The sequence below is a fragment of the Lactuca sativa genome, chromosome 5 (genome assembly GCF_002870075.4).
Source record: "Lactuca sativa cultivar Salinas chromosome 5, Lsat_Salinas_v11, whole genome shotgun sequence".
NCBI classification, from domain to species: Eukaryota; Viridiplantae; Streptophyta; class Magnoliopsida; order Asterales; family Asteraceae; genus Lactuca; species Lactuca sativa.
Window position 1 is genome coordinate 17,753,928 of NC_056627.2, and position 71,705 is coordinate 17,825,632.

General features: G+C 37.5%; 6 protein-coding genes across 8 annotated transcripts; 4 read left to right on the top strand and 2 right to left on the bottom strand.

Annotated features, from left to right (window-relative positions):
* The first annotated feature begins 20,043 nt into the window (after positions 1–20,043).
* Positions 20,044–22,155, top strand: LOC111910540 (mediator of RNA polymerase II transcription subunit 4). 3 transcript variants are annotated; one of them, XM_023906376.3, is made up of 2 exons: positions 20,044–20,221; positions 20,535–22,155. In XM_023906376.3, exon 2 carries the CDS (start codon positions 20,829–20,831, stop codon positions 22,011–22,013), a length of 1,185 nt encoding a protein of 394 aa, XP_023762144.1. In that variant the 5' UTR covers positions 20,044–20,221; positions 20,535–20,828; the 3' UTR covers positions 22,014–22,155. The 3 variants fall into 3 exon arrangements, with proteins under 3 accessions (XP_023762144.1, XP_023762143.1, XP_023762142.1); XM_023906375.3 differs by having other exon boundaries at positions 20,802–22,155; XM_023906374.3 differs by having other exon boundaries at positions 20,045–20,221; positions 20,808–22,155.
* Positions 22,156–22,942: 787 nt separating this feature from the next.
* On the bottom strand, positions 22,943–25,252 carry LOC111910523 (glycerol kinase). The gene is made up of 4 exons (XM_023906360.3): positions 24,972–25,252; positions 24,663–24,884; positions 23,564–24,530; positions 22,943–23,472 (listed from the first exon to the last, which is right to left on the bottom strand). Exons 1-4 carry the CDS (start codon positions 25,103–25,105, stop codon positions 23,227–23,229), a joined length of 1,569 nt encoding a protein of 522 aa, XP_023762128.1. The 5' UTR covers positions 25,106–25,252; the 3' UTR covers positions 22,943–23,226.
* Positions 25,253–25,615: 363 nt separating this feature from the next.
* Positions 25,616–27,859, top strand: LOC128126192 (uncharacterized). The gene is made up of 3 exons (XM_052763966.1): positions 25,616–25,738; positions 25,849–25,937; positions 26,019–27,859. The coding sequence occupies exons 2-3, from the start codon at positions 25,879–25,881 to the stop codon at positions 26,848–26,850; spliced, it is 891 nt and encodes a 296-aa protein (XP_052619926.1). The 5' UTR covers positions 25,616–25,738; positions 25,849–25,878; the 3' UTR covers positions 26,851–27,859.
* Positions 27,860–32,756: 4,897 nt separating this feature from the next.
* Positions 32,757–33,820, top strand: LOC111910541 (triphosphate tunnel metalloenzyme 3). Its single transcript, XM_023906377.3, has one exon. It carries the CDS (start codon positions 32,845–32,847, stop codon positions 33,544–33,546), a length of 702 nt encoding a protein of 233 aa, XP_023762145.2. The 5' UTR covers positions 32,757–32,844; the 3' UTR covers positions 33,547–33,820.
* A 4,231-nt stretch (positions 33,821–38,051) lies between these two features.
* Positions 38,052–42,089, top strand: LOC111910544 (uncharacterized). The gene is made up of 16 exons (XM_023906380.3): positions 38,052–38,208; positions 38,781–39,072; positions 39,153–39,281; positions 39,362–39,569; positions 39,641–39,787; positions 39,876–39,950; positions 40,048–40,119; positions 40,220–40,291; positions 40,358–40,429; positions 40,519–40,590; positions 40,677–40,748; positions 40,830–40,901; positions 40,991–41,134; positions 41,214–41,285; positions 41,378–41,524; positions 41,603–42,089. The coding sequence occupies exons 2-16, from the start codon at positions 38,875–38,877 to the stop codon at positions 41,785–41,787; spliced, it is 1,737 nt and encodes a 578-aa protein (XP_023762148.1). The 5' UTR covers positions 38,052–38,208; positions 38,781–38,874; the 3' UTR covers positions 41,788–42,089.
* Positions 42,090–42,181: 92 nt separating this feature from the next.
* LOC111910543 (protein TOPLESS-like) lies at positions 42,182–48,594 on the bottom strand. The gene is made up of 23 exons (XM_023906378.3): positions 48,401–48,594; positions 47,673–47,800; positions 47,411–47,590; positions 47,202–47,315; positions 46,950–47,108; positions 46,686–46,863; positions 46,453–46,600; positions 46,058–46,366; positions 45,846–45,955; positions 45,654–45,723; positions 45,504–45,577; positions 45,241–45,432; positions 45,038–45,165; positions 44,704–44,938; positions 44,448–44,609; positions 44,269–44,367; positions 44,029–44,175; positions 43,838–43,948; positions 43,579–43,758; positions 43,262–43,486; positions 42,985–43,173; positions 42,746–42,915; positions 42,182–42,658 (listed from the first exon to the last, which is right to left on the bottom strand). The coding sequence occupies exons 2-23, from the start codon at positions 47,750–47,752 to the stop codon at positions 42,448–42,450; spliced, it is 3,471 nt and encodes a 1,156-aa protein (XP_023762146.2). The 5' UTR covers positions 47,753–47,800; positions 48,401–48,594; the 3' UTR covers positions 42,182–42,447.
* Positions 48,595–71,705: the final 23,111 nt, after the last annotated feature.

The following is a 71,705-nucleotide window of genomic DNA, read 5'->3' on the forward strand; positions in this document are numbered from 1 at the left end:
CCTGATGTAGCCTTTGCCTTGAGCATGGTTAGCAGGTATCAGGGGAACCCTGGCAAGGCTCACTGGACTGTGGTAAAGAATATCCTCAAGTACCTATGGAGGACTAAGGACTGGGTCCTTACCCTTGGTGGGAGTGATGACTTGAGATATTGTGATGCTGGTTTATAGACTGATATGGATAATTTCCGCTCTCAGTCGGGCTGGGTCTTCACCCTAAATGGAGGAGCAATCACTTGGAAGAGTTCCAAGCAGGAGACAGTGGCTAATTCCACTTGTGAATCAGAGTATATAGCAGCAAGTGAGGCAGCAAAGGAGGCTATATGGCTGAAGAACTTCATAGGAGACCTTGGAGTAGTACCAACTATAAAGGAGCCCATGGAAATTTTCTGTGATAGTGAAAGTGTTGTTGCCTTAACCAAGGAACCAAGGGATCACAGGAGATCTAGACACATCGACATAAAATATCATTTTATCAGACATCGCATAGAAGAAGGAATCCTTGTGGCAAAGAGGGTATCATCGGATGAGAACCCAGTAGATCCCCTCACGAAGGGACTGAGTAGGGTTAAGCATCTCCAGCATGCTCGGAGCATAGGGCTGAAGGATGATATAAGTTTTAGTAGTTAGATAAATTATGAAATTTGTAAAGTGTAATTGACATTTGATGATGAATAAAAGTTGTGTTTATTTATGAGTAAAGTGTTACTATCTTTTGTCAATCGTTTACTATAATTTCTTTTCCATGTTTTGACTTCCAGAATAGTATGTTGTGGTTTCACATATTATTCAAACTTTCCACAGTCAGTCATATGTTGGAAGTAGATATGAAGTAAGACTGTCATGAAGTTGGTTGTAGGTGTCAGGATATAAAACAACACTTCATGAGTGCTCATAAGTTCTGAGTATTGGAATCAACCCACGCTCACTGGAATCACTTCATGGAATTTTATCTCGAGTGATCGTGAGACGGTAATATCAAATAAGTCTTCAAACCTAGAGATATGATTTGTTGCCTATGAATTGATTAGGCATTGATCGTACGAAACTGCATTGGTAACTCGATGTTATAAAACGTGCTTTTGTGTATAATTCAACTAGTAGTAGAACAAACATATGAGTCGAAGTTTATCTGTTCCTTCTTGGATTAGAAGCTGATATCTGGGCCCCTCGATGATTTTGTTTTAACCTATGTACCGGGCCCGGTCATAACTAAGTTGATGTGTTCAATTAAGTTCTTTGTCAAACAAATCGGGAATCGGGAAACAAACTGCTTGACAATAAGTAAGACATTGTTCCATGTAATTGTCCGGCTGATATCTAGAACAGAGGATTATATGATGACTTATCTTAAATGGCGTATCAACATCCTCTCAGTTCCGAGAGACCTTGAAAGAGATACGATTGCCAATCGGTTCCTGAAGTATTGCAGTGATAGTTATCAGACTTATCCAAGTGGGAGACTGTTGGGTTGCATGGCACCGTGCAATTGGATAAACTAAATGAGAGAAATAACACATATGGTTTATTAATATGTTATAAGTTCTAATATATTAATAATATTATTTAATTAGTTTTGATCAAGAATTAATTTAGAATTAATTAAGTGATCAAAAGATAACTAATTAGATATATGGGTAGATTAAGTAAATCTTCCATATCTTATATAGTGGACTAAGATGCTCCATGGATTATCAAGTTGGGTTCCACCCATAAGATGCTCCATGGAGTTAACCCATGGATCAAGAAATGAAGAGTCATGGAACATTAGGGTTTACCTAATGCAACACACTATATAAGCAATGTAACTCTCCCCAAAATCGGTTACACTAAGAAATAAGATGGCTTGGCTGATTTTTGCATGTGTTAGAGTATTCTCTCAAGTTTATTCTTTGCATTTGGTGTTGTGTGAAGCATTTGAGGCATCAAACTTGAGGTGCTAGGCTCACAAGGTTTCAAGGAACACTTTCAACAACAAGGTATGTAGTTCTATCTTTTATACAAAGAAAATTGTACCCCATGTATGCTAGATAGGTTCATAACCTTGGAAAACAACTTTGCATGATTATTAGACAAACATAGATCCAAGGTTATTAGGGTTGCATGTACACTTAGGAAGTGTTAGAATGCTCAAAACCCATCAAAAATGTCTCTGTTCTCAACCAAGGAAGAGTAATAATCAACACTCTAATAACACTTCTAAACCTTATTCATCTCATTCTCATTCTACGTCTTATTCTTCAAAAGATTCAAAGGGAAAAGAAAAGCTTTTCCCAGAAGACAATAAATGCCCGAAAGAGATCCAAAAGCATGTAGACGTCAAATTTTCAAATCCTACGTCTAATTCAAATGAATCTAAGTCAAACAAAATCAAAGTTTTTACAATAAAGAGAAGAGATGAAACAACTCTAATAAAAAGAACTTACATGGTTGATGTTGCACTTACTATTCCCTATCCTGTAAAAGGCTCACAAGGACCCAAGAAACTTTGGGTTCCTAAATCTACTTGATATTTTGCAGGTTATACGTGACGAGCAGGTTGACGAAGAATGGTACATTGATAGTGGTTGCTCGCGTCACATGACAGGACGAAAGGAAGAACTGAGGGAGTTCCGGTCTCTCAAGGATGGTGGAATATTGAAATGTGGCAACAATTCGTTTGGAACTATCAAAGTCTATGGAATGATTATGAATGGTGATTTCTCAATAAGAAAAGTCGCATACGTTAAAGGATTGTAGCACAACCTCATAAGTGTATCACAGCTAGTAGTTGGAACCGGATTGAAGGTCTCGTTTGATGATGAAGGCTTAGAGATAGTTGAAAAGAAGTCAAATAAAGTACTGCTGAAGTCAAAACGAAAAGGAGAAATGTACTCTTTGAATGTCAATCCAATTCAAGGGAAACCGACAGTCTGCCTGCTAACGAAGGCTCACTCAGACGAAAGATGGTTATGGCATAAAAGGCTCTCTCATATCAAATTCAAGGATATCAACAAGTTGGTACTGGGAGATCATGTTAGAGGCCTTCCAGTTCTCAAATTCGACAAAGAACATCTATGTGTAGCCTGTGAAATGGGAAAGCAAAGTTGACAAAGTCATCCTTCTATTATCAACACAAAGGTGCTAGAACCATTGGAGCTGTTACATATCGATCTATGTGGTCCCTCCTCTATCGAAAGCATTGGTGGGAACAAGTACATCCTTGTCATTGTACATGACTTCTCTCGCTTCACATGGGTATTTTTATTGAAACAAAAATCAGAGGCGACTCCTAAGCTCAAGCTCTTCATAAAGCAGGTAGAGGTTCAACTGCGAAAAGTGGTTTGTAACATAAGAAGCGACAATGGCTTGGAATTCAAGAACAAGGATTTCGAAGGTTTTCTGGCTGAGAAGGGAACTACTCACAATTTCTCTGCTCCATATACTCCACAACAAAATGGAATCGTCGAAAGGCAAAACCGATATGTATGCAAAGGGGCTCGAACCATGCTAAGCTTCGCTTCCTTGCCTTTATATTTTTGGGCCGATGTTATTGCTGCTACATGTTACACTCAGAACGGATCATATCTAAACAGACGTCTCTATCACTCCTTATGAGATCTTGAACAACCGCAAGCCTAATGTGAAGTTCTTTCATGTGTTCGGCTCAAGATGCTTCATCTTTAACTCAAAGAAGAATCGAAACAAGTTTGATGCTAAGGCTGATGAAGGGATATTTTTGGGCTACTCCTTGTACTCTAAGGTGTACAGAGTTCTGAATAAATGCTCAAAGAAGATTGAAGAGACATACTATCTCACTTTCGATGACAATTATGTCAAGAAGTTGAAGACAACTAAAGGTGCAATGTAGGAAATCTTTCCAAAGTCTAGTCAAGTTACTGTACCTATCTCAAATCTTTTCGAGCAATATATGCTTCTCTTCGATGAACCTAAAAAAGCTATCGATTATGAATCCAAGGCAAAAGATAACAAAGTCAACAGTTTGAAGCAAATCATTGACGATGTTGCACAGAAGATGGCAGCTGATCAACCAAAGGCAACTGAAAGGCCTGACTTAAGCAAGTCTTCTGGTGACCGTCCTTCTGTCCAGGGGGAGGGTTCCTCTCTACCAAATGATCAGGATTCATCAATTCATCGAGAGCATTCATCGTCACAATCATCAAGATCAACCGAAAGTCCAAACGAAGGGGAACGTTCTGATCCAGAAATGGAAATAGTGTCATCATTCGAGGGGGAGAATACAAATGTCAATGATGATGACACACAATCAAAATTGGAAGAAGAAGTCAATGCAGAACTGGATTCTTCTTGTGATCCAAATTACCCTCCTCTCATTAAATGGACCAAAGACCATCCTCAAAGTCAAATAATTGGGGAATCTTCAGAAAAGGTACTAACTCGATCACAGATTAAATCGAAACAAGTTGCACTATTCTCTCAAGTAGAATTTTGCATGTTCAACTCTTTTGTCTCGAAAGTTGAACCGAAGACTGTGAATTCGGCTCTTGACCATTCTGATTGGGTTCAAGCCATGCAAGACGAGCTGAACAAGTTTGAAAGAAACAAAGTGTGGCGTTTAATTCCAACTCCAAAGGATGCTTTGGTTGTCAGTCTCAAATGGGTATTTAGAAATAAGATGGATAAGGAGGGGAATGTGATTCGTAACAAGGCTCGGTTGGTTGTAAAAGGATACTGTTAAGAGGAAGGTATAGATTATGAAGAAACCTTCGCTCCAGTTGCAAGATTGGAGTCAGTTTGAATCTTTCTTGCTTATGCTGCACACAAAAACTTTGAAGTCTATCAAATGGACGTAAAGTGTGCCTTTCTCAATGGAGAACTCGAAGAAACTGTGTACGTTGAGCAACCGCCAGGCTTTGTGAATGAAAAGCATCCAGATCACTGCTACATTCTAGACAAAGCAGTATATGGCTTGAAGCAGGCTCCCAGAGCATGGTATGAAACTCTCACTCGATTCTTAAAAATGTCCAAATTTAAACAAGGTTCGGTTGACCCAACCTTCTTTCATAAGAGAGAGGGTAACCACCTTATGATAGTCCAAATTTACGTTGATGACATCATCTTTGGTTCCACGAATCCTAGCTTAACAGCTGAATTTAGAAAGTTGATGGAAACTAAATTTGAGATGAGCTCAATGGGTCCAACTAATTTTTTCCTTGGATTAAATATTAGACAGGGACCCAAAGGCATTTTTATTAATCAGTAGGCATATAAAAAAACATTGCTTGCCAAGTTTGGCATGGTGGGAGACTCCAAAGTGAAAATTCCTATGGCGTTTGGGCTAAGCTTACACCATCTTTGGAAAAGCTAGCAGCTGATATGACGCTCTATCGTCAGATGATTGGGTCACTAATGTATGTCACCGCTAGCAGGCCAGAAATCATGTTCTCAGTCTGCTATTGTGTCCGATTCCAAGCTAACCCACGTGAACCTCACATGCTAGCCGTGAAAAACATCTTTCGCTATCTAAAGCGAACTTCCTTTCTTGGTCTATGGTATCCAGCCAACTCAGGTTTCTTTGTCCAAGCATTCTCAGATGCTGACTTAGGTGGTTGTGAATTGGATCGTAAAAGCACTACTGGAGGATGCCAATTCCTTGATGGAAAATTGGTTAGCTGGCAATCAAAGAAACAAAGTTGTGTTTCTCTCTCCACGGCTGAAGCTGAATATATAGTCGCCGCCTCATGCACATCTCAGGTTGTTTGGATACAGAGTCAGCTTAGGGACTATGGGCTAAACATGAAGAAAATCTCACTATATTGCGACTCTGAAAGTGCAATTAGGATTTGTCATAACCCAGTGAAACATTCCAAGATGAAACACATAGCACTGCGGTACCACTTCATCAAAGATCATGTAGAAGATGGTAATGTAGAAATTCATTTTGTTAAAACCACTGATTAACTTGCAGATATATTTACTAAGGCTTTACCTGAAGCAAGTTTCAACAAGATCTTACAAGGCCTAGGAATGATGGAAGCAGAATCAGTACCAAAATCGCCTTCGCTTCACTAAAGGTAAGAAGCGAAATAGAGCGAACGCTCGGTCTATTTCGGGTTCGGTTCACCCCGGAACCAAAATAAACCGAAATGAACCGAACGCTCTGTCTATTTTGGGTTCGGTCCTTCTGAACTTGTTCGCTTCGTTTTCATTAAAAAGGGATTTTGATTGTATTCTTTTGTATACTCTTTTCCATACTCTTTTTATGTTTTTCTTTTCATTTTTTTAAAATTCTTTTCATAAAATCCAAAAATATTTTTATTGCAAAATTTTCACAAAATACAAAAACATCTTTCCTTTACTTTGTAGGGTTTCAAAGCACTCCATGGATGATGGCAATGGGCCCCTTGATGAAGTGTATGTTAAAAGCCCAAGACTTGCCTTTTCCCTATAAATAGTCATGTATTATTCATTATTAGGGTTAAAAAGAGTGAGGCAAAATGTAGCCGCCACGTTGTGAGGTTTCTTATGTAGTGTTAGATTCTTTAGTCTATGCTGAAAGTGTAATTTATTCCTCATGTTTTGAATAAATCGAGTGATCATTCGACATAATCTTCATATTTATGTTTGTTCTTATTTTCCGCATCTTGTTCATCAAATCTCAATTAGGGTTTTAATCCCAACAACTGGTATCAGAGCGGGTCTTTGAAGATCTATTGATTTTTGAAGTATCGGTTCTTTGTTTGATGATTTTCTGCACAAGACTTTGAAGATTATTGGTGTTTTGGCGTCTTGGAATTAAAATTCTGCTCAAGTTACTGTTCATGGAGATGTATGGTGTTCTTCTACTGTTCATCTGTTTTTTTAATCGTTCTTTTGTTCATATTGGATCTGGTCGTTAGGATTAATCTAAAAATCAGTTGATGTTACTCATTTGTTTGATCCAAAATTGATCTATAATATCTTTGTTGATCTGGCCTAATGTTTTTGCTCATTACTATTCATCGATTCATTTATTCTGGCCCAAACGTGTTTTTGTTTAAACTCCTTCATTCCAGGTCTTCTTTATTCTCGTCCCTCATTAACAAAATTATCTTCGAAACTAAGTTTTTCCTTTGTGTCAATCAATTGATTCTTGTATGTTAGTCGATTCTTTATTAAGATTTATTGGCTTTCTTTAATTTCTGGTTTAACTCATGTTTGATGCTCGGATCTAAAAATCGATTTTGACTTTTTGGATATTCAAATGTTCTTGTTTGCAAATCTAGTCTCATCTATCTTAAGTGCGTTCAATACCAAATCAACTAGAAACAATTTTTTGTTCTAATTCGTTGAAATTAGTCGTTTTGTGCTTTTTGAGATTCACAGTTTTTGTGAATAACGACTTGAGTCTCTTCGAAGAGCAGGTGAAGTATTGTCATGAATTGATGGAGCTAGAACTGATCTTTGATTGAATGTGATGTTTTATCTGGGAATCGACCTGCTTGATCTGGAAATCGTGCTGAGAAACATGATTTTACTACTTGGCGTTAATTGATGTCGGTGGTCAATGCAAGAAGTCGAGTTCACAATCCTAAATGGGTCTTGCAGTTGGTGCTTCAGGTTCGCAGTGTAATGGGTCTTGGAATCGGGGGTTAAGTCAAAATCGGAAGTATGATGCGAATAAATGAAATTGCATTTGGAATTTAACTGTAACTTTATCAGGAATTCATGATAGACGAACTGTTCGTCAAAGTTTGTAAAGTCAAAATTGACTGAGTTTCGGGGTGGACACGGGACAAACGACCAAACTTTTTTTGACCGTGATTTGCAAAGGGATTGTAACGAACATGTGAATTGGGTTAAAATTTATGTGAATCTCACTGTGATTTCCACAAAAAACGAATATGTGTTCATGTGTTGCACTTGGAACGAAAGGGCTTGAAGCGAATGTAGAGTGAGAACAATAAGCAAACCTGTGAGTGGATTCGCCTTGGGGTAATGCTGATGAATTAGGATCGAACCTGGAAGAACGAACTTGGTTCGCTTGTTAATGGTTGGAGCGAATGAAGGGAGGACCGAAAGCGAAAGGGTGTTTCGGCTGATGAAGCTTGAAACGAATATGGAACCGAACCTTCGGTTGGGTTCGCTTCAGGTGTATAATTTCATGAGCTCGGTATAAACCTTCGCTTTGATATCAATATTCGTGCTCGCCTGTAACAATTCGTTTATAACCATCGTTCCAGTTGTGTCCTTTTATTCAGACGTCTTGGGGAAGAAGATACAATGTTACATTTATGGTCCCTGAAACTTCAGTGATTTGACTTCTTTGGTCCCTATGCGTTTCATGCCTTGGCAGTTTTGGACAAATTCCAAATTTTGTTGCAAATAAAGGGGTATATTGATGCAGAATTACCATTCTAGCCCATGTCTATCAGCAAGTGACAGTTTCGGCCCAATATTCAGAAAAGTTTACTACTTTGAGGGTCGGTGAATAGTTTTGGATTTTTTAACGCACATATTTTTTTCGTGAACAGAAAAATAAAGATTCCACCAAGTCTTGGTGGTTCGGAAAGTCATTTTTCGTGATAACGTCAAATTTTCACGACTTTTTCTGGATTTTGTACTTTATTGTAAATATCATTTTGTCACAGGGGAGCATAGTAATTTTTATCTATTCAAGATCATTCTCATGACCATAAGAAGGCTTTATAATCACGTTTTCGATTATAAATTGGGGGAGAATTTGGTATGGACATTCGAAATTGGATTTGTGACTTCTCAAAGTTGAAGATTTTTTATAAAGCTTGTGGTAGAATTATGAAGGTAGCTTTTACAGTGGAAGTTCTTCATCGAGCTCTGCTAAAGCATTTACAGAGAAGTATCCTTTACAGCGGAAGTTCTTTATCGAGCTTTGCTAAGGACTTGTGATATCTCCTACTTCTAGTATTTTCTCGATCAAGCGGCATTACAAATCTTAAAGTTTGGGTTGTTACATGATATTTTTTGATGGCTTATATCATTAGCTTATTTGAAGATCATTGTGACTTGGAGGGGGAGCTCTTCAAAGACAAGAAGTGATTCGGTTTCTTTGTTCTGAAATGGGTTTTTATGGCGGGCTTGGTTTTCATGAAGATTTTTTTTGGGATTACATTCAAAAATGAAGTTTAAAGACATTACTTCAGTGCTTGATTTATACATCCTAGAGCTCGTGGTTGAAGACTATTGAAGAATCAAGATACGTGGATTGCTTCATCTATTCCTCGTTGCAAGATCTTTTTATTCTCTAGATGCTTGTTTTGGAAGTTAAAGCATTGCCATCCATTCCATACTTTGAGGGGGAGATTGTAGGGTTTCAAAGCACTCCATGGATGATGGCAATGGGCCCCTTGATGAAGTGTAGGTTAAAAGCCCAAGACTTGTTTTTTCCCTATAAATAGTCATGTATTATTCATTATTAGGGTTAAAAAGAGTGAGGCAAAATGTAGCCGCCATGTTGTGAGGTTTCTTATGTAGTGTTAGATTATTTAGTCTATGCTGAAAGTGTAATTTATTCCTCGTGTTTTGAATAAATCGAGTGATCATTCGACATAATCTTCATATTTGTGTTTGTTCTTATTTTTCGCATCTTGTTCATCAAATCTCAATTAGGTTTTAATCCCAACATACTTCATTTCTTCTTATGCCTTTATTTTTGTAAATGCTACTCTCGATTGTTAAGTGTCCCTAGATGCATGCTGCTGCATGTTGACCAAAGCCTTACCAGAGTTTTCGGCTTGGTCACCTTTTTCTATAGCAGAGGTACATTCGCTTCTTCAACCACCTCAATCACATTTCTCCATTACACTTCCTCTCACTAATGTAACCCTTAAGACTCTCGGCACTTAAAACTAAGGTTTATAGTTATACAAAATCTGTGTTTATGATCTTAGGTACGTACCCCACGTGTTGAGTGAGACCCTACATCCAACACCTATACTGAATTGACGGTGAATTATAATATTCAAGATCTTACTAAGTACCTAATGAAATCTCTTTTATTTTTGTGTGGTCCTTTATGAAATCGTCTCACACAAAGGCCTTTCTTCCCAAAAGGATCCAAGTTATTTTTTTTGGATTTCTATCCCTTATTTAGTCACTATAACGTATATCCAACCTACTTGTTCTACAGACCACATTGGTCTCACAAGTACTTCGTTCAGTTTCGATCTTATATCAAGTATCGAAATCATGAATTGAAGCGAAAGCCACCCTTTATAGCTTTAATGAAAAGATGTCTTTCAATACTTCTTAACAAGTATTTGATCGTTACTTAACGGGAAGCTACACAAGCACTTTAAAGTCTCTCTTGACTTTGAAGGAAGAGATTCGTGCCCAGAATCAGTCTCTTTATGTCTTAACAGACATCACAAATTTCCGTGAAAAGTTTGCTTTATTTCTTTATCATTCACACTCTATGCACGAAAATATTTAATTTTCCAAAAATCTGGTTCTATTAACGATGAGCTAATTTTTATAGCTTCATTTCTACAAAGCATTATGGTAATCGATAAAGGTGATGACGGTTCATGTCAATTATGTGGGTGACGTTTCAGATAAATTTCTTCGATGAGTCAGCAATTATCCAAGAGTTTTGACGATTTGAAAAAGGTAATTTCTATGGAAAGGCACGTAACAGTGAACCGTCCTTGCTCTCTCCTGCGTCATCATTAGGGTTGCCAACTGTCCACTCCATCGCATCAGCAACGACTTCATAAAAGGCCAAGATTTTAGCCGGATATTTCTCTCTCCTTCTCACAACTATAAAAAGATTTCTCACGCTCCACTTTACTCTTTTATCACTCACAAATCCTCATAAAGAAAAGGGCAATCTCTCTCACTGTTCATTATCTTCTTCTCAAGCTTCATCAATAGTAGAATCATCCTCTATTCAAGAAACCTCTGCTCACTCCAACCTTCTTACCATTAAGCCACAACAAAACCTCATCATTGATCTTACACCCTTCGTCTATGAACCCTACATGTTGTATGTCGTCGAATGCCTCAAGTACTCTCCTCTTGCAGTTGCTCTTACAAAGGTAGAAGTGGTTCCTATGACTTGTCTCTCTCACATATATTCAACTGCTTATTATGACAAGGTTGCTGAGAGGATTCACTATGATATTCACAACGAGAAGACCTCCATCTCCAAGAACCGATTATGTGCCCTAATTGGTCTTGCTCATGAACCCACTCTGGTAAACCCCGACTCCATTACTACTGCTCAACTGTTCTCCATGTTCTACCAAATGGGGTACACTGAAACCCTAACCACCGTTACTAAAGTTAAGAAGTCTTGCCTTCCCTCACAATGGAACGACCTCTTTACTCTTCTTTTCAAAGGACTTTCAGAGCGTAGCGTTGGTTCAGATGGAGCAAGCAAGTCATTTATGATTGTGCTTTATGGGTTGTTTCATGGTGTTAATCTGGACTTTGGGGCAATCATATGGCAACAACTGGTTCAAAGTTTATATTCTTCTTCTCGACATTCTGAGATTTCATGTGGCAGGTACTGGACCATTATCACAAAGTGAGCAATGGATCGTCTTCACATTCCCATCATGGCAGACTCCCTTCTTTCATCTATCGCAACCTTTCACACAACGAAGATCATCGTCACAGATCCTACCAAGTATTCCTTCATTGGATCGATTCCAGAAGCTATGTATGCCTGCGTGTCTGAGGAAAGCAACGTCATTCAGGGATATAAGAAGCTTCCTTCTTTGGGCCCAAGGGAACTCACTCCTGCCATGATTCATTCTATCGAGGAAGCAGACAAGCCTGCTAAGAGGGGAAAGAAACCAGAAGCACAAAAGGAAGTGAGAGTCCCTAAACCAGCTAAGGAACAAACCCCTAGGAAGCGAAAGTCTGACAAGGCAGCACCAGCTCAACCTAATTTGAAGAAAGTCAAGAAACCCGCTCGTTAACTAGTTCTCCAATCCTCAAGTGATTCTGACTCAGACTATGTGCTGCCTATTCAACCACCAATTCCTCCCAGTGAATTTGATAGCGAAAGCTCAGCAGATGAAGGTTCGGTTCATGGTGATACACCACCTCGCTCGCCTACACCAGAGGTACCTGTTCGATCTCAACCACCTTCTCCTACACCTGTTTCTATGCCTGTCTCCATCCCTCCTATTTTCCCAGTCATTACATCCCACCCTACATCTATTATTCCCATTCCCACTCCTATCTTCTCTGATGCAACCGAAACCACCACTACTGGATTTCAAACCAACGTATCTGATACGGGGGCTCGTTCTTCAGCACCTGAACCTACTGTTACTACCGAACCCCCTGTCACTACCGAACCTCTAGTTACCACCACACCACCGTCTCCTACTCCTTCTACCGAAACCAACACGGTTCTTGGAGGTGAGGACTTGGAGTTTGATTCCGCTTACTTCAGTCTCTACCGCGTCCAAAGTGATGATGATGACGATGCTCCGGTCACCAAGTGCCACCTCAAGGTTGTTACTGAAAAGCTTGATCAGTTACTTTCTTCCTCCTCCACTGGTGCTTATTCTGAAGCTGCACTTAAAGCCTTGTTCTCTTCAGTGGTTAAAGAGCATGGTGCCTCTCTCTCTCTCTCTCTCTCTCTCTCTCTCTCTCTCTCTCTGTTGCAGCAAAGGCTATTGATGCCTCTACATCTCAATGTCAGAAGGCCTCGCTTGCCATTGATGCTTCGACGAAAGAATGCAAAGACGCGACCAAAAAAGTCGATAAACTAATTTCTGAGGTTCATCTATTCCTAGATTCGTCGCAAGTTGCTGCTCAAAAGAACTCTCAGACTGTCAATGCTTCAGTTGATAATCTTCAACGTTCTCTTCAAGATGAAAGGACTAATCTTGAAGTTGCTCGAAAGGCCATTGAAGCTGCCAATGCAACTCTTCATGCTAATGTCCATGATCGTCTCACTCAACTGGAAGCCGAACTGGCTATTGAAAATCGGATAATGGATGAGCTTGAAAAACGTACTTCCCAGCTCAAAATGCAAAATCTTAATCTTCGTTCAGCCACAACTGAGCTTAATGATTTGAAGTCTAAAAGAGAAGTAATTAGAAGCTCTGTGGGTGACGTTCATTCCATCCTATTACATCTTCTTGATGTCCATGACTCCATTTTGACTATATCCATCCGACGCCATCTAGCTGACAAACTCAGACCTATGTTGGCCATTCTTAGTCACATAGAGGGTGTTTCGGTGACTTCTGTCTAGCCGAAACAAGGGGGAGAAAAGCATAAACAAAAGGTTAATACTCAACCTCCCCCCGAACCCAAATCAACAGCTGCACCGAAGGATAATGAAGCTTCGGTCAGTAAAAGGGATAAAAAGAAGAAGAAAATTGGTGAAGATGATACAGATGAAGATGTTAATTTTGAAGATACTTTGGGTGAAAATCCCTCTGACCCTTTTCAGAAAACAAAACTTTCTGACAAGGAGCTTGCAGAAAAGATTGCGAAGGAAACGGCTGAGCTAGAGAAGAAGCTAAAAGAAAAAGAGCTCTTGGAGAAAAACAAGTCCATTTTTCTAGAATGGAACATTGATTCGCTCCAGAAAGAAGCAGTTGATGAACCGAGTGCTTTTTGGCTCGAACCGGTCATGTCATTTGGCCTTGAGAACTCGAAGGATGCACAATTTGATATGCCAATCACTCAAAAGTCATTTATCTTTCATTGCTTCAACTCAACCGCTTGCATTCCCTCTCTGGACCTGAAGGTGGATCGGGATCTGTTGGAATTCTATCTGGAATTCGCTCAGCCACAGTACCTGACATGGAGCTCATAAAAGATCACAATTGTCAAGGTACTGAAGCCTTATTCAGCGGGGAAATTAGTCAATGTCAAATTCAAAGTAACTCGAGGCTCAGATAGCTCGGTTCATACCATTTCCCTTGCTGATCTTCCCAACCTTAATCCTCACGACTGGATACTCCTCAACAACATTTTGCTGTGCAATCCACAAGATTATCAGTCGATCATCAACCACATCAAGCGAATGCTTGTTTGTTACATTCATGAAGTGGCGAAAATGGATCAAGAAATTGCATATGCCATTCACATGTGACCAACGATCAAACCAATGGGAAGGGTCGGCGACATAAACACCATGATCAAGGGAAAGATTGACACACAGTATCACACTATGATGTTCGTTAGGGGCGAAGGTCAAAAATGCATGTTCGCTCTAGTTGACAAACACTTGTTCTCAACTGCTTGCTTGGAGCACATTTTGGAGATCATTCACATGTGTAGTCTGAATTCTGCAGCTGACAAGAAGTTGTTTACTGACATGCTGAGATGGTATATTCAATTTCGGCAGACACTTCTTGCTATCATTCCTCGGCTATTCAAAGTAATGAAGACTGTGAAGACTGTGAAGCCCACTCAACATAAGTAATCTCTCGCCTCATTTGACGCAAAGGGGGAGATTGTTGGGTTGTATAAATGTTGCGTCATGGGCTCGGTCCTTAGCCCAGTTTTGCAGCCGGTTTGGGCCTGTCCAACCTAGCATAATTTTACTCTAGGGTTTTGTATGTAAGGTGCATGCATGCATCCTTAGTAATTAACGCTTTCATTATTTTTCTTATCAAAGTATTGTAAACCCTAGCTCACCTCTACAGTGGAAGTTCTTCATCGAGCTCTGCTGAGGCGTGACTATATTTGAATCATAAGCTTCATATTGATTCCATACTGTGTTATTATTCTTATTGTGATTGATTTGTTTGTTCTTGATTAATATACCTGTGAAAGATCTAAACGATCAAGAGATTAATTCTCATCATATATATATATATATATATATATATATATATATATATATATATATATATATATATATATATATATCACTTTATACACTTGAGATGCAGTTCAGTTTTGGTGTACTGGTTTTTGGATAAAAACCGCACTGTACTATTGACCTTCATTTTTTACAAAAATGAAATCCACACCATTGGGTTTTGAATCGGTTTTGATTTGTCAGTTGCGGTTTATTGCGGTTTCATCAGGGTTTTTTTTTGTCGGTTCGGTTTTTTGCTCACCCCTAAAGTAAAGATCCTAAACCCTTAGTCCTTAAAGGAAACTAAAGGGATGCAAACACCCATTAAGCACTTAATCACTAGAGTTACTCTTCCCAAGTTTCTAGAAGGGTTTCCTACACCAGATGGACCATAAAAATCGTAGCTTTATAAACATGCATGTTGTAACATACACGTTTTGAAATCGTATTTTGTAATGAATAATATTATGAAATATTATGTGATATTGAGAATTGAGTTCTAGCAGATAGTTTTTACTAGAAATGAAGTAAAACTATGTTTAGCATCACTCGGAAAATATTGGAAGTCTTGTGAGATTCCAATCAAAAGGCAAATATTGATATTTAACGAAAATATAAAATTTGAAATAGAATTTTATTATTGAAAGTTGTAAAGAATCTCGTTAGAAACATTTAGGCGAAAACCTCATCGAAATCTGAGTTATAACGAAGAAGTTATGACTAATTGAAGTTTCGCGACAGAACCTGCACGACACCGAATGACGTAAAAAGTGAATTTTTGATAAAATACTTTTTAGCCTTGGTGATCTAAATGAAAGTCGTATTATTTGTTAAACTGAGAATTTTCATAAAAAGAACGTCCAAATCTGACTTCGTATGAGGAAGTTATGATTTTTCTAAGTTTCAGAATAGCAGTAGACAGCTAAAAACTTGAAATAAAGATCGGGCGATATTTAGCTGACACAACCTAAACGAGAATCGAAGGTCTCGTCAATAGTAGTACAACGGTAAAAAGACTGATGAAAACGGACGTCGGATGAAGAAGTTATGAATTTTGAACGGATTTTACTATCCCGATCTGTTAAAAATAATAATATTAAAAATAAAACAAAATTAGCCGACGAAGTCTAAACGAAAGTTGTAGAGCATAATTTTACTTACACGTGCATATAAAAATGTCAAAAACGGAGCTCATATGTGAAAGTTATGGATTTTAGAAGTTTGGGGCACAAAATTCGAAAAAAAAATACCGAAATCCGAGGAATTTCGCATGCCAGCCACGTGTCCGGGTCGTGGCGCGTCAGAAGCGTGACACGTGTGCAGCCCCCGTCCGATGTCGCTCCGGTTCCGACGCGTGTCGATGACTCCTCGCATCCGAGGCCAACTGCCTCGCCCGCGCGCTGCCACCCGCCCGCGCGCTGCTGCCGCCGCGTGTCCCTTCTCGGCTAAAGACCTCGGTCTCGTACCCTATATAAGGGAGGTGCGATATCTCCCGGTTTTTTTGGAAATTTGTCACTTTTTCACCTCTAAAATTTATTTTAAGCCATTTTTAATTCCCCGAAGCCCTGGAATCATTCCTAACACCCAAAATACGTCCCGAAGTGCCCGAAGAGCCCGAGAAATTTATCTTTTTGGTTTGAAGCTCAACCATCGCAGGGCCCGATTTTCAATAAAGCTCCCGGTTTTCATCGAAGAAAGCTATTTATTATAACGAAGTGCTGCACAAATTAGTATTTTAACCCTTAGTTATATTACGGTGAGTTCAATATATAGGAACAATTGTATGTTATGTGTTATATGTGCTATGTGCTTTTCCGTTGTTATTATTTCTGCTATTTATGATAGAAATGTTATACCTTTTACCATGTGATCAGTGAAAGGACTTAGGTTCACAGTGGTACTGGTATGTAGCCTCTGGCCATATAGAGCATGTCTCGTAAGAGAATGACTTATATTCTATGGCATTGGCAAAAGGTTAGACAGGGTTGAAAGCTTGAAATCTACCAAAATGTTTAATCATAAAGTTTATGTCTTTCTGTGCCATTTGGGCCGAAGCTTTATTGATGTATATCAAGTATGGAAATTGTTATGTCTCATTGATTGTATATCTTTGAATCAAATCATTGATTGATATGGAAAGTTTGTCACATGATTCACATATGCCTTTGTTGTTCCTTGTTCCTCTTTTCTTATGCTATATTGAAGTATATATGTGGCATAACGTTATATTATATATATATATATATATATATATATATATATATATATATATATATATATATATATTATTGAACTCACTAAGCGTCACCGCTTACCCTCTCAATGTTTAACGATTACAGGAGATAAGCATCTAGTATAGTTATATACTGATAAAAGATTTTGAATAGTTTGAAACTATTGTATTTTGTACTCCCGTATGTATAAAACTATAGTATCCTGGGTAGTTGTGTTATATATAACACTTTGTAATAGTCGGTTTGTATCCAATCATTTGCAATCACTTCATCAATGTAAAATATTGTTTTTTATGAATATGCATGTAGCATGTTTTGGAGTAACAATTGTCAAATATGAAAGTGTGGGTCTTTCAGATGTTCAATGCATGTACCTTCTATTTTAGGCCAAAAACATGGCAATTATGAACTCAAAGCTTGTGCATGGTACCAAAACTACAAGGATCCTCACATCTAGAATATATGACACTAAGATGACCACAAGGATCCATAAAGTTGTCAGCTTTATGGGATCCAACCTTCCAAACTCCCACACCATGAAGATTAAGGTACAAAAAGGCTAGATCTAGAGACAAGTAACATAAAAACCGGATCCTGAGGACTTACAAAAGTCCAGAAAACATGCACATGGATGATATGGAGAGTTGCTTGTTGAAACAAAGCTCAAGGGCACCCTCTTCTTGTTCAAAACACCACCAAACACCATAAAAACTCAAAGGTTAGCAATAGAGGCTAGAGTTTGCTCTTGGAGGTTGAGGGAGAGTGCTTGAGGCTGAGGATGGGCAACCCTAACCATCACATACCTTAAATAGGGGCGCAAACCCCAAAATTAAGGCTTGTCATTAAACAACGGTCATAATGTGATGAATAGATTGCCACGTCGTGGCACTTACTTGGCCTCCCCGAATCCACTGACCATGGCCACGTCGTGGGACTCAATCACCACGTCATGGTCACCAGGAATCCAAATTTTGAAATATTAATACTTTTTAAGAGACACATACCTTAAACTTGGTGTTACAAGCACTCTTTATCTTCTTTGGCTGCCCTTATAATTTGTGTCATGTAGTCTTCATAGTCAATCTATGATCTGATGTAAAACCCAAAGCAGTAAGACGATTCCACAAAAAAGTTGAGTCTAAGCCATACTTGCCCTTACCAGTATGTTTATGTCCGTTTTACCACTTTTTTAATCCATGGATGCTCTGCATCATCTAAAAACACAAATTTCATCACAACTAACTATTAGAAACATAAAAATGTCAAAAATTAAGGCTCAAACACAAAGATGATTAGCTCAGACACACAAAGATGATTAATTGTCGTCCACACCAAACTTACCTAGGCTGAGAAAAGTTTCTGAAGGTTGACCTGAAAGAAATTGATTTATCATGTTGGTGGGGGCGATATTGATTTTTCTTCCTTCTCTTCCCAATGCTTGAGTTGGCGAAGCAATAATCAGCGAATAAGGCAAGCATAGGTGAGGAAAGTGACTGGTGGTGCCGATGAAGATGATAGTGATTTTTCATTCCGGTTGGGCTTAAAGGGAGAGAGACTAAACGATGACATTCGTTGATTATTGAGAACATATACATAAACGATCAATGGTGGTGGAGGGAGTAAAGGTGAGTGACTCAAAAATTAAGGAAGAAACTCGTCACTGACGTAAATTTGAAGACACATCCGATGAACAGTACTCGACTCAGCCGAGTACTATTCATAAGTAGTGTGCATAATTAATAATATATATAATATGACAAAATAAAATTTATATAACTTTTTATTAAATAATGGTATTAATAAATGTCCTAAAAACACATCATTGATATATATATATATATATATATATATATATATATATATATATATATATATATATATATATATATATATATATTGTCATGTGAAAAATACGTATCATGACACATTTTTTTTCTTCAGAAGGTTTATTTATTTATTATTTTTTTTAACAATAAGTTTTTATTACTAGATTTTGCTATACCATTTAAAAGTACTTAATATATTTTATATAAATCTATATGATTTTTTATGTATCAAAAATTATCATATTAAATCACCACTAAAAATCGATATAACTGATAAAGTTTGAGACTTGACATTTCATATATGTCATTTCTTATTTTATTTAGAATATTGATGCTAATAATATTATATATATATATATATATATATATATATATATATATATATATATATATATATATATATATATATGAGACCTAGATCCAATGGTCATTCAACTTTTTTTCATTCGACCTAGGGCATCAATATTATGAATGCAAATTTTCGACACCATATAACACATGACACGAACCCGACACATAAATAAATGAGTTTGTTCTAAGTTTATGACATTCTAAGAGCATAACCGGTTTATTACATGGGTCTTGTCAAGATTGACTAATAGTTTCCCGAGTGACCTACAAACCTATTTATTTTATTAAATTTTGAAAAAAAACATATTTAATTAAATGAGCAAGGAGCAAAGCAAATGCTAATATGAAACTTCTCACATTAATAAGCTTGAAATTTTTTTTTTCTTCTCCGGTGAATAAGTTTTTGTCTTCTTGGTTTCTTGTTAGTTTTGCCCTAAACCTAAATTAAGATTCACACATCAAACCATCCACATTTGACGGACAACGATTCAACGTCAATGGCGGTTGGCTCCTCTCAATGCATCCATCGGTTATGCATTGATGCAATACACACCCCTCCTAACTCCTGTCACCGGTCTCTTCAGCCCTCACGTCAGTATGTATCTATCTACACTGTCTTTCTCTGTGTTTTATGATAAACTCTTAATTCAGATTTTTAGAAACTATAAGTCTCATTTTGAAATAAATTCAGATATATTTTCTTGATTCTATTTCTATATGTGTAATTGATTTATGAAACTACGTATTTCTGACGTCCAAAAGTCCTACACCTTGAGGGTGTTTAGCTAAGCTTACAATTTATTTAAAAAAAAAAATTGAATAAGAACCTTTTACAAACAACAGCTTATAGCTGTTAGAGATGTCTAATAAGTCATTTATGATATCAAAACTCCGTATTTCACCGGACCAATATATCCCTTGACCTAAACCCTATACAGCGACACAAACATACGCTTCAATTGCTGTTCTCAATCAAGCCCTCCGATCGTTGCCTCCTCAAGCAAGCCCTCCCATGTGAAGCCACCGGCCGGAGACCGTCGCACCAAACAGCTAAGGTTCGTTTTTGTTCAATTTTTTCTGCTATCGATTTTTTCTCCTGCTGTCGAGCGTCGATTTGTTTTTCCCTAGCTTTTATTCTTCCTTCTTTTCCATGGTTTCTGTTAGATTATTTTCTTGATTCTATCAATTGATGCATAACAAACTCATAAAAGAGCTGTAAAATAGAAAACAGTTTACTTTTGAATGTGAAATGTGAATTGATTTTGAATGAAATACCGATGAGATATTCTGTAACAGTTTTTCTGTTCGATTGTGTTCATTATGTGAGTTTGAAGGATTACAAACTCTAATTTTTCTGTTCTGTAACAGTTTGCTCGCATATGTGTTTGTGCTTCGATTTTCAATTGAACCCATCTGCCCCTCCAGATCCTTCCAGTTACTGTGGGAATTGCATCGAATTATGTTGTACAAAATACATGAATTTTCTCTTTGGCATCCCCATCAATTGGTTTATCAAACATGACTTCCTTAACTCCATGATGATTTCCTGAACTCATATTACGGTTGAATGGACTGATCCATATTATGTAGACTGCATTATTATCTGATGTTAAACCTTTTTTTGTTTTTTTTAAGAAACAGATTCATAAAGAAAGTCCAAAGATGTTACAAAACGTACCTCACCAGATGATACAATCTCCTGCTAGGCTAGGCCTCCCAAACCCTAATTCACCATCTTTACAAACCCCAGCCCCTCCAAAATTCACCTCACAAATCCCACAATCACACCCACCTAACCTCCACCCAAATCTACAAACAACCCCCACCTCCCTAACCCTCCTCCCCCTCCTTCCACCACTACAAAGAGCCCAATCAATTCTCTTAAGAATGTCATCCCTCACAACAAAACTCTTTGATGTCTCCCCAAACCAAACCCAATGGCTCACCTCATTCCGCGGTTCGTTTCCCACATTCCTTTCCACCCAAACCCAAGCCCCAACCGATTCCATTCCCACCACCACAAAAGAAATCATCTCCCTCTTTACAACCCTTCAATCCCAACTCTTCGAATCCGTAACTGAACTCCAAGAAATCCTCGACCTCCAAGACGCCAAACAAAAAATAACCCGCGAAATCCGATCCAAAGATTCCGCAATTCTCGCATTTGCTAACAAACTTAAAGAATCCGAACGTGTTCTCGACATGTTAGTCGATGATTATTCCGATTATCGCCGTTTAAAAAGATCCAAAGTTGAAGAAAGTGAAGAGGATTCAAATACAACAACGGTTGCCACACGTTTAAACTTAAATGATATTTTATCGTACGCGCATAGAATAAGTTACACGACGTTTGCTCCGCCTGAGTTTGGGGCCGGGACGGCCCCCTTGCGGGGGGCTTTGCCCCCCGCACCTCAAGAGGAGCAGATGCGTGCTTCTCAGTTGTACTTATTTGCTGACATGGACGTGGGATTACCTAAATCTGATAAAGAGAAATTTACGATTGAGCCCTTGGCTGAAAATATGTTGGAGGGTAATATGGCGATTAAGGATATGCTTCCTACGAATATTGTGGTGCCGTCTGGGTGGAAGCCGGGGATGCCTGTGCAGTTGCCAACGGATCTACCGATTCTTCCGCCGGCTGGATGGAAGCCGGGGGACCCGGTGGCTTTGCCACCTTTGGACTCAGTTGCTGTTGCTCCTAGGATGGAGGAGCAACAACAACCGGTTCATGTTCCTGGGTTTGGGAAGGGACCACAACCGATACAGGTTCGACATGTGCAACTTGATATTGATGATGATAGTGATACCGAGTATAGTAGCGATGATAGTTCTGATGATGAAGATTGATATCCAGCTTGTAGTTTGTTTCAATCAATGTCAAGTTTAGATTTTTCTTCTTAAAAATGCTCATTGTATGTAATAATGTATCAAGAATTTGTGTTTTGTTGGTTGGTTGGATGGAATGGAATGGAATGGATCTTTGAGTGTACATATTTAATGTTTATAGGATCTTTGAGACACAAAAATTTGAAAAAGAGCAGTTGATGTTGGATAAAAGTTGTGATTATTTTTAAGCTCTTCTTAACATAGTAAGTATATATGTGAAGCATACATGAAATCATTTCCGGTCTTACTCAACTCTAGTTCCACTACCCGATCTATCTCTTCAACAAACTCGTTTCAGATTCATCAATGTGATTGAGATATATGATATGTAAGGTAATCAAACATCAATATTTGGTATTTGCATAGTCCATCAAAAACCAGTAAAATTACACTAATTAAAACAATTTTACACAAAAATATACCTGCAGTTCATTTTAAATAAGATCAACGAACATTAATAGGCACAAATTTGCAAACCATTCTTCTTTGATATAATATTGTTCTTTTTGTGCATACAAATTTGCAAATTCCTAGCATTGGTTGAAGCTATATGATTATTACAAGTGTGATTGAGATTATCCCGCTTGAACATTTCTTTGATTCAAAATGATGAGTTGATATTAGTAATTACTCATAAGCAAAAAAAATATAAAAAGAAAGAAATTAAAAAGTAGATTTGTTACTCCTTACCGATTTTTCAGGTTAACTTTTGCTATAGTTGGAAAAACTGTAACTAAATTGCTATTATAAGGTAAAATTTTAAAACATGTTGTGTGTACGTTTGCTATTTGATGCAATTTGAATGAGTAAATTATAAAAAGAACAATGTTTTTATAGAATACTTGAAAATAGACGTTTCATAGGAAAAAAAAAATCATCAACCGCGTCTTTTACCGATCTAATTTGTCTTCACCATTAACCATAAAGAATTATTATACACTCGTGAAAAATCAAACCAACATCTTATTTTTCATCTCGACATGGAGCCTTTTACAAAGCTCCTCTTTATCACTCTTGACTCCAAGAACTGCAGTGAAACTTTTTGTTGCATCCTCAAATTGTGAATACTTGATTCTTATTGTGTCATATCTACCATCACATGAACCTATCAAGACCAATCTTCGACTATCTTTACTTGAATAATAAGAGAGAAACTAATGGTAATAATATTGTACTAGAGGGACAAATCAGCCAAGTCAAAAGTTCTTTCCACAGCTTTAATCCAAGAATCCACTTTCTTCTTCCTCAATTCCTCACTCAACATAGGGCTAAAAGTCTTATCTTTCTTCATTCTTTCCTCATTTGAAAATACATCTTTTTCACTCCAAACTCCAACCGCTAAACCAGCTGCATAAGCTGCTCCAAGTGCAGTTGTCTCTATGTCACTCGGCCTCACGACCCGTATACCCAATATATCAGACTACAAAAAAGAAAAAATACAAATACAAAAAATGTACTAAATAAATACTTATGACCAATATGGTTTACATTTTTTACCCAAAAAAATATACCTGAAACTGCATAAGCATGGTGTTAATAGTGGCCCCACCATCAACCCTAAGAGAAAACTCCCCTTTTTCATTCCTCCCTTCATTTCTATGACCTACATCTTTACGCATCGAACCCAACACATCTTTCACTTGAAAACACATACTTTCAAGAACAGCTCGAGCGATATGACATTTATTTGTGAACCGAGTAATCCCAATAATAACCCCTCGAGCATCTTCACGCCACCATGGTGCAAAAAGTCCATTGAAAGCAGGAACAAAGTAGACCCCACCAGTAGATTCAACCTTTGAAGCTAAATCTTCAATCTCTTTCGCACTGCTTATAATTCCAAGACTGTCCCTTAGCCATTGCACCGCAGCTCCGGCGATGGCGATTGAACCTTCTAGGGCATAGTTTGTGGGCGCATCTTTCCCGAGCTTGAAGGCTAAAGTCGTCAATAACCCATGTTGCGATTTGATTACTTCCTCACCGGTGTTCAAGAGTATGAAAGCGCCGGTTCCATAAGTGCATTTCGCATGCCCTTTTTTACAGGCTTGCCCTAGCATCGCTGCGTGTTGGTCGCCTAAACAACCGGAAATTGGAACTCCGGTGAACGGCCATCCTTTTCCGACGCGACCGATGACCTCGGAGTTGCTGATGATCTTTGGGAGGATGGATGAAGGAATCTTGAGAGTTTCTAATGTGGGTTTGTCCCAATTTAAGGTTTTGATGTTCATAAGCATTGTTCGGGATGCGTTTGACACGTCGGTGACGTGGATGCCGTTGTTTATGCCTCCGGTTAAGTTCCAGATTAACCAGGAATCAATGGTTCCAAACAATGCGTCGCCTTTTTCTACAGCTTCTTTCACCTTCTTCACATTCTCCAGAAGCCATAACAGTTTCATCGCGCTGAAATACGTGCTTATTGGCAACCCACATGTTTCCAGAAAATGGGTTCTTCCACCTGATAATTTTTTCTCCAATTCGCTGATAAAAAATCGAATTCGGTTTTAAAAAAGTTAAATTCATGACATGCAAAAAGGGATGATTTTTTTGACTATTGTTATTTAAGGATCCGAATTGTAAAAAAAGATTTGGGAAGAGATGATGAGAAGGAACCTGCAAATGGAGCTGGTTCGTATATCCATCCAGACGATTGCATTGTAAAGAGGAATTCCGGTGGATTTGCTCCAAACAACGGTGGTTTCTCTCTGATTCGTGATTCCGATTGCTTTGAGGCCATTGTCAATGTTGTATCCATTAGCGGTGGCTTTGTCTATGGTCTTTGATACACATATTCTCATACTTTCGAGAATCTCCATAGGGTCGTGCTCCACCCATCTATCATTGTTATGAATTATCATGCATAAAAACCGAAAATTAAAGACGACAAAAAAAACGAAGAAGAAGAATTTGATTTGATTTTACCCTGCATGTGGGCAGAACTGAGTAAACTCGATTTGGTGGGATCCAATGTTTTCAGCTTTCTTATTGTAGAGGATGAATCTTGTGCTTGTTGTTCCTTGATCTATCGATCCAATAAACGTCTCCTCTTTAGCCATTTCGTTGTTGATCGAGATTTCACAAATTCTGGGAAATGGAATGATGTTTGTTGGGTTGTTGTATCGTAGTTCCTAGTTTTCATGGGGGAGTCTGTTTCTTCAACAACTTATTTCGATTATTGTTACATTATGTTTAAAAAAAGAAATTTTAACTTTATTTTATTTAAAAAAAAATTCAGGTGAGTTATAAATAAGTTATTTAAGAATTAGGGAAATTTTCATATATACATCCTTGTAAACACTAATAATTACATATATATCATTTCAAAGTAAAGTTTATAATTACTTATATATCATTCTTAACCTATTAAACTCTCATTTATATCCAAACATATAATTTAATAAGATATAAATCAATTTAATATCAAAAAATATATTTAAAAATTAAAAATACATATAAAGTTACCAAAATACCATTTTGCAAATAAAATATTAAATTAAAATCATGGTTAATTATGATTAATCTTGGCAACGTGATTCTCCATATCACGTGTTTCTCCTTATTATACTCAAAATCGTGATTCCTCCTAATCATACGTCAACTGCAGTCGGGGTCTTCTTCATCGCATCTTCTTCATCAGGTCTTCTTCCTCACGTCTTCTTCATTAGTGAAGTTCATTTTTCTCATCACAGGTATATATCTCTTACTGATTTAAGTAATTTTTGTTGTATGTTTGATTAGCTTTTGGAATTTATTAATTGCAATGTCGTTTTTTCTTCTCCTCCTATTATAATCGCAACAGGTAATCTGTTTTTTTATTCAATTAATTTTGATGGATGATGAGATTGATACACAAACATGGGAAATAAGTGTTCAGTCCTCGATAATTGAGTAAGTTCTTACAAGCAAGATGAATGATATTTTATGTGGCACTTCAATTCCATTAATTATTTTTTTCATTATGGTTGTCAGGCAAGTAATATCGAAATACAAGTTCAAACTGAAATATGGAGGCTTCTTTCGGTTAGCCAGGAACTCATATAAGCAATTATATTGTTTTGGATCTACAAAATCTCTTTATATAGACACATGTTCGTACGACTTAGATCATCTAGTTGGAAAGGTGAAAAAACATTATCCATCACAAAGCGATATTGTTTTGTCAACAATATTTGTTGACAAACATGCAAAAGAGCAATGTTTTATTGAACTTGATAATGATGAAAGCTTCATGGTGATGCTTATCATGTATAATGAAGAGAAAGAAGTTACAATTTATGTGACAACCGAAAAATTAAGGTATAACCCTAAACCGTTTAGTTGTCAAAATCAAGTTAATAATGAATTTAATGATGAAAATGAGACAGACTCAATTTGTTCAAGTCAAGAAAGCTATCATAGTCTTCATAGTTCCGATAATGAATATGAGCTTCTAAATTATGGTGAAACTTATGCATATAGTAAGTTAAATCCATTTATGAAACTGAATTCTAAATTCCCAAGTGTAATTGCTTTTAGAAGAGCATTGAATCATTATGCACTAACAAATGAATTTGAGTATGTCATTGATAAAAGTGATTTGACAAGACTTACAGCATGTTGTGGAGATAAAAAGTGTAAGTGGAGAATTCATGTTTCTCTTACACAGGATGGGGTTACTTTTGAAGTAAGTATAAAATTTGATAAATACTACATTCGTCGACATTGTAATTATGTTAACATAATTATATGTTTTTTTTTCAATTTTGTAGGTAAAGAAATTTATAGAAACTCGTTCTTGTACTCGAAGCAACAAGAGTGGTAACAAACATGCCACTCAAGAATGGATTGTTGATGTTGTTACCAATAAGTTGAAATCTGAAGGCGATGTCTCTCCTGCAGACCTAAAAAAGTGGATTATGCATACCTATAATGTTGAAGTACCATATATGAGAGTCTTTAGAGGAAGAGAACAAGCTTATACCGATATGTATGGCAAGTGGGATGACTCTTATGCAAATATATATGATTTCAAACAAGAACTTGAAAAAAGAAACCCAAGAAGTGTGGTGGAGATTGATTTACAGACAGTTGGTGAAAAGAAACATTTCCTACGCTTTTTTTATATCATTAATAACATGCTTTAAGGGGTTTCTTGTTGGTTGTCATCCTTACATTGGGCTTGATGCTTGTCATTTGAAAGGGAAATTTAATGGTGTGTTAGCCGCTGCCACAAGTATCGACAGTAACAATGGTATGTTTCCAATAGCCTATAGTGTGCTTGAGGCAGAGAATACAAAATCATGGACTTGGTTTCTCGCATAACTAAAAAAAGCGATTGGTACACCAAATGGTCTTGTTATCTCTTCTGACATGCAAAAGGCTTGGAAATAGCTATTACACAGGTTTATCCTAATATTGAGCATTGAGAATGCATAAAACATTTATGTAGCAACTTCAAGAAACATTTTCGAGGTGACTTTTTCATGAGAAAACTATGGGAGGCTGCAAATACCTACTCTGTTAGTAAGCATGATATATTTTTAAATGAAATTACTACTAAATGTGTAGATGCAATTTCATATTTGAATGAGAACGATAAAAAGATATGGAGTAGAAGTAAGTTTGGCACACTTGTCAAGTGTGATTACAGTACCAACAACATTTCAGAAACTTTTAACTCTTGGGTAGGTGACATACATTATAAACCGGTTCTTGATCTCCTTGATGCAATTAGAGAAAAGCTTATGGAACGATTTGACAAGAAAATGAGTAAGGTGCAAAAATCGAAAGGACCACTATTTCCAAAAGCAAATAAGTATCTCAAAACAATCACTAAGGCAAGTTAAGGAACTATATATATATATATATATATATATATATATATACATAATTGTTTTTGCATTAAACATATATATTTTTCCTGATATTAGTTTGTTCTTTTTTTATTTTCTCATGTAGAACTTGAGTGAATATCAAGTTTGTAGAAGCAGTGATAATAAAGCAGAAGTGAAGTACAAAGGATATCGTTGGGATGTTGTATTGGATAAGAAAAAGTGTAGTTATCGAAAATGGCAAGTTACAGGCCTTCCGTGTGTGCATGCAGCTACTTTTATTTCTTTCACAAGGGAGCCTAATTGGGAAAAATATGTTGATACATATTTCACAGTCGACAAGTTTAAAGAAGCATATGCTTTAGAAATTAGTCCGATGCCTGGAAAAGATCAATGGGTGAATATAGAGACAGTCGAAAAAATATACCCTCCTATTATAAAACGACCGCCTGGACGAACTAAAAGAATATAATTATACCACATGATGAGCCCAAGAAAAGACACAGATGTCCGCGTTGTGGTATGTATGGACACCATTAAAGGACTTGCAAAAATCCTGCATCTCAAGGTTTTGATGAAGAATCCTTTAGCAAAAGGAAAGAACACAAAAAATCATGAGTTTTTGTTATGATGTTCATTACATTTAAGTACTTTAATGCTTTCTGCATGGATTTTTTTTATTTTTTTTAAATATTGGAGCATGTTTTTAATGAATTTATTCCACATGGATTGTTTTTGTAATGCATTTTCTCCAATAAGAACCATTTATATAAAACATTTTTGCTATAGGGACTGCATCTGTCATCTATTTATGTCGTAGGGACCATTTTGTAAAGATATTATGTCATAAGGGCTATTTATGTAATGTATTTCTCCTATGGGGGACCATTTCTGTAATCAATTTCTGCATATGGACCGTTTTTGTAATATTTTTTTGCCATATAGACCGATTCTGTAATGAGTTTCTGGCACATGGACCAAATCTATAATTGTTATTGGGCACAAGGACCATTTTTTAATTTTTTCTGAAACGAGGACTGTATTTGTAATGTTTTTTCTGAACATGGACCATATGTGTATTTTTTCTGAAACATGGACCAAATCAGTAATGTTTTTGTACAGAAGACCATTTTTAAATGTTATTCCGAAACAGGGACTATATCTGTAATGTTTTTCTGAAATAAGGGCCATATGTGTAATGTTTTTTCTGTAACATGGACCAGATCTGTAATGTTTTTGTGCACAAGATCATTTTAAATGTTTTTCTGAAACATGAACTGTATATGTAATGTTTTTCTGAAACAGGTACCATATGTGTAATGTTTTTTCTTAAACATGGACCACATTTTTAATGTTTTTGTGCACAAGAACCATTTTGTCCATTTTTTTGCCATAGGGACCATATTGGCAATGTTAACATGCTACAGGGACCAATTCTATTTTTTTGTGCCATAAAGAAAAATTTTGTAACTTTGTTTTTGAAACAGGGACCATTTTGTATTGTAATTTACTATTTCAGTAACCATAGAACAACAACATGAAATATATGAATTTGGAGGGTTAACAATGAAATGACACCAAACTTAATTCTTGAATGGCTAAAATGCATTAAGTATTAACAGCAACAAGAAAGTTACATTACAGTGATAACAAAAAGTTACATAAATTAGATGAACATAATATAAAGAATCTTTAAGAAAAGACCAGCAACAACACCAACACTTTAGCATCATCCTTTGAAATAAAAATCCTTTGCTTGCCTTTTATTATTTGGATTTTCAAAAGAAGCAATCTACTTGTATTGGTGTTTCCAATATAGCACTCTACTTATGATATGGTTTCGTGATCTGGACAGAATTAGCACCCTACCTCAAAAGCATCATTCTTTTGCATCGACTAAGATTGACATGTCATGATAACAATCTACTTGTAGCTTAAAGTGCAGAACTTGCACATATAATTATAAGGTACCTGCATAGGGATGGAAGACCAGAATTATAGCTAGTGTTAACTAGGTAGCCACTCGAAACAATGTAGATTACATATTAACTTTTAAACAACACATCCTCTTTATAGACAATAGATGGTTAAAAGGTTAAAAACTCCTTTTTCCATTGTAAAGAGATCAACACTATATGAATATAAAGTTTTGTAATTCGATTCGATGATGTAATGACAAAGTAATACCCTTTGGCTAAGTAAAGAAAGTGAAGAAAATGGAATTTATTTATCTTTTCAATTCACACCAAACAATACCAAATATTTTTGACCGGTTCACTTTACAATAGGTAATATGGTTTGTTAATCGATTGTACCACACATATTGTAACATAACATTTAAGCAAAATATAAAGAAAAGAAAAAGATTCTATCTTTTTCTCTAACCTGTGTAAAACTGAAAGCAGGTTGAAAAAATTTCTTACAACAGGAGAAATAAGGGAGGGGCAGTTAGAAGAGAATAATGAATAATCACCTGTAATCCGACTAACATACAGTCTCCAACTTCCAAGATAACATTAAGACCTCAGAGTGGAAATGTTGTCCGTGTCAAGAATCGGGGATCCTAAGCTAATATATACCCTAAAACATTCAAACAATAATTTTGATATTTTGAAACCAGAAAAGATGATCCAAACAAACAAAGTAGGAAATTGGGTACAAATGCAAAACCTTAACAGCACCAAATCATAGGGGAAGCCGACGAAATTGGGGTTGAGACACATCTTCGGCTAAGGGGTGAGGCTTCAACTGGTAGTAATCGGTGAGAATAGGAGGGGGTGTTGAAACATAAAAGTGACCCTCTTGAACTAAGGTACCACAATCATCTATCAACCGCAACTGTTCACCATCAGCAATCATCTCATCATCCAGAGTCAACACGTCTTCAGCATCCGCAGTCTTTGTTATTTCCTTTACTTATCTTTATGTAATGTACTCTATTATCCAGCATGCCTTGCACGACTGCTTATAGAGTAGTTGTTTATTTCTGAGACTCTATAAATAGAGACTCTTTCTAATGTATTCAATACAACTCTTAACTTCTTAATACACAAGATTTCTTCCTCAACCATTTCTCTTATCACTCGATGACTTGTGAATTATTCTGAATATATTTCTCCAAGTTATCTTCTTCATTTCTCTATCTTACTACTCTTCACACTCTAAATTGCTACTAAAACATAACCTCTCTTCGGAGCAAGTCTTCTAGACTTAATCACTAAACTTGATCTTCCTTACTAACTCGGAGTGAATGCATTCCTTGTTATGAATCAGTTTAAGTGTATTCTTGATATAACAATTGTTGTCATTTATATTTCTTTACTTTCCGCAACTAACTATCTAACTATCTAACTATATTATTGTTGAGCTTTTAGATCCTTTGAGATTAACTATTCCGCAATATACTTGTTATAACGTTTGTTCAAGTGTGTCTCCAAGTTTTTCTCTCAACAATTGGTATCAGAGCCAAAGTGGTTGCTTTTTGAATATCGGAACTCTGATTTTCTCATTAAGCCTTCTATACCACTAAAACTCATTTCTCAAAAAAAAAAAAAAAACAAAAAAAACAAAAAAAAATGGCACAATCGTTATCTCTGAATGTCTCCAATAAAGTTGGTGGTTCTAACAGAGCTCCAATACTGGTAGCAAATGAATATCATCACTGGTCACAAAGAATGGATAAGTACTTAAGAAGACTGGGTAGGGATGTATGGCGATCCGTGGAAGAAGGACCACACGTTCCAGTCCTCACACCAGTCTAAATTGACGGTGCGGCAACCAGGATAGGAGGAGGTCAACCAACCATGAGCCGTCCCACCAAGGATGATCTCGATAAAATGGAAAATGATGCTGTTGCTTTTTATGAAATTTCTTGTGGTGTTGCTCCTGACAACTTTGATATAATTATAAACTGCAAGTCAACAAAAAAGATCTGGGATGTACTCAAAAACCTGTACGAAGGCTCAGAACAAGCACAAGATAAGAAGCTCACTACCGCACTCAACGACTTCAAAAACTTCAAAGCTCATGCGGGTGAAAGTTTGGAAGACTCCTTCAAGAGATTCAACCTGATAGCCACAAAGTTATCAAATGCTGGTACCATCCACAGCAACCATGAAACCAATCTCCAGTTCCTTAATGGCTTAGGACGACATTGGACTACGGCTAAGATGATAATTACAACCTACGCGAATAATTAGGAGTAAACTCCAAACAAAATCAAAGACGAAAAAGACTATGACAAAGGGAATTGATTGTATTCCACTTAAAAGTTCGTTTCTTCCACATAATATATAACATCGTTACACAACTATTATACAAGTTGATGAAGCATGTATTTTAAATGGATAAATCAAAATCTAAAACAACCTGCGTGACAATATATAAACTTGATATAAAGTATACTAGATAAGTTTTAGGAAGTCGTATACACTTGAATGTAGATTAAAGGGGTGTTTGTATTGGCTTTTAAAGTGACTTTTGACTTTATCTTTTACAAAAAGTCCAAAAAGATGTTTGGTTAAAATGAAAATGATTTTTTAATCAACTTTTGCTATAGTGTAAGTTCCAGCTTTTTGAAAAGTCATGAAATCGTGACTTTTCCTGACTTTTCACCAGCTAAAACATTAAATTACATTTATAACCCCATCTAAAAGTTAAACCATGTCATTTTTAGTCATTTTTAGTCATTTTACATGTAAAAGTTAAACCAAACATTTTAATTTTTGATTTTTTCCCTTCAAAAGCTAATATAAACATATTTTAAAAAACAATTTTTGTTCTTTTATAAAAAGGACTTTTGCCTCATAAAAGCTAAGCCAAACACCCTCTAAGTATCTTTGTTATATATAAACTTGAAAAACGACATGTATTTTGCTAGTTAGAATCTAGACATACAGTCATAACTAAACCAAAAATGACATTTTGATTTACTAATAAATATTTTTTAACTTATCGGAAATACGTTTGGATTGGGATGTGTGGCGATGTCGCGTTGGATCAAGAATAATCTTGCAAGACTCTCTTCGCTGTCACAAATCACCAACAGCAACCCCTCCGCCTCCAAGATTATGGAAGTGGAAGTAAAGCTCCGGCTGCCGGACTCCACCGCCCATCAGAAACTTTCCGATTTACTCTCTCCTTACCACACCAAAACCCACCTCCAACAAAACCTTTTCTTCGACACCCCATCACTCTCCCTCGCCACCACTCACCTCGCCGCCCTCCGCCTCCGCTTCTACGACCTCGACTCCCACGCCATCCTCTCCCTCAAAGCCAAACCCGTCATTGCCGCCGGAATCAGTCGCATAGAGGAGGAAGAAGAGTTCCTAGACCCCTCCCTCGCCCGCGCTTGCGCCGCGGAGCCATGGCGGTTCTCCACCATCGAGAAATCCAGAATCTTGAAGAGAGTAAATGAAGAATTCGGGGTTGATCTAATGGAACTCGTGTCTCTTGGAGGGTTTAGAAATGTGAGAGCTGTTCATAAGTGGAATGGTTTGAAATTGGAATTGGATGAAACTCAGTTTGATTTTGGGGTTAATTATGAGATTGAATGCGAGAGTGATGATCCTGATGAAGCTAAATTAATGCTGGAAGAGTTGCTTAATCAAAATGGGATTTGTTTTTCTTATTCCCAGGTCTCAAAATTCGCCATATTTAGATCAGGGAAGCTGCCTGAATTCAAGTAAGCCTTACCAAATTCTTTGAAATTGTTTTTCTTGAGTTGTTGGGCATGTAAATCTAAATTATTGTATCTGGTGAATCTTGAAATATGATGTATGCTTGAGAAAACAGTCTAGTTGGTTAGCCATTGATTCAATTCATGTAATTTTGAGGCTATTGAGTTTGATGGTTTAGAACGTAGAAGTGGTACTCCAAATTGTCGTGAAAAACAAAAATTTGTAATGCTGAATTCGATTTGTCTGGCTTGAAACCGTTCAAGAGGCATATTTGATTGCACAACTCTTTTCTAAATTTTAATTATGTAAAAGTAGAAGCAAATATTTTTTTTTTTTTTTTTTTTGGGGGGGGGTGGACAACCAACCCGGATGACTATGTCCATTGTTGTGTTGTGGCTTAAGCTCTGAGAGATGAGAGAAATTTGAACTGTTTCTCATTGATTGATTAAACAAAGCTAATATATATGAAACGTACTAGGTGGAAAAACTTGCACTAACTTTTTTTAACAGAACTTAGTTAAATTACTAATATGCCCTTATTTACTAACTGCCAACAGAAAAGGTGTAACCGACTAACCGAACAAGAATGTGAAGCCAAAAGAAAAGGTGTAACGAGCTCGAGCTTCTATAAGTGTCAAGCTCGGCTTGGCTCGTTTACATCCCTATTAGTAACTTGGCTCAAACAAAATGATGATAGTGTAGCTCATGTGCTTCGGACCCTCGTGAAAGACTAGATTTGTAGCTATATAGACAACAACTAAATGGGAACTTGAAGTTCACTAAGTAATCGGCTTAGCCACGCTAAATCAGCACTTACTTGTTGCATTGAATGATAATCAAGCGTTGTGGTGTCAAAGCTATAAAAGTTATTCATGGAGCCGAGGTTGGTTTGATACTTCGAACAACACTAAAGGAGTGTGGAGGGAAATGGTTGGTACAATTAGTTAGCTTCCTGGTATGAGTGTTATTTCTTGAAAGTACGTTCTAGAAAAGAGTGGGGAAAGGGAAGACTACTCCGTTTTGGAAAGATCTATGGATTGGGGAGTATCGGTTGATGATTCAGTTTTATGAGTTATTTTCTTTGGAGTTAGACAAAGATTATCTTGTAAACCACAGAGGGGTTAGTAGTAATTGGAACTTGAATTGGACACACGAGACTAGAGGTGCGGTGGAACAAAATCAAATGATGGAGATGGGGGCCTTGATTCAGGGTTTTTTTTTAGAAAACCGTGATATGTGGATTTGGGACACGGTTTCGAACTTTTGATCCCAAAACTAATAATGATGATTCTTTCGATTTTAGAACCAATCATGGAATTGGTTCTGATATCAATTACTTGTTTTAAGATTTTAAACTAAATTTATTTACCATTTTGAAAAAAAAAACCTAAGAAATTAGTCTTCAATATAACTAGAAGGCGTTCTTAAATTCATAGAGAACACATTTTTTGTTCGTTCAAGTGAGGAGATATGTGATGGATGGTTTTTGAAATATTTGTTCTTCATACACCCCACATTAGATAAGAGTTTGAAAGAAAAGGAGTAGGAAAGCTTATTAACCATAAATTTTTAGTAATTGAAAACTTAAAACTTTAAAATACAATTTGTGTGTATCCAAATGGGTATTGATCTCGAAATATCACATGTTTGTGATCAAGCTTTTACCACGATACAAGTGAACTTAAATCTTAGTTGGCATTTACAAATTGAACACTCTCATTTAATTTAAGGTTGTATTTGGTATGTTATAGCTGGTTTATAAACTAGTTTATTTAAAAAAAAAGTTAAGTTGTCATGTTTGAAAAGCCAAAAAATAGTTTATAAGATAGTTTTTTTTTTTTTTTTTTTTAACTACTTAGGTTGTATTTGACACGTCACGGCTAGCTAATAAGTTAACTTAGTTTTCAAAAAATTTTAAGTTGTCATGTTTGTCAAGTAAAAAAATAGTTTATAAGCTAGTTTTTTATAAAGCTACTTAGACTAGCTTTTCAGGATTTTTTTTTTCAAATATACCCCTTAAGTAATTACAGAAAAAACATTTTTTTAATGTAATTTTATGCCATTTATATATTTCAGCTAAACTTATCAACTAGTTTTACCAAACGTCATTTTTTATCGGCTATTTTTTAAGCTATCAATTAGCTTTTCATATATCAGCTGACTTTTTAGCTACTATGTCGAACATAGTCTTAGACTAGCTTTTTATGAGTTTTTCTAAATTTTCCAAATGTACCACTTAATTAATTATAGAAATGCATTCTTTTAAATGTCATTTTATATCTTTCGGCTAGTCTTATCAAACGTCATTTTTTATCAGCTAACTTTTCAGTTATTAGATAGTTTTTTATTTAATAGTTAGCTTTTCAGTTAATATGCCAAACACAACCTAAATATTAGTTGGTTTTGACAAAATTAGTGAATATGTTTAAGGGAAATCTCTGGAACAATCATAATATTTTATTATAATTTACGAAAAAATCTTAAACTAAAATTTGTTTACAAAAAAGCATTAATTATCGGTAAAAATGATAATTTGACCCGTTTTTTCCCGGTTTACTGGTTTCATTACTTACTTGGTTCCATTAAAGTCTAATTATTTTATCATACTTTATGAATAAGTCTCAAACTAAAATTAATTGATGATTTGACAATTTTCTCCATGTAACATACATTTTACCAGTTTCATTTCTCCATGTAACTCTAAACTACATGTTGGAAAAAATCGATCAAATCGTTATTTTTACCAGTAATTCATGTTTTTTCGTAAACAAATTTTAGTTTGTGACTTTTTCGTAAATTATAGTAAAATATTAAGATTTTTGTGGAGATTTGCCTATGTTTAAAATGTAAAATTGCATACTTAAAACAACTCATGTATTTTTTTTAAAGGGAATTATATTTTTTACCTAATATAGTTGACTTTTTTTTTTATTCTTTTATTATTAATATTTTTTTTTTGTAATTTTGGTCCTAAAAGAATTTTCTTACAATTTCTGCCTCATTTGAGATCCTTACAACTTTTTTTTGTTCGTGTTCCAAATAAAATGATTATCATTGGTCCTTGCATATAAATGTTTTTTTTTTCAATTTTGATCCGAAAAATACTATCTCTTTTGGAACATAGGTCAAAGACGTTAAAAATCTCAAATAAGAACCAAAATTGCAAGATGATTTTTTTTTTTGAACAAATTGTATAAAACACTTATACCGTGGTAGCAAAAATGTAATTTACTCTTCTAAAAATAATATAAAAAAGCCTTCAAACAAATAAACTATCAAATATTTGACATTATGAAAACTCACTTATATTCAGTGAAATATATCTATCAAGATTTTTTGCACATAATTTTCCGTGTGACGCGAGACAATACTCATAACATTTAAAATAATTTATGTTATAATTTACAAAGTTCAATAAGTAAATTATGAGTAAATTACAAATTTACTTCGTGTTTTATATTATTTTCTCGGGTTCAATTTAAAGTCAAAATGGTCATCGGAACAAAAATAACTAAAAATCGACTTGTTAGATACTTAGAGTATAAGGTATGGGTCATGTTGCATCTCGTTGTTGCTGAGGTGGAACATCCTCAATGCCGTTAAGAAGCATCAACACCCCTCCCCCCTTCTTGTTGTATCTAGTTGTATTACTTCTTCTTGTGGCCATGACTAGATGCAACGTGATTTTTTATTGGTTGCCCAAATTCTCTCTCTCTCTATCTCTCTCTTCTTAACATGGTGTTATAGCATCATGAACACCACCCCCTATTCTTGTTGCTTCTTGTCATAACACCACTTCAAATTGTCCATACCATATGCTCTTAGATTTAGTGATTCAAAGATTCTACACGCAACAAAATGAAACGGGGATATTACAATTTACAACAAAATCAAAAGTTGCATAAAACATATATAGTTTTTAACAAATTTGCAATTTACTCTTTTCAATTGAATAATTTATAATTTATATTATTTATATCTATAATTTAAGATTCTATATAATTTCTTTATTTCAACCTTCTCTGAATATTTCATACATTTTATTATTTGTTATCCAAAATTTGCATTCAAAATAATTATCGAACAGAGGCACGTAGTCAAACTCAAATGACAATCAATTGTATTAAAAATATAATTTCAGACAAAATGATCAAACAGTAACTTGATTATTCGGATGATTCATTCAAACAAAAGATATACCAATACCATCCACAATATTTTCTAATACAACTATATTTACACAGACAAAACTTTCACGCAAACAAAATTTAGCGAATAAAAAAAGTTAATGAAAGAAGAAGGTCTTTATCACTTAAGATATTTTTTGGTTAAATGAGTTTTATATCTTATAAATTATAACATAATATGGTATTATATAATTTACGTGGGACCTTTCTCAACTTTAGTCTTATCCCAACTCCTTTGATCAGAGAATCATCAAACTCCGAGCCTCCACGTTGCCATCATCCGCAGGTTCGATCATTGGCTCGTCACCACCCCACCCTCTCTCTCCCTCACTTCTATACGCTTTTACCTTCTTCTCCATTCTTCTTCCTCACCCCACTCTCTCTCACCCACACCCACCCACCCAAATTATCGTTTAATCCTGATCGTGATGGGTTTCTATGAGCTTACTTGATAACGAATCATCGGATATATGTCCTTTTTTAGGTTCGATTATCGTTATTTTGTTTAATTTAGTGCTTGTTTTTACTACCACGTTGATCGTTACACAAGCTTCTTGATTCTTTGCTTAATCATTGTTTTGGGTTGTTAATAAACGAAGCAAATTTTATCGATTTCGAAAAACCATGCTTCTTTTTCATTTTTCCCTTTTCTTGAAGCTAGGCGAGTTTATAACAGGGGTGTTTATATTTTTGATCATATATATCTATCTGTTTTCAGGGGTTTTCTTCATTTCTTGAGTATGCTCTTATTAGGGTAACTTATAAAATATAGATAAATAATTCATGTCGTAAATTACAATACCCTGTTTCAACATAAAAACTCTATGTAAAATGATCGGACTCATGTCTGAATAGAAAATTTTGGGTCTTAAATGTTATATTTTCTTCCTGCCATGCTTTCTTTAAAAAAGAAGTTGCAATTTTGACACCTATTTGAAGACGTCAAACTAGATCAAATGTATTTATAAGCTCTAAACTTGAGGGGGTTTTTGGATGTTGGTAAAAAGGTAAAAAGTGATTATGATTATGATTATGATTTTCTGTTTGAACTTACAGGTTAACACGACCTCAAAATATTGAATAATCAACATCAGTTTTAGCACCTCGATTCTTTCCTTAGCTTATATAACGTTGAAAACAAAACATATCCATGGGGGGAGCTTGTTCTAGAAAAAGAGACCAACAAACCAACGACGACATTGTTCTTGGAGGAGTTTCTCGAAGATATTCCAAAAGTGGAAGCTCAAAATGGCTGGGAACCTCTTTTTCTCGAGCATCTGTAGATAATAAACAAGGAAACACCATACCCCCGTCTCTCATGGAATTATGCATTTATAAAATTTCTCAAGTACGTTTATCATTTCATCACTTTTACTATTAATAAATAAAAAACTAGTGAATTTTTACTGATTTTGTGGTGTGAAACAGGAAATTGATGAGTATGGAACCTTCTCTATGCTTCCAAGAGATATCAGCCAACAGATTTTTAATGAATTGGTTTACTCTCAACGCCTTAACGAGGCTTCTCTTGAAGCATTTCTAGATTGTGCTTTGCAGGTATATATATATATATATACATCTAATATGATTTCAATGTAGACAAGCATATGATTTAATTTATATACTTTGTTTCGCAGGATATAAACTTGGGTGAATATCCAGGAGTTGATGACACGTGGATGGATGTGATCTCTTCACAGGGATCATCTTTACTTTCTGCAGATCTTTCTAGTTCCGATGTTACAGATTCTGGTTTGTTACATATTAAAGAATGCAAGAATGTTGAGGCTTTAAACCTTAATTTCTGTGAACATATCTCTGATGTTGGGCTTGGATGCATTACAGGTAATCTCTTCTAATGATTCTTTATTGAATTTGAAGGAAAACAATCTTAATATAATTTTATTTTTTTTCAGGTCTTTCAAACTTGACAAGTTTGAGTTTGAAGAGGAACACAAGCATCACTGCAAAAGGAATGAGTGTGCTTTCAGGATTGGTCAATTTGTCAAAGTTGGATCTAGAAAGATGTTCTGGAATCCATGGTGGTCTTGTTCATTTAAGAGGTCTTTTTTTCTTCTTCTTGTTGTTGTACCTTATAATTAATATTCAATAATTAGAATTAGATAATCAAGTATAATGAATATATGGCAGGTTTAAAAAAGCTGGAGGCACTTAATATGAACTGTTGTAATTGCATTACTGATGCTGATATGAAGCCTCTCTCAGGTAGTTTTTCTAATACGTATTTAGACAAGTATACTTTATTATAAACTTGAAAGAATTTAAATATGATGTATTTTTTATGCTGATAATTATGTTTCAGACCTAAGAAATTTGAAAGAATTACAAATCTCCAGCAGCAAGGTCACAGATAATGGTGTCACATTCTTGAAAGGTTCACTTCAATTATTTCTAATCATTTTTACATATTCAGTGAAAGATATATATATTTTTTATTATGTAAATTAAAATCTAAGTAAATTTACATTTTTCAGGTTTACACAAGCTTGCATTGCTGAATATGGAACGCTGCCCTATTACTGCAGCATGCCTGGATTCACTTTCAGGTTCAATTATATTTTCTTTTTTGTAATCTCATTATGTTGTTTGACTTTTTTATTTGTTTTATGTAGATCTTGTTGCTCTACTTTTTCTGAATGTAAGCAGATCTAATATCACTGATGATGGGTGTGACAAGTTTTCAAGTAAGGATCTGTATCTTTATTGATTTATTTTTTTCATTAATTTATCTTAAAAACCATTAATTTATAACTATTGAGGTCTACTTATGCAGAATTGAAGTCTCTAAAAGTGCTCAACTTGGGATTCAATGATATGTCAGATGCTGTTTTGGCACACCTCAAAGGTGAAATCTCTTAACTTTCATGTGTACTCAACATAACATATTAGTATTTTCCAAAACTTCATACACATAAACTTTTACAAATGCAGGTTTGATAAATTTGGAGAGCTTGAATCTGGATTCATGTAGAATTGGGGATAAAGGATTGGTTCACTTAGCAGGTAATTCTTTTAACAACCATCTTTATATATATATTAATGTATCCATATGTTGATAATTTGATATGTGTGTGTGTGTTTTAGGCCTTGTTTGTTTGAAATGTTTGGAGTTGTCTGATACAGAAGTTGGAAACAATGGTCTTCGTCATCTCTCTGGTTAGTATATATCCATATATCCAATCATGATCCAATTTTGTTTGACCCTTGACTTGGATTTGACTTTTACATGATCTTGATTCTTGTAGGTTTGGTGAATTTGGAAAGTTTGAATCTTTCATTCACACTTATTACAGATGGAGGTTTGCGACACTTGTCAAAACTGTCAAGTATTAGATCACTTAATCTTGATGTTCGCCAAATCACAGATGCTGGACTTGCAATTCTTACAAGTAATATATTGACCTAATTGACTTTTTTTTTGAAATCCAAGAAATGTTTTTAACTCTTAATTCCTACTTTGTGATGTAGGTTTGACCGGATTGACTCATTTGGATCTTTTCTGTGCGAAAATAACAGACACTGGAACAAATCATCTGCGCAGTATGCTATACTTTTGAATTTAAAAATGATTTTGTTTTTTTGTTTTTATAGATATAATCGAGACAACTTATTGATAGAAATTTTTGTAACAGATTTCAAGAAGTTGCGATCATTGGAGATTTGTGGTGGAGGATTAACTGATGCTGGTGTGAAGAACATCAAGGATCTTAAATCTTTGATGCTTTTGAATCTGTCTCAAAACAGCCACCTGTCTGATAAATCTCTAGAAATGATATCTGGTATTTTGTCATATGATATAATCAGTTTTGTTTTCTTGATTAAATATGAACTTTGAACTTTGAACTTTTGAAATGCAGAATTGACAAACTTGGTGTCTTTAAATGTTTCGAGTTCAAGGATAACAAGTGCAGGATTGAAGCATTTAACAAGTCTGAAGAAGTTGAAATCATTGAGCTTGGAGTCAACTAAGGTGACTGCAAATGATATAAAGAGGCTCCATGAATCCCACCTTCCTGATCTCGTGACTTTTAGGCCTGAGTAGGTGGAAAGATGCCATGGGGTTTCTGTACATAAAGATTGGTGATGAATGAATATGGACTCCATCCCTGATTTGTTGAATTGTAAATATGTCTGCTTCTTGTGTTGTGGGTGATACTATGTCTATTGTCTATTGTCTAGTGAACGTGAAGCTTTTTCTTTCATGGATGTGGAAATTGTGATGTAAATAAAGGCATCCTTTGCTACATCTCTTTTTATATTGTCTAGAAATCAATGTGGGTAATGTTCTTGTAAATATTATGGGGATGTTTGTCGTTATTATAAAACTAATTTGTTCGCTTGTTATATGTACTACATCTGGTTTGTTTGTTTACAATATTTTATAATGGATATAGTTTCAATAATGGTTTGCTTTGTTTTAATAATACCAAGAAAAATAATCTGAAAACATGCCAGCTGGATAATAAATACCAAGACACAAACAAGGAAAATCAAAATGAAAACCCAATCGTGACAAGTTTTACAACTTTGATTTGACATTGGATGATTCAACATTCTTGTACTTTGACCATCCGACAATTTAAACCTACGACTTTACACAAACCAGATAAGTTAGAGATCTACATGTGACTAAAAATTTTACATTTTCCAACCAACCAACAAAAAATTGCTTCCAGTTTGACCAAAACAAGTTGAGGTGAGGTCATCTTTGAGCTTGATCCGCACCCGAACCCCCAACCGGTGTAGCCGCTGCATTACTGGTCGAACCGTTTTCAGCCGGCGGTTGAACCCCCCATTTGCTTTCCGACTCGAGCGGCTCAAATACATGAACCACCCCATCTGATAGCCCCAATGCAAATTGATTCGGTTCTTGTGGGTGTGCAGCAATCACCAACGGATGCACATTTGCATTGCTAAAACAAAAACACCCAAAATTCAAAAAAAAAAAAAAAGAACGAAGAAATTTTGACTAAAGTCAACGGATCTTTCTTCTTTTTTACCTCGGGACATTGGGAGAAAGATATGCAGATGGATTGATTCGACAACGTAATCGAAGGTGAGAAGCTGTAAAAACACAAACTGTTGCATCCAAAAAACTTGCATACACCAACTGACTGTCGCATGAAAACATCGCGTGTGATATTGGGGCAGATGATTCGCGTGCAAGCCACTGATAATAAAACCAAGGGTTAATTGTTAAAAAGAAGAAAGTTTGTTAATTGTTAATTGTTATTATTACCTGTTTTACACATTCGAGTTTTGTTGTTTCGTATATTGCGAGTTGGGTCTCGTGTACAACAAGGAAATGGATCTGATCATGATGAAACTGTACACGTGTGTCTGACTGTGCTGTTGGTGTTCTTCCAGGTGGAAGCTGAAGGTATCTTGTCTTTTGCTTCTCCCATCCATCAGAACTCCATACACAAAGCTGAAATAAGGTAAATTTGTAAATAATATATACAGTTAAAAATTGGTGGTGTTGAATGTACATTACATATACTACTACTACTACTAACCTGAGCATCAGCCCCGGATGAGACTAAAACATTGAGCACGTGTGAAAATGCAAGACCTGTAATTCTTTTTGAATGCCCTTTCAGCTTGCTTTTTACCTCGTCCACACGAACGTTATATATCTGAATCGTTGAATCATCCATTCCAATAGCGATTATATTATTATCTTGTGGATGGAAAGCAAGAAACGTGGCAGCTGGTGGTGGTGGCATGAAAGTTGTCATCGTCTGCAAGTGTTTTAGATTTAATCATTTATAATATTTAATAAAGTAATAAACTAAAACTGTTTTTCTTTTTTTTTTCGCAATAAAAAACTTACCTTGAAAGTCATCATGTTGAATAAAGAAATCTTTCCACCAGATGCTGACATCACATAAGAATCGTTTTTGGATAATGCAAAACAGGCGACAGATTCTTCAGGGTTGGTTTCTGCCACGTCATTAGTCATCAAAATCCCACTTGAAGGTTGCCATAATTGAGGTGAAACACTTGCGGTTGCCTGTGCATAGATTTTTTCAATTTAACGAACAAAATTTTGATTTAAATTCAAATTTTGAAATATCAACTAAATTACTTACCTTGCCACTTGAGTTACGCTCACTTCGTTGCCATTTCCACAGCAAATGTATAGCATTTGATGCTAACGCCAATATAGCGTTACCAGAATTTGTATATATCAATCTTGATATCTGTATAATAATCAATAAACAATCATGAAAACGAGATTCCAAACAAGAAAAAAAAGATCATACTGTATGTAATAATTTACCTTTGTTACTCTCATGTTTTCTGGGAGTTTCATCGATCGACACTGGGAAGGTTCGCTTATTTCAGTGAGTTTCCAAATCTTTGATTTGTCGTTCTGTTCTTCAGTGATTCTTGGTTTCACATCTGGCATGCTTCTGGTATCTCCATTCTAAAGCATAAACGAGATTTACAATAATTCATAACAGTATCGAATTTTTATAATCCCGATCATAAAAACCAATAAACATTCTCTTAAACTGACCATTCCCGAGAGAGAACCAACAGAGCCAACTCTCTCTGCTATTCCGGCACTGCTGGCGGCGGCGGCGGCGGCAGCAGCCGATATTGTGTTTAACGTAGGCTGCAGATGATGATAGTAATATCGTCAAAAGATGCATAAAAAAGAAGTTTCCGATTACATTCTGGTTACTTTTCAATTACCTTTGCAGGTTCCTGGGCTCTGGAAGCAGCATCATAAGAAAGATTCTCAAAAGTTCGAAGTAATCGAAGACCATCTGAATTCGCCAAAATTTTGATTCCATTTTCGTTTGCGGAAACAGCTAACAGGGTGCCATCTTTGTTAAATCGGATACGTGGGCTCGCCTTCAATTTAGGGTTTGAATGAACGAATTAGATTCTTCGATAAATCTCAAAAAAATGACTTTTTGATAATATGGAAATGAATTGGATTTACTACCGGAAGACCACCGTCAGCCTCCACGCTTGTTAAAAGCTGAACGTTATCCATATCCCAATATTTGATCGAGAAGTCATCGCCGGCGGCCAAAAATCGGTTTTTAGTGGTGTCGAACTGCACAACGCCTAAAGATCGTTTACGGAATCCATGATACGTTCTTTTCACAGCTCCTTCACTTTCATTCCATTCCACAATATGCGATTCCCCTTCTTTGCTTGTTCCACATGAAAAAAGTCTGAAATATTTGTAAAAATTGATGAGTATTGTGAAAACTGATTGTTACATTTAGAATACAAGGGTAATTGAAGTGTAGTGTTTAATTTAAGTAGCTAACCTTGTTCCATCTGCACTATAAGCCATTGTTGTGCACCATCGACCAGGAGCTTCATAATCAACTCGTGATCCCATGTTATCATATAACCATGCTTTTATTTTCCCATCAAGAGCCGTTGAGAATATAAACTAAACCCAAAAAAGACCTAAAATTATAAAACTTCTCTAACTTAGTATTTATTAAAACAAAAGAAGTAAAGTTACCTGAATGTTTTCTTTGTAGTGAGGGCATACAGAATAAACAGGAGCATCATGACCTTCAAAAGTGTATTGTTTTGCACCAGTTGCAGCATCGAAGACTTTGATGGTTTTATCATCCCCACAAGTTATCACACAGAGTTGCTTATTTGGATGTGAGAATGCAAGATCATTTACTCCACCAACATGAGCATCAATCTATAAAGGAAATTATATGTTACTTTATGGTTTTTGGATGATCATAGTTGGAAAAAGGGAAGCAAACGTACCTCTAGATGTTGTCTCACATCATCGCCTCCATGGTATGAATATATTTGTACAATGTGTCGTGAATAAGCAACTCCTGTTTGCATAAAATTATTAAAAAAGATTAATTCTCCATCCACATTTTTATATGTTGTGATATAAAAATAACTTACCAAACAACGAACCATCTGGACTCCAAATTACACGGTTTACAGACACGCCAGGATCTTTTACAAGAGCAGCCTAAAAATGGTAAAACCGTAAAATGATAAGATTTTTTTTTTTTTTTTTGTCTCCATAAAGTAAAATAGTTGATAAGGCAAAAAGAAACATCCCCTGAATATGCATAAAAATACATACAATACCTGCATAGGCATCGAACACGAACTAAGATCCCAAACTTTGAAGTTTTTAAGAACCAATTTTTCTCGCGAACCAACTTCCCACAATCCAATATCACCTACATTTGTTCCAACTGATGCACCGAGATTTATAAAACCACAAAGTCAGTTGATCTACTAAAGGAAAGAAAGTCAAAGTCAAAGTCAAAATCGTTTAAACACAGTTGACTATCTACCTAAAAGCAATGTTTGTTGTATAGGATGGAAATCCATGCTCATAGGAGAGGAACCCTGGTTGAGAGTTCTTGCAACAGTCTTGGGCAAATCATCAGATGCAGATGAAGATACAGATACAGATGCATTAAAAGGCTGTTGAGTATGACTGCTACCATGCCCTTGGAATGACACGGGCAGCACGTTGACCGGAAGGTTGACTTCATCTGTTATCCCCATTGGCCTTGTCCTTTTGCTCACATGGTCAGAATCCCCAGATGGGAAATCCAATGAAGGGTTTGTAGGTGGTGTTCTTGGATGCTTTAAAGCAGCTGTAAATTTAATAAAATTACAACTCTAGTCTACTCTAATACTAATTAATTACATGGTGTTTTTAGATTTAAATTAGCAAAATAACCTGGCATAGATGGACCACAAAGACCAATTCCACTTCCGGAAACAGCAGGGTGAGATATTGCAGGCGGGTTTGGGTTTGGGTTTGGGTTTGGGTTTGACATCCAACCCGCAAGAGGAGCTGGAACTGGAGCTTGTGTAGGTTGAAAGGGCTAAAAATATTTATATATACACACACTAATTAATCACAAAAAGTTTTGAATCATTTTATAATGAAATGAAAATAAATATACAAACCCCGTGTGCGCCCAAAGGAGGAAAGCCTCCGGCTTTTGGCAATGACCCGAGTAGTGGATTGTTTGCGGGTGATGGAGCGCGGGCCCCGTTTGGTTGACCACATGAATGGTCAACAAACAAAGTTTTGATATCCGGATTTGGCCTTGGGTTTTTACAAAGTTGGTGTTGCCAATTCAAGCTGCAAGACATGTATAATGTTTTTCAACACTAGAAATTGATTCATCACATTATTATTATAATTATTACAATGCCAAAAAATTTCACCTTTGGTTTATGAGAGTCCGTAGTCTGGAATTCTTAAGGTTAGGAAACTGCAATTTGTCACGAAACAAAGGATTTGCTTCGATAAGTTTCTTGAGCTCAACCAACATTATAGCCCTAGCTGATTTCGTGTCACCGTATTTAGAAAGTTGTTCGTTTTCCCTAAAAATCAATACATGAATAAAACACATCTTATGAAAATCACATTCTCCATTTCCATTCCCTCTAATGAGTATCTACATAAGAGATAAATACCTAAAATTCTCCAAAGTCAATAACTGAGTAATCTCCTTGAAAAGCTCTTCATTAAATGATGCAAACACTTTAAGATCCTTTACTAGGATTTCCACTGCTTTGGACCGATCATGCCTATGAACATACAAATTGAAGTACACTTTTCATTAATTAAATATGAAAATTTTCCAAATTTACTTGTTGGATAAACTCAAGGGCTTTTTGCTTACTTATCCAATGCTTCAAGATACTTTTGTTTCCTAATTTCAAAAAAGATCTTCATTGAGTAACGATTGTCATCCACTTTAGTAAATCCAGACAGATACTTCTCAACTTCATCCCAATTCCCATTATGAACTTCATCTTCAAAATACTTCATGTTAAAGAAAAATCCAGATTCTTGCTCAAGCCTGCCACAAAATCATTACATTAATTCTAAAATCATTTGAACAACAGAAAAAACCTAAAACCCCAATTCATGAACAAACTTACTTGTGAACAGTCTCTTTAAATTTTTCTTCATCAAGAAACTGTAAGATCAAGAACACAAGCTCCCTACTTAGAGACGACATTGTAATTCCTGGTCCCTACGTCCCAACAACGATTACAACCCTTCAGATCTGTAAAACCCCAAATACATCTGTAAATAATACTGTAATTTTTTTTTTTTTTAAAATTAAAAGTAGAAAGGGTGAGCTACCATTAACTTCAGGTAAACAGTAAAAAGGAAATACCCAAAATCAATTTATCTAATATAAGATTAAATAAAAACTTGGGAACTTGAAACAAAAAAGTAAAATCAAACTATTAGAAAACCCAGACCCAAAAAAAAAAAAAAAAAAAAAAGTAGATCGCCAGGAACTTGACCTTCAAATCTAGCCGAACAAACAAAGTTTTCATTTATGGTTCAGACAAGATGAGCATGCACCGACATATATGAACAATAATCCTAACAAAAGTTTTGAATCTTCTTTAATATATTTATTATTTTTAGAACAGAAAATAAATTTAAAGATTTCTTTCGCGGATCAGAGAAATAAAAAGCAGCTTTAAACCACTGGGAATTGAAGATGCGAAAGAAAGCAAAAGTAGTTCACAAATGGCAAAAGTAAAGCAAGTCAAGAAATATTATTATAGATATCCATAGAGAGAAAAAAAAACGACTTTTGAAGCAAAATACTCCAAAAAAAAAACACACAGAAAAGAGCTCAGGAAAACACCTTAGCAAGATCGATCGATGATAGTAGAGAGATGAAGAACACGAAGAAGTCGAGGTCGAAGAAAAATTACAGAGCTTTCTCTCTCTACTTTTTCTCTCTCTCTCTATATATATATGGGTCAGCTCTTAGCCCTCTATATACATACATATGTTTTTTCTCCTCCTCACTTTCTCTCTCTATCCTATCGTGGGGAGAAAATAAAAATACGATATTCGTTGCAGAAATGGCGATTTTTATAGAAGAAGGATGATAAGTCAAACTACTTATCACTCCATCTATCACATCACTTATTGATAAGAGAAAATTGAAAAGTGATAAGTTAACCAGATATGGGTCCCACTTAGCCGGCTAAACAACTGTCTTGGTTCATCGGCTCAGAACCACGCGCTGACAGCTGTACTTCAGCTTGGCTTGACCTAGAAGTACATGATCGCCAAAATCTTATCCGTTCACTTAATGTGTGTCCCACTCTTTTTGTTACATGAGATGATCGGACGGCTGAGATTTAATGAAACGTGTAGCTCTTACACACCAGATAACATCCTATTTTAGTTTGAAATTTAAAATTTCTTTTTGTATCCTTGATCCCGTTTTAAAAGACGACAAGATGTCATCAAGACGGGAGATGTATATGCAAACGGGTCGGGTCTTTGCTGTTATTTACGAAATTGCCATCATTAATTGTTTTACGCGATAAGAAGGTTTTATACACGAGATATCAAATTGAGAATATCTCGTGGACGAGAAACTGAGCTACTTTAGAATTAGGTCACCCTGCTTTTGCGATTATTCTATCAATGTCTAATGTCATGTTCTCCCTCTTTTCCGTAAAAAAAAATGAATAATTTAATTTGACATGTATTAAAGTTTGATTTTTTTTTAATGATAAAGTATCTAAAATAACTTTTAGAAAAGAATAAGACGTGAAACGATAATCTTATTTTCAATAATGCAACTGATATGATTTGAAGCATACCTGGTATAAAATTGTTGCCCCTCCACCTTTTCAATTATTTGTTTTTGTTACCACCAATGTTGGTGTCTTCCTATTTATTTAAAATTACAAAACTGGTTTAATAAACAGACTAATAAATAATTAGAAGGTTCATTATAACATGTTACAAAAATATATTAGAGAAACTGTAAAAAATAAATATATAAAACTTACAGCACATAGAAATTTGCTTACAATAATGTTTTTCTTAACATTTCATTCATTGTGTGGAGCCAATAATAGTTTGGATTATAATATTTTAAGTAATATATCAATATTATAGATCGTATAAAAACATAAACATGTTAAATAATTTTCTTTTTTTGCAAAATTACTAATACAATGAATAGAAGAAATGTGGCATATGCGTGCATTACGTGAATAACATGAATATTTAGATATCCATTTTTAGTACTTTATTCAATAAATTGTTATAATTCGTGGTTATTTAGCATTATAAATATGTAAATATTGTAGCATGATATATCCAAAGTTTTCTCGTTGGTATTGTGCTTCCAAATATATTCTTAGTTTTATAACATCAGTATTTTAGGATAGTTAATAACGTATACATTTCGCCATCATTTTGTATTGTAAATAGGTCAATAATATATATAATGTAACTCTACAATATATATATATATATATATATATATATATATATATATATATATATATATATATATATATATATATATATATATATATATATATATATTAGCATAAATTTTATAATTTAAAATAAAACTATTTGGGTATTTTTATTATTATATGCTCACATTTCATTTTTGTTGAATGATTATTATTAAATTGATGCAAGTGGAAATGTATTTATGTCCGGTTTTGACATACATCAATAATGGCACGCGGGGTCTACCCATTATTTGTACTTTCATTGTTTCATAAATGAAAGTGAAGTGATTTATAATATGAAAAAGTTTATCAACATTTGTAAAAGCTTTAAATTTGTAGAGCTAAATTGTCAAAAAAAAAAAAAAAATGGCAATTAGGCTAAAAGGAGTGAAGGTGTCAAGGAAGGTGTTAAGGAAAGTGTTAAAGGTGCTACACCACTTCTTATCTTATGCCAAGGAGATGGTAAGAAAGAGATGTCATGGATGTAGCGAGAAGAGAGATGAAAGAGAAAGTATAAAGGTGTATTGTGATTGGTTGATTTATATATATATATATATATATATATATATATATATATATATATATATATATATATATATATATATATATATATATATATATATATATATATATATATATATATATATATATATATATATTTTCTCCATAATTAAACCTATTAATTTTTTTTCTCAGTTAAAGTTATTCACACCAAGTTTATAAAAAAATTAAAAAATATATGTATAAACCCATCCTAAATGGGTAGAATAACTACTATATGTTTATTTAAATAATTTAATTTGTTTTTATTTTAGTTGTCAAAAATAGGTGTTTGATTAAATATTTAAACTTGCTTAACATGGTAAAGAGACTTCTTAGATATTTTATTTCTATATAATTTACTATATCTTACTATCAATATAAATGTCAAAATCATGATTAATAAAACAAGTTAATAGATTTTGTATATCATTATTTTATATAAATAAGAAAATGAGTATGAACAAAATATACCATAATATTTTATTTCTCTTAGGTAAATGGTATGAGCAAATTTTGTTATAAGATAAGTTAATTTTTACTATGGTTCTAAATGATATGAGACCGTAACATTATGGTAGAAACAAACTTTAAGTTTTATGAATTATAGCAAGTCTATAATGTTTTTAAATTTTATATATATATATATATATATATATATATATATATATATATATATATATATATATATATATATATATATATATATATATATATATATATATATATAAGTTCTGCAAAAGTCTCCATCGTAACTGCGGAAATGAAAAAAAAATACACATGTGTTTTCCAACAAAACATATTTTATGTTAATCATTACCTTAATATATATATATATATATATATATATATATATATATATATATATATATATATATATATATATATATATATATATATATATATATATATATTAAGGTAATGATTAACATAAAATAAATATTTTATGTTAATATATATATATATATATATATATATATATATATATATATATATATATATATATTAACATAGTTTTTTTCCTAATTTTTAAGGAGCTATTTTTATCAACAAATAATTTTAAATTCAAAATTCATAATTTTTATTCTCTATAAATAGACATTAACATTGATATAGTTTTAAGATAAAATAAATATTTTATTTTTTATAGTTTCAGCTATCGTTATTCATAAATGAATAAAAATATATCAGATTTTATTACTATACATTCATTATTCACTTATGAATAAAAAATATGATTAATTTTTTTTACAGTTTAAGTATCATTTATATATGAATATAATATATAATAAATTTTTTACAGTTTACATCAACTCTCGTCACATGTTATATTTTACATATGAATAAAACGTGTATTAGTTGTCCTCACAAGTTGTATTCATATACGAAGAACACATTTATCATAATTTTGTTATAGTTCATTTGTTATTCATATAAGAATAAGTAGTTCAAATTTTCAAAACACTTTGTCTTTTATTAAGATACTATTTATTCATATATGAATAAGAAATTAACTATAACAAAAATCTGTTAAATGTTTTATTCATATTTGAATATAACATATGACGACAACTAATACACGTTTTATTCATATATAAATATAACATGTGACGAAAGATGATGTAAGAAAATATATTTTAAGTAAGAAAACTTTATTACGTGTTATATTCATATATGAACGATACTTAAACTTAAAAAAGTTAATGATAGGTTTTATTTATAAGTGAATAACGAATGTACTGTAATAAAAATCTGATGCATTGTGTATTCACTTATGAATAACAAGAGTTGAAACTCTAAAAAAATATTTTTTTTATTTTATTTTAAAACTATATCAATATGGATGATATATTTAAAATATTTTTTCAATAAAAATAGTTTTCTAAAAATAAAATTAAAAAGTATGTTTTGTGTATATTAAGGTAATGATTAGCATAGTTTAAGAAAACATGTTTGGTTGGAAAACACATGTGTATCTGTTAGACTCGACAGTGTCACAATTTTTATCGGTGGTGTACACCGCTCCAGACCTATTTTTTCATTGCTGGTATAACACCGTCGGTGCATTTCCACAGGTGAAAAATAGGAGGCAAAAATGGCTATGTGTCTTTCTCTCTCTACTCTCTCTTTCTTTCTCTTTTTTTTTTCCTCTCTCTCTCTACCATCAACACCCAACCTTATCTATTTAGGTTCAATGACAAAAATGAAAACTAATAAGGTGGAGCTTAGGTGGAATGTGGTGCCATCAGCACCACACCTTACAACCTTACATATTTCCGTCGGTACGCCAAAATGTTTTGTGGGAAAATAAATGTGTGGTTGAGAATGATTCCTTCATTCTCAACCTTTTTTTCTCAATTAAACTCTCATATATATATATATATATATATATATATATATATATATATATATATATATATATATATATATATATATATATATATATATATATTGTAACGACCCAAAAATACGACCCAAAAATTTCGTTTTTCAACATAACCAAAAACCATAATCCGAGTGTCATATCATGAAACCATACATAATGCATCTCAAAATAATAATAAAACACGGTGCGGAAAACTGTATCATATCCATGACATATAAAAATAAGGAACTAAATCAACTCCCAGGATGAAAGCTGAAGCTGTGGTGTGTGCGATGCCATCAACCCGAGCTCTTCCCTCTGCTAGCGGAAGTACCTGAAACCAAAACTGAAACTGTAAGCACGAAGCTTAGTGAGCTCCCCCAATCTACCACATACCATACAATAATATATATATCAAGCACATACTGGGGCCTTGCCCCCTCCATCGGACCGAAGTCCGAAGCTGACTGACTGGGACCTTGTCCCCTACATCGGACCGCAATCCGAAGCTCACATCAGACCGAGTCCGAAGCTGACTGGGACCTTGTCCCCTACATCGAACCTGAGTCCGAAGCTGACATCGAACCGAAGTCCGAAGCTGACCGGGACCTTGTCCCCTACATCGAACCGAAGTCCGAAGCTGACATCGGACCGAAGTCCGAAGCTAACTGATCATAACATAACGTATCACTTAGCATGAACACACATAACCCTACTCGCTGCTACTCGCCGAGCATGGCATCGAATCGACGAGTACTCATTCGATCCAAGAACTCAGACAATCTTCATCCGACTCGCCGAGTTGTATGAACAACTCGACGAGTTGTTCTTGAGCTTAAGAAGATTGCCTTGGACTCGCCGAGTTGTATGAACAACTCGCCGAGTCCCTCCATCACTGAGTCTACCCTCGAACTCGCTGAGTCCACTCCACAACTCACTGGGCCCACTCGACATCGCTCAAAAGGAAGAAATCGGGGACTCGCGACTCGACTCGCCGAGTCGTTCTTCCGCCATGCAACTATTCTACACTCGATTCTGCTCGAATCCAATACATACAAATGATAGATCTAGGTCCAATAAGCCGATTTACCACGTAAAGTTTCCAACTTTACGTGTATAAACACATGAACAAAGGAAAAAGGCTAAAAAGGCACATAAAAGGGTATATCTAGGGTTATGATGCACAATGGCTCCATAAAGACAATAGATCTGGGCTCTACAACCCCTAAATGAACAGATCTATGGATATCTCGACATAAAATGGCTTCCATATCAACATAAGGCTTGAGAAAGGCATCAACTAGATCTAAAGGGGATTTTAAAGCATAAAAGGGAAGGAAATCTGAAGAATACCTCAAAGAACTCTTGCTTTCCCTTGAATCTTCGCTCTACAATTCTTCTCCTTGCTCCTTTCTTCTTCTCCTTCTTCAAGCCTTCACAATTAGCACACAAAATCACTTAGAACACTCAATAACGAATTAGGGTTTTTCTCACAGCTTTAGAGGGTGAAGGAGGCGAGATTGGGGGCTATAAGGTGGCTTAAATAGTGGGCAACCCGGGGATTTAGGGTTTCTCCCAGACGGACAGACTCGCCGAGTCCAGAATATGGACTCGCCGAGTCGCCAGCTAACACGTGCTCGAAATCCCGTCCCTACTCGGCGAGTCAGGCTATGAACTCACCGAGTCCCTTTACAAAACTTCAAAATAAATACCAAGGAATCATCATACCGGGAACGGGTCGTTACAATTCTCCCCCACTTATCTCAGACTTCGTCCTCGAAGTCTGCTACGGCTGAATCTGCAAATATCTCTGGGTAGTGCTCTCTCATCTCCTCCTCAGCCTCCCACGTCCACTCTGACCCCTTCCGGTGCTGCCACTGCACCTTCACTAACTGAATTACCTTGTTCCTCAAGGTCTTGGTCTTCCGGTCCAGAATCGCGACCGGCCTCTCAATATAATTTAGGCTACTATCAACCTGAATATCCTCTAGGGGAACGACTGCTGATTCATCCACCAAACACTTCCTCAACTGAGACACATGGAAAGTGTTGTGGATCTGACTAAGCTCCTCAGGAAGATCTAACCGATAAGCAACCCGACCCACCCGGGCCAAAACCCTGAAAGGACCAATAAATCTGGGGCCCAACTTGCCCCTCTTCCGGAACCTGATGACACCCTTCCAAGGTGAGACTTTCAGAAGAACCATATCCCCCACCTGGAACTCCAAGTCCGAACGCCTCCTATCGGCGTAGCTCTTCTGCCGACTCTGAGCAGTCTGCAGTCTACTACGGACCTGCTGGATCAACTCAGTCGTCTTGAGCACCACCTCCGTGCTCCCGATGACCCGTTGACCGACCTCGCCCCAACAAATCGGGGTCCTACACTTCCTCCCATACAGCATCTCAAAGGGAGGTCGATCAATGCTCGCATGATAACTGTTGTTATACGAGAATTCCGCTAACGGAAGATACGTATCCCAACTGCCACCGAAATCTAGGACACATGCCCTAAGCATGTCCTCGAGAGTCTGGATTGTCCTCTCGCTCTGCCCGTCCGTCTGAGGGTGGAAAGCGGTGCTGAAAAGGAGACGAGTACCCATCTCGTCGTGGAACCGCTTCTAGAACCTGGATGTGAAACGGACATCTCGGTCTGACACCACCGATACCAGCACTCCATGACGTGCCACAATCTCACGCACATAGATATCGGCTAACTTCTCCGCCGATATACTCTCCTGGACTGGGATAAAATGGGCACTCTTCGTCAACCGATCCACTACTACCCATATCGAATCCACTCCACGTGCGGTCCGGGGAAGCTTGGTGACAAAATCCATGGTGATGTCCTCCCATTTCCACACGGGAATGTCTAACGGCTGCATCCTGCCATGAGGTCTCTGGTGCTCTGCCTTGACCTTCCGGCAGGTCAGGCATCTCTCGACGTACCAGGCGACGTCCCGCTTCATACAGGGCCACCAATAATCAGGTCGAAGATCTCGATACATCTTCGTCGCCCCTGGGTGGATAGAAAACCGAGACTTATGAGCCTCATCCATCAACACTTGCCGTACTCCACCCCAGTACGGTACCCACACTCTCCCGTGAAGCGTCAGCAAACCACGACTATCATAATCGAACGAGGCTACTCGGCCCACGATCCTCTCACACTTCTGTCTTTCCTCCTTGAGGCCCTCCACCTGAGCCTCCTTGATCCGCTCCAACAACGGAGTGATCACTGTCATCCTCAAACATAGATCTCTGATAGGGGCCGCTGACACTTTGCGGCTCAGGGCATCGGCCACCACGTTGGCCTTCCCTGGATGGTAAAGGATCTCACAGTCGTAATCCTTTAGCACATCCAACCACCTCCTCTGCCTCATATTCAGACTCGGCTGATCCATAAGGTACCTCAAACTCTTGTGATCCGTGTAAATAGTACAACGGACCCCATAAAGGTAATGCCTCCAAATCTTGAGGGCAAACACAACTGCCCCCAGCTCCAAATCATGGGTAGGATAATTAGCCTCGTGAGGCTTCAACCGTCTCGAGGCATAAGCTATCACATGGCCTCGCTGCATCAAAACTGCTCCCAAACCTGTGATCGAGGCATCACAATAGACTACAAAGTCCTCTACTCCTTCTGGCAAGGTAAGGATCGGAGCCTCGCACAATCTCTGCCTGAGGGTCTCAAACGCTGACTGCTGCTCAGGACCCCAACGAAATACCGCTGACTTCCTGGTCAGTCGGGTGAGCGGCACTGCTATCTTGGAGAAATCCTGAATAAATCTCCGATAATACCCTGCCAACCCCAGGAAGCTCCGAATCTCAGATGGAGACTTCGGGACCTCCCACTGCATCACGGCCTCTATCTTGGCCGGATCTACCAGAATACCCTCCTGGTTGACGAGGTGACCAAGGAACTGCACCTCGCGCAACCAGAACTCACATTTGGAGAACTTTGCGAAAAGTCTCTCCCTCCTCAAAACCTCCAGCACCTCCCGCAGGTGCTCCTCGTGCTGCTCCTGCGTCTTGGAATATACCAAGATATCATCTATGAACACTATCACTGACCGATCCAGCATCGGCCTACACACGCGGTTCATGAGATCCATGAACGCGGCTGGAGCATTGGTGAGCCCAAATGGCATCACCACAAACTCGTAATGACCATACCTGGTCCTGAAAGCAGTCTTCTGTACATCCTCATCTCTAACCCGCATCTGATGATATCCGGAGCGTAGATCGATCTTGGAGAACCAAGACGCTCCCTGAAGCTGATCAAACAAATCATCTATCCTCGGGAGTGGGTAACGGTTCTTCACCGTTACCTTATTCAACTCCCGGTAATCTATACACATACGATGCGACCCATCCTTCTTCCTCACAAACAGGATCGACGCTCCCCAAGGCGAACTGCTCGGCCGAATAAAACCCTTGTCTAACAGCTCCTGCAGCTGTGTAGACAACTCCTGCATCTCAGGGGGAGCTAGTCGATACGGTGCCTTGGCTATCGGAGCCGCACCAGGAATGAGGTCGATCCTTAACTCAACCTGTCTCTCAGGAGGTATCCCCGGCAAATCCTCGGGAAACACGTCCGGGTAGTCTCGAACAATAGGAACATCATCAACTGTCGACTTGCCCTTCTCCCGGGCATCCAAAACGTAAGCTACAAAACCGGCGCAACCCTGCTGAACATAGCGCCTCGCCCTTGCGGCGGAACAAAAGGTCGGTCCTCGCTGTGGCCTCTCGCCCTGAATCACCAACTCTCCCCCACTGGGAGTGCGAACCCTCACTAGTTGAAGCTCACAATCAATCACCACCCCATTGGGGCTTAGCCAATCCATACCCACAATAACCTTATTCCCTCGCAGGGGGATAGGTACCAGATCCACTGAAAACTGCTCATCAAATAACTGAAGAGAACACCCTCTATGCACTCTGCCGACCCTCACGGTCCTATCATCCGCTATCTCAACCTCTAATGGACAATCCAGCTCCCCTGGAGCTCTACTGAATCTCTTGCTAAGCGCAAGTGATACGAATGATCGGGTAGCCCCCGAATCGAATAATACCATAGCAGAAATGCCGTTCACAGAGAACGACCCTGAATAAAACATACAATCATAAGCAATATACAATCAATAATAATAAAGAGATAAAGGGAAGATACATACCCGTCACCACATCAGGAGTCGCTCGCGCCTCCTCTGCTGTCATCTGAAACGCCCTACTCTTCGCCACTGGCGCATCAGCTCAGCCCTGCCGGCCATCTGTAATCCTCAAAGTAGCAGGGGCAGGTGCAGCCACCTTCCCTGCTGTAGCTAAACCCGGACACTGGGAATTTTTATGTCCCCTCTGATTGCACTAAAAGCATATCAGATCTGATGCTGCAACGATAGTAGCAGGAGCCGTACAATCCCTACTCAAATGTCCAATCCGACCGCACTTGAAGCAGCCGGAACTCCCTGCCTTGCACGCTCCTTCGTGCATCTTCCCACACCTACCACATCGACCGTGGCTCGGCTGGCCCCTGGACCTGTGATCTGAAACCCTGGGCTTTTTGCCCGAACCGCCTGAACCTGAAACCGCCTCCGGTTTCCTCTTCTTCTCCATCTCAAGATCAATCTCCCTCTCCCGAGCTCTAGCAATCATATCTTCCAGCGTTTTACAGCTGGACCGGCTCACAAACTGGCGGATATCGCTCCGCAACATCTCATGATAACGGGCCTTCTTCATTTCCTCATCAGCTACATACTGAGGAACGAGAAGAGCCCTCTCCCTGAACTTGGCGGTGATCTCCGCCACTGTCTCTGTAGTCTGGGTGAGGTCCTGGAACTCCCTAGCTAGCTGTTGCACCTCAATGACCGGTGCAAACTCCGCCCTGAACCTGGTAGAGAAATCAGCCCAGGTCATGGCGTCCAATGCTGCATCATCCCCAATGGCATGCCCGACCTCCTCCCACCAATCCCGTGCCCTGTCCTTCAAAAGACAGGACGCCAATCTGACCTTGTCCCCCTCGGGACATCTGCTAGTACGGAAAGCGTTGGCCACATCCGCCAACCATCTGGTGCTCGCTATGGGGTCTCGCGCCCCATGATAGTCCGGGGCTCCACATGCCCTGAACTCCCTGAAAGTAAGGGTGCGCGACCCCATCATGGCCGCCACCTCGGCACGGAAGGTGCCCAATCTCTCATCCATCAGCTCTAGAATCCCCTCCTTGATCGAACCGAAGATCACAGGAGTCTGCTCTATAATGATGCGCGTAATCTCCGAAGAAAGAAACTCTCGGGTCTGCTCATCCATGCGCTCATCCCCCGAACCTGAACCTGATCCCTCCCCGGCACCTCCGCTGCCGGCTGCTGGTCTCGAACGCAAAACCACCATTCTGAAACACATCACAATACATCAGAAAACAGAAATACCACAAGGGATCATTGTTACTACAACTAGCTTCCTGGTATCGTCTCAGCCTTTCTTGATTCGAGTACAGATCCTCTGCTTCCAGTAGTACGGGCCCATACTACCTTCCACATCTATCCGTACTTTCTTCAAGAACTGCCCTGACTCCACCAAGTCACTTCTACTACTACTGATCTCTACTACTCTCATCCTAGGCTTGCCCCAGGGAAACCTCAGACTCAACTCATCTGGTCCTCAGCTGCTGCAGGTCTCCTTATAATGCTAATTAACCACCACCTGAACACCATCACATGTGACGAAGATCAGATAATCCTTCAAGTAAAAGACCCGTCCCTATAACGGTTGGACTCAAACAAGAGCTGCGCAATAGGGCCAGTTCCAGCACTCTGGGATTATTCAACCCTGATCACATGTGGTGTAACGTGTTCACCTAATGGCTAACTTCCATCACTCAGAACTCCACAAAGCACGAAGCAAGCAGCATTCGGATAAAGGAAACATATTCAGGCAAAACTATTCTCAAAACGAGAAACTGATCTAGCATACAGTGCTAAGCTCATACTATCAGGCATAACCTAAACAGGCTATCCTACTGCTGTCTACTCAATACTAGCATGCAATACTCATAAAGCTGTAACACATAGAGCAGGCACATAAGGCATCCTCCTAGATCCTTAGTCCTATACTAGCATGCTATTCTACTGAAACTGAAACTGAACAAATAACTTGTATGGGTAATTTGGGAGTACTTACTTGAGCTCGGCTGATCGCATGCACCACACCCTTATCTTGTTTAAAAATTTCTTTCTTTCTAAGTGCTTTCAAAATTCTTTTAGAAAACATTTTCCTTTTAAAAATCTTTTTATTTCCCCTTAGTTTGAGTTCAGATACACCCGGAAGTGTATCCGAATCCCTCAAACCAGGGCTCTGATACCAACTTGTAACAACCCAAAAATTTAATTTTTCAACATAACCAAAAACCATAATCCGAGTGTCATATCATGAAACCATACATAATGCATCTCAAAATAATAATAAAACACGGTGCGGAAAACTGTATCATATCCATGACATATAAAAATCAGGAACTAAATCAACTCCCAGGATGAAAGCTGAAGCTGTGGTGTGTGCGATGCCATCAACCCGAGCTCTTCCCTCTGCTAGCGGAAGTACCTGAAACCAAAACTGAAACTGTAAGCACGAAGCTTAGTGAGCTCCCCCAATCTACCACATACCATACAATAATATATATATCAAGCACATACTGGGGCCTTGCCCCCTCCATCGGACCGAAGTCCGAAGCTGACTGACTGGGACCTTGTCTCCTACATCGGACCGCAATCCGAAGCTCACATCAGACCGAGTCTGAAGCTGACTGGGACCTTGTCCCCTACATCGAACCTAAGTCCGAAGCTGACATTGAACCGAAGTCCGAAGCTGACCGGGACCTTGTCCCCTACATCGAACCGAAGTCCGAAGCTGACATCGGACCGAAGTCCGAAGCTAACTGATCATAACATAACGTATCACTTAGCATGAACACACATAATCCTGTCTGAGCCACGAAGGCTTCAAACATGCTAACTACTGCGTCGGATAAAAATCTGGATACTACTGCTAGCTAAACGGGCCGGCATTGTGGCCTTAGACCCGCTCCTACTGAAAAGGAACTCACCTCGTGAATTGGCTGCTGAGTGAATAGCTCTGAGGGCTAACTGCTGCTGCTCCGGTATCTCCCCGGCTACAAGTCCATAAACACACTCAATCAAATACTAAACACTGCACTGGGTAAAGTGACTCTTTTACCCTTGGTCAAAGTCAACTCTCAGACAAAGTCAACTCTCGGTCAAGGTCAACCCATAGTTGACTTGACTCGCCGAGTTGGGACGCCAACTCGCCGAGTCCCTATTCTCACTCCTCGACCCTACTCGCTGCTACTCGCCGAGCATGGCATCGAATCGACGAGTACTCATTCGATCCAAGAACTCAGACAATCTTCATCCGACTCGCCGAGTTGTATGAACAACTCGACGAGTTGTTCTTGAGCTTAAGAAGATTGCCTTGGACTCGCCGAGTTGTATGAACAACTCGCCGAGTCCCTCCATCACTGAGTCTACCCTCGAACTCGCTGAGTCCACTCCACAACTCACTGGGCCCACTCGACATCGCTCAAAAGGAAGAAATCGGGGACTCGCGACTCGACTCGCCGAGTCGTTCTTCCGACTCGCCGAGTCACTGCCATGCAACTATTCTACACTCGATTCTGCTCGAATCCAATACATACAAATGATAGATCTGGGTCCAATAAGCTGATTTACCACGTAAAGTTTCCAACTTTACGTGTATAAACACATGAACAAAGGAAAAAGGCTAAAAAGGCACATAAAAGGGTAGATCTAGGGTTATGATGCACAATGGCTCCATAAAGACAATAGATCTGGGCTCTACAACCCCTAAATGAACAGATCTATGGATATCTCGACATAAAATGGCTTCCATATCAACATAAGGCTTGAGAAAGGCATCAACTAGATCTAAAGGGGATTTTAAAGCATAAAAGGGAAGGAAATCTGAAGAATACCTCAAAGAACTCTTGCTTTCCCTTGAATCTTCGCTCTACAATTCTTCTCCTTGCTCCTTTCTTCTTCTCCTTCTTCAAGCCTTCACAATTAGCACACAAAATCACTTAGAACACTCAATAACGAATTAGGGTTTTTCTCACAGCTTTAGAGGGTGAAGGAGGCGAGATTGGGGGCTATAAGGTGGCTTAAATAGTGGGCAACCCGGGGATTTAGGGTTTCTCCCAGACGGACAGACTCGCCGAGTCCAGAATATGGACTCGCCGAGTCGCCAGCTAACACGTGCTCGAAATCCCGTCCCTACTCGGCGAGTCAGGCTATGAACTCGCCGAGTCCCTTTACAAAACTTCAAAATAAATACCAAGGAATCATCATACCGGGAACGGGTCGTTACATATATATATATATATATATATATATATATACATATATATATATATATATATATATATATATATATATATATATATATATATATATATATATATATTCTACTATTACTTTTTAGAAGTGCTAACTTACAACCACTTAATCATACTTATAAAAATTACACATGTATCCTGTAACACCCCGACTCCCAGGTATAAAATTTACAGCTTTTTATTCATATTTAAAGGCCTACTCGACAAGTTAGATGCCCCAACTCGTCGTGTAGAAATGGATATGGCCGCGTGGTTTATGACATTTACTCGACAAGATGGAGGACCCCGACTCGACGAGTAGAGGTTATGCATGAAAACCTTAATTTCTAGGGTTTGCACCCTATTTAAAGGACCTTAAGCCCTTTCCTACAACCTCCTTACCACCTTTTGACGGCCAGAAGCAGCCCTGATCGATCTAAACCCTATTCTTGAGTGTGTGAGAGGCTAAAGTGTGTTTTTGGTGCATTTATTGAAGAAGCTTGGACGAGAAGAAGCTTGTAGATCCAGTATCTACATCGTCTTGGCTTGAATTTGAAGGTAAAATGTCTTTAACTTGACCTTCTATTTTCTAGATCTCTTCTTATGTGAGAATATGGGCATTTTGGGGCGAAATGGGGTCACTTCCGGATTTAAGCTTGTCACAAGGGCATGGTTTCAGATCTGGACTCCTCTAGGCCCTTATGGACATAAAGCCTCAAGCTTTATGAAACTTTGGCTCTCCACAATGTCCAAAACCTTCTTCTAAGGCTAGTTATGAGTGTTTTAGCTTCATGGAGCCTTGCATGCATGTAAAGTTAGCAATTTTACGTGATAACTATTGAGAGAAAAACTTGAGAAACATACTTGAACAAACATTAGAATAAGTTTATATTGCGGAAATTAAATTTAATCTCAAAGGATCATAAAGCTCAACAATAATATAAGTTAGAGTTAGATAGTTAGATGATTAGTTGTGGAATGATAAGGAAATATAAAAGACAAGAAGTATTATATCAAGTATACACTTAAGTTGATTCATAACAAGGAATGCAATCAGACCGAGTTAGTGAGTGAGATCAAACTTAGTGATTAAGTCTAAAAAAAAGACTTGCTCTTAAAGAGAGATTACAAGGAGTTACGATTATATTTAAGTGATAAGATAGAGAGAAAGAAGAGTGATAAGATTCAAGATGCGTAAGTGAGGTGTGTTCATTGAGAAATGGAGAAATCTATTTATAGAGTCTCGAAGATTAAATACAGACTAATCTGTTTAGAGTTTCCACGCAGGGCATTATGAATAAAAGATAGTACTTATACAAAGAACAGATAAAAGACTGAATCTAAGAATTGATGACGATGACTGCGGTTGCTGATCTTGACTGCAGGGAGAGATTGACTACGGTTCCTGAAGTACCTTTGGATTTCTTTTAAGTTTAAGAGGATCACTTTAATGTTTCAACAGTACAACACCCTAGGAGCCTAGATCTACAATTTGGAGCTTTGGTTTCACGTAAATGCATCTGAATGAGAAATGAACTGAAGGAACTCAATGAGTTGCATAGTCAACTCGACGAGTTGAATGAAGGTTTCCCGCCTTCTGGATTCTGCATGAACTCGGCGAGTTAGAGAGTTAACTTGACGAGTTGGTTAGGGTTTTCCCGACATTCTGGACACTACATGGACTCGATGAGTTGTTTGGAAACTTGGCAAATCGACTAGGGCTTTCATGATTTCTTGAGTTTTGAAGGAACTTGACGAGTCAGTAAGCTACACTCGACGAGTTGGGTCAACATGGACTGTTGACCTTGACCGTTGACTTTGACTTTGACCAAGGGTTGACCAGTTTGACTTCTAGGGGTATTTTAGTGTAACACTCTAAATTTTCAAATATATTTTTTCCATTTTTAAAACCACATCAAAACACAGTCTCACATTTCTCAAAACATAGAATGTATAAGTTGTTCAAAACACAAGGCAACAAATGGTTTGATAATTTCCTAAAATCCTCACAAACATAATCTCTAGCTGGTGTGTACAATCATGTCGGCGCCTTCCTGCGATCCTGAGATGTACCTGAAACACATTTTACACAAACAATGTAAGCACGAAGCTTAGTGAGTTCCCCAAAATACCACATATGCAAATAATAAGCCTCTCATGGCTATAGCTCAGCATGGACCCTCCGCTCATGAATCTAGGTGAGGACCCTCCGGTCTCACAGCTCGGTATGACCCCCCGGTCAAGTGTCTCAGTGAAGACCCTCCGGTCTCACAGCTCGGGTTGGACCCTCTAGTCCTGTATCTTAGTGAAGACCCTTCGGTCTCACAACTCGGTTTGGACCCTCCGGTCCTAACTCAGTAAGGAATAGAATAATATATAACATAAATCACAAAGACAAAATGCATAATATCACATAACTCAGTATAAGAACATAAGACCCTTCGGTCAATAACTCAGATAAGACCCTCCGGTTACACAATATTACCACTCAGGTAAGTATAGTGAGAAGACTCACCTCATAGAGTAAAGCAATATATCCCACACTTGAACTGCGGGTCTAGACTCTGCCCCTCCATAGCCTCCAAAATCCACAGCTTGACCAAAACCCTAAAGTCAACGGAAGTCAACAGTCAAAGCTGACCCAACTCGTCGAGTGTAACTCATCTAATCGTCGAGTTCCTCAGTACTTAGCAAATCACGATAGCCGGAGTCAACTCGCCGAGTTGCTAGCCAACTCGTCGAGTCCATGCAGAGTCCAAAAGATTGGGGGAAAACATGTATACAAAAACAGGAGAATCCGACTCAACTTGTCGAGTTGAATGCCCAACTCGTCAAGTTCTTCAACCATTTCACATTAAACTCATTCCAGTCGATTCCAACGCTCCAAACTCCAGATCCAACCTCCTAGCATGAAGTTTCCACATAAAGTTGCTAACTTTACGATCATGCAAGGCCTCACAAGGCTAAAACACCTAATACTAAGCTGAAGAAAAGGTTTAGGACATGAAGACGGGTCAAAGCTTCATAAAGCTTGAGACTTTAGGCCTAAAGTGCCTAGTAGTGTTTAGATCTAAGTCCTTGACCATATATGGCTGCTGATCACTCATGTCAGACATACTAGTCGATCCAGATCGTAACTCAAAAGGAACGGAGGGATCACATCTCACCAAGTATCAACCACTGGTAGTGCAATCAGATTGAATGAATCTCAATACTATGGCCTCAGACAATAGAATAACGACCATGCCTGGTCGGAAATATCCTCTGATATCCATAACCATAATCCCCAGCTTCCCTTCAAATGTTCCTTCCCTTTTTGAGTACCAGGTCAGCTCCTGACCTAAAAGTTGAACCTTCAAGGCTACCCCTAGCACATCCGACCACACGACTTCATAGTCGTTCTATCAATCCGCGCTGTCTCAACCAATCACACTTGAACTACAAAATCATGAAGTTCACTTTACCCCAAGCGATTACTACAACCGATTTGAAGTCGCATATCACCTCTGACCTCTGTCGTCCACTACTTGCTAATTCATGCATGTCGTGATCCTCCTCAAACAGACCGATTATCCCAAGTCTAAAACATCAGATGAGAAACATTCCCACTCAAAATAAAATCCATCTGAAAAATCCAAAATCCCAAACTGCTCGTCCTCCACACGGATAGAGCCTAAACTCAACACAAGAGTCTGGTCCGACACAGAAATGGAACCACTCGTATCCAATCTGATACTCAATTCATGACCCATGTTCCACAAATCTACGCATGCATTACACCTCGATCCTTCCAATTTGCGACAACCCCTCCCTAACTCAAAATATAATGGTTCCCGACCATCGCTGAGACCCTATTCTCTCCCTAATCCAGCCACCAGGTTCCCACAGACTCAATTGGCATGGCTACCCAGGCCTAAGAACCCTTATGCATCACAATCTGACTAGTGAATGCAACGACTCCCCACAGTCTTGCAACACTCTCTCACTGACTGATTAGTGCTATGACTCCCCACAGTCTTATGACACTCTCTCACTAACTACTGAGTGCTACAGCTCCCTGTAGTCTCACAATACTCTTTCTCTCACTGACTCATGAATGCTACGAATCTTCGTAGTATTACGATACTCTCTCTTACTGACTCGTGAATGTTATGGCTCTCTGTAGTCCTACGATACTCTCTCTCCCACTGACTTGTGAATGCTACGATTCCCCGCAGTTTGACGATACTCTCTCTCTGACTCGTGTATGCTACGGCTCCCCACAGTCATACGATACCCTCTCTCACCGTCTCGTGTATGCTATGGATCTCCGCAGTCATATGATACTCTCCCTCACTGACTCGTGTATTCTACGACTCTTTGTAGTCTTACAATACTCTCTTACTGAATCGTGTATGCTACATCTCCCCGCTATCATACGATACTCTCTCTTACTATCTTGTGAATGCTACAGCTCCCACAGTCATACGATACTCTCTCTCACTATCTCGTGAATGCTATGGCTCTCCGTAGTCTTACAACACTCTCTCACTCGCCATGGGCTCATCCTATGATTTTTCCCTAACTATCCTAAGTGATTACTCCCACCCGGATCTACTCACTCTCTTATCATCCCATAATCTCCTCATCAAGTCATCACCACACTGAGTTCACTAACTCATGCTCCACAGTCCAACATAGATAGGTGCACACACCCACCCAGATTATGCATCACTACTCTTGATGAAAATTCTCGTAGACTAGGCACTTTCCCTCAGTATAATTTACACCCTTGGATAATCCCTATCTGGAGACAATTAACTGATGATCTCACATCTAGAAATATAGTCGCTTGATGTTCCACTTGCCGTCTGACAACCCAAGTCTCATAGTAATCCAACAATTTAGGGCATCATACTCAGATACCTCGATACACTATCACAAAATCTTACAATGTCTTGCCACGACCACTGATCTTCCATTAACATAACTCAGAAATTTAAAGTACTCCAACCCACAATTTAAAGCATGGAGGAATTGTCAATGATTGAGAACATGTTGACGACAATCCAAAGCCCCATCCTCTACTGATCAACCCCATGCGGAACTACTCATACCGACTCTTAAGTTGATTGAAAAATCAATTGCTGCCCTTCCTAGAGTACAAATAACAATCTATACATCGAACTATCAATCTCTCAACAATCGAATCTTGGCCTCAGTGACCCAACCTTCTCTAAACTTAAACATTGGGACACCCGAAGAAACACGAACCATAATCGGATTCCTGTCCAATGGCCACCTGCCGTGAAGACACTCATTCTCTCTTGAGCATATGTAACATGCATCATCTTGCTCTGTACGTTGCCTTGACTATTACATGACCCCAGTCTCATATATTTGGACCGCAAATCCCCATAACCCAAACTTTTGTACCATGTCAGATTGAGGATCCTCCCCACAGAATACCCAATTCTCCCCCACTTAAGGTTCGAACCATCGTCCATTGACATACCAACAGACCACACTTCAGATTGGCTCACTAGATGTACCACTCTCGACTCGTGGAATGTACACTCAACACTCAATGTCCTTCCAGATAATGAACAAATGACTCCAAGTATCCTATATCTCAGATGAATACCTCAGAATCCTCCCAATATAACTGCCTCTTAGTTACCCAAAATCTCATACCGACACTCCACCAAACTTCTCGACTGTCCCGAATTAGTTACGACTCTCAACCTGAAATAATGAACTATCATACACACCTCATCTCCGATTCCTCTACCAACATTTCATCGCATGAATTATCATTGAAGCAAGAGAACTCACTCTCACAGTCGTTATACAACATAGACAACGAGGGCCATCGCCCCGATATACTCCTCTTGATTACCTGGAACTGCTGCTAATATATGCCTTACTATACTCAACTAAGGCATATCATTGTCCTCATCCATCTCAGTCCCCTATGATGACTCTCTCGCGGTATAAGAAATACCTTGCAACAGACGTACCATAAATACTTTGGTGAAAATATCACAACTATATGCTACCCCATGAGGTTTACCTCCAAACTCTGGAACCGAAAGCTCGTTATCTCTTTCGCTCCACACGGGGAAGCGGTAATAGTGTAATTCTCGTCACAGAAAGTGACATCTCAACCATCGGCTGATCACTCAACCCAAACCGCAATCCTCCACAAGGCATTATCTCCACTTCTCCTTGAGTCCTGCGACTCTAACTGGCAGCTTGCTAGTCAGACCCCTCGGGATCTAAACTCAATTTTCCTTGCAAGGTACACTCTGTTGAAGCTCGACCGACATGGCCCTCTTGCCCCACAACTACCATATCCATTCTCTGTCTGAACAACCACAGTGGGATAACTGGTAAAGACGGAAGCACTCTTTGCTACGAATCATGGTACCCGAAACCATGTTATCTCCCCCTCAATCAGCTACTTAGAACCTCTCGAATTCTCCTTGTTTCAAGTATGGTTCCTCTACTTTCAGTAGTACGAGCCCTTACTACCTTCCAAATTTACGCATACTTTCCACACGGATCGTCCCAGATCTCCTAAGTAGTTGCTCAACCTTCTCAATCAACCAATCCCATTACACATGCTCGCTCCCCAGCGAATTCTCACCTCTAAACAGTGCACTTATCGGGCTAAAATTACTCCCTAGGCTCTCCTAGGTTCTCACACTTCTCTGCCATCAGCTGCTGAAGAACTCCTCATGATGCCAACCATCTACCTTTTGAATATCGTCATATTCACTTAGTAGCTAACTCCCATCATTCAAGAGTTCCACAAAGCACAAAGCAAGTAGCATTCGAGCATCGAATAACCTCCACCAACACATAAAACCACTCTAGCATACAACTCCACTTGCTTTATCCACAACTCAATAGGCATCACCGAACTCAGGCAATCCCATCTCTCATGGGTATCTAACTACTCTCTCAGTAGATTCCTCAGATGCAAATCTAGGTATGTCTCCTAGATTACTCCTCTACTCAAAGCTCTCTCTAAAAGATTCCTGCTGGGTACTCCTACTCAGCACATGTATAGAGCAAATAATGGATAATATCAATCAATAGCATCCCATAGGCTAAAGCATCATGAATCAGGAAACTCTAGCTCTAAATTCGTGAACTACCTAGCCTATCCTCTAGCATGCAACTCTAATATCTCATAAGTATCTCATAATGTAAACAAGTAATGGTATTTTGGGAAATCACCACTCGGGCTCTGGCTGATTGTACACACTGCTCCATTTTGTTTTCTCTTTAAAGCTCTTACAAAGCTCTTACTAGTTTTAGAAATAATTTTTTTAGAAAAATTTCTCAAATCCTCAGTTTTAGTCTAGACATACCCAAGAGTACATCCGAATCCCTCAAACCAAGGCTTTGATACCAACTTGTAACACTCTAAATTTTCAAATATATTTTTTTTTTCATTTTTAAAACCACATCAAAACACAGTCTCACATTTCTCAAAACACAAAATGTGTAGGTTGTTCAAAACACAAGGCAACAAATGGTTTGATAATTTCCCAAAATCCCTAAAAATGTAATCTCTAGCTGGTGTGTACAATCATGTCGGCGCCTTCCCACGATCCTGAGATGTACTTGAAACACATTTTACACTAAAACTGTAAGCATGAAGCTTAGTGAGTTCCCCAAAATACCACATACACAAATAAAAAGCCTCTCATTGCTATAGCTCAGCATGCACCCTTCGGCCATGCATCTCGGTGAGGACCCTCCGGTCTTACGGCTCGGTGTGGACCCTCCGGTCATGTGTTTTAGTGAAGACCCTTCGGTCTCATAGCTCGGGTTGGACCCTCCAGTCTTGTATCTCAGTGAAGACCTTCCGGTCCTAACTCATTAAGGCATAAAATAATATATAACATAAATCACAAAGAAAAAATTCATAATATCACATAACTCGGTATAAGCACATAAGACTCTTCAGTCAATAACTCAGATAAGACCCTCCGGTCACACGGTATTACCACTCAGGTAAGTATAGTGAGAAGACTCACCTCGTAGAGTAAAGCAATATATCCCACACTTGAACTGCTAGTCTAGACTCTGCCCCTCCCTAGCCTCCAAAATCCATAACTTGACCAAAACCCTAAAGTCAACGGAAGTCAAAAGTCAAAGCTGACCCAACTCGTCGAGTGTAACTCATCTACTCGTTAAGTTCCTCAGTACTCAAGAAATCACGAAATCCCGAGTCAACTCGCTGAGTTGCTAGCCAACTTCTCAAGTCCATGTAGAGTCCTAAAGATCGGGGGAAAGCCCTAACCACTCGTCGAGTCGTTCCACCAACTCGTCGAGTTTACTCCGTATTCAAAATCAGGAGAACCCGACTCAACTTGTCGAGTTGAATACCCAACTCGTCAAGTTCTTCAACCATTTCACATTAAACTCATTCCAGTCGATTCCAACGCTCCAAACTCCAGATCGAACCTCCTAGGATAAAGTTTCCACATAAAGTTGCTAACTTTACGATCATGCAAGGCCTCACAAGGCTAAAACACCCAATACTAAGCTGAAGAAAAGGTTTAGATATGAAGATGGGTCAAAGCTTCATAAATCTTGAGACTTTAGGACTAAAGTGCCTATTAGTGTCTAGATCTAAGGTCTCAGCTCCATAGCATGCTCACAACCATTAATGACTCAAGGAGAAATTCGAAAGGACCATAAACTCTCTAATGGAGAGATCTAACAAACAAGAAGTCAAGGTATTAAATTTTTACCTTCAAATGACTGCTACCATTGAGATGATGCCGGATCCAAAGACTCCTTCTTGTTCCAAGCTTCTTATCTTCACGGAATGCACCTAAAACCCACCCTCTATTAGCTCTAGACACTCTCAAATGGAAGGTACTTGATTAGGGATTGTCTTAGGGTGGTAAAGTGACGAGGGAGGCGGGGTAAAGGAGTTAAAGTCCTTTAAATAGGGTGCAAGCTCGAATAATTAGGGTTTCATCAAACAGGCTCAACTCGTCGAGTCCAGTCCTCTGACTCGACGAGTAGACTTCATATCCCGCGCATCATGATCAAATCCTACACGACAATTCGGGACCAACCAACTTGTCGAGTAGGTCCTCTAATGTGAATACAATTCTCAAGTTCCGCATCTGGGAAATTGGAGTGTTACATTTAGTTATTTGCAAATTTATAGAAGTGGATCATTGGTGGATGTAGGTGATTGAGTTTGGAGCTATATTTAGGGAGTTTGACATTATCATTCCGAGATACTTGTGACATGAGTTTTCCTCACTATACTCGAGGTTTGAAGGCACCAAGATCGACGCTTTGGATTGCTATCCTGCTTTATTGTTAGTGTGATCTGTTAAATCGGTATCCTGCTAGATAG

What these genes read in the sequence shown, in the direction of transcription:
- LOC111910540 (XM_023906376.3), top strand. Translation starts at nt 20,829, where the DNA reads ATGTTACAAAACGTACCTCACCAGATGATACAATCTCCTGCTAGGCTA.
- LOC111910544 (XM_023906380.3), top strand. Translation starts at nt 38,875, where the DNA reads ATGGGGGGAGCTTGTTCTAGAAAAAGAGACCAACAAACCAACGACGAC. An exon ending in GCATTTATAAAATTTCTCAA is followed by an intron (nt 39,073 to 39,152) that starts GTACGTTTATCA and finishes GGTGTGAAACAG; the next exon opens with GAAATTGATGAGTATGGAAC. An exon ending in AGGATTGGTTCACTTAGCAG is followed by an intron (nt 40,749 to 40,829) that starts GTAATTCTTTTA and finishes TGTGTGTTTTAG; the next exon opens with GCCTTGTTTGTTTGAAATGT.
- LOC128126192 (XM_052763966.1), top strand. Translation starts at nt 25,879, where the DNA reads ATGGATGATGAGATTGATACACAAACATGGGAAATAAGTGTTCAGTCC. An exon ending in GTTCAGTCCTCGATAATTGA is followed by an intron (nt 25,938 to 26,018) that starts GTAAGTTCTTAC and finishes TATGGTTGTCAG; the next exon opens with GCAAGTAATATCGAAATACA.
- LOC111910523 (XM_023906360.3), bottom strand. Translation starts at nt 25,105, where the DNA reads ATGGCTAAAGAGGAGACGTTTATTGGATCGATAGATCAAGGAACAACA. An exon ending in CAGTTCTGCCCACATGCAGG is followed by an intron (nt 24,885 to 24,971) that starts GTAAAATCAAAT and finishes TAACAATGATAG; the next exon opens with ATGGGTGGAGCACGACCCTA. An exon ending in CCATGCTTATGCAGTTTCAG is followed by an intron (nt 23,473 to 23,563) that starts GTATATTTTTTT and finishes TCTTTTTTGTAG; the next exon opens with TCTGATATATTGGGTATACG.
- LOC111910543 (XM_023906378.3), bottom strand. Translation starts at nt 47,752, where the DNA reads ATGTCGTCTCTAAGTAGGGAGCTTGTGTTCTTGATCTTACAGTTTCTT. An exon ending in TCAACATGATGACTTTCAAG is followed by an intron (nt 43,487 to 43,578) that starts GTAAGTTTTTTA and finishes AAACACTTGCAG; the next exon opens with ACGATGACAACTTTCATGCC. An exon ending in CTTTCTCCCAATGTCCCGAG is followed by an intron (nt 42,659 to 42,745) that starts GTAAAAAAGAAG and finishes TTTTTGTTTTAG; the next exon opens with CAATGCAAATGTGCATCCGT.
- LOC111910541 (XM_023906377.3), top strand. Translation starts at nt 32,845, where the DNA reads ATGTCGCGTTGGATCAAGAATAATCTTGCAAGACTCTCTTCGCTGTCA.